The following is a 72,089-nucleotide window of genomic DNA, read 5'->3' on the forward strand; positions in this document are numbered from 1 at the left end:
AATCGAGTAATGGAGAATGGATTAAACAAATTCATGTGACGTTGCAATTTTTAGATCATTCAAATTTGGTCACTCTTATCAAGCATGGAAACTTCACTATAAACAAAGGTAAAAATTGAAGAGCACTATAACCGTATAAATATGTAAATGTGAATACTTGGAGTTTTATGACTTTATAAAAATTCATAACGTTGTTTTAAAACAGACATTAAATTAACATGGTTTCTTACCATATCATTAAAAAAAAAAGAAATTATTTTTTGTAAACATTTTCGTCGAATTTTGATGTCCATAAAAAATATTCATAAAATAATTTTGTATATGTTTCTAAATAGGCCCTTCAGGAAATGCATATTTTAATTATCATGGCAAGAATAACTGGGTTATATTAAAAAAAACTTCGAAAAAAATACAGAGATTACGCAAATGTAAGAAGTAACATAAAATTCCTTCATGCAAGAAAGAATTTCTTAAGGAACATATACATTTATCATATTTAACAACAATACTTTTTTTATTCAGAAATTTTTACTGCTGAAAATTATTATTAAAATAGTTCAATAATTTCGTTATAAAAATGCAGAAACGGCATCTCATGCTTTTGAATATTAAATTTTATATTATCATAGATATTATTTAATTATTTAATTATTTTATGCCGTTTATTCCTTCTAAAAAAGTATTTTTATTTAAATTTATTTCTAAAATTTAAGAGTGCAAACAAAGCGTATATTAAAAGATGGAGGAAGCGATGGGAACAACAAAACAATTTTGTTTTTCAACGTTTCAACTATATTTATATAATATGTTTGCCATAATGTTATCAATTCGGATTTCCCTTTTCGTTTTTTACGTGGTAAGTACCTGAATTACCAAATGCAAGGTTTTTATTACCCCGACTATATAATGGCGAGGTTTATGTGTTTGGCCGATATGTATGTATGTTCTCTTCGGCATCTGTTCGTACCTAGCTTTTAAACTACATATCATAATTTTACAAATGAGGTATTCGAAGAAGCGATCGCTCGGGGGTTATAGGCTATGTGGCGTCACATTAAATTGAATAAGGCACACTCTAGAGAACATAAAGCCATGATAGCACTTTTCAAATTTATATGTGTTGTTATACTTTATCACGAAATTATAACTCCAAAATGATTCAAATAAAAAAAAGTTCGAAAACTAAAACCCCGAAAATTACAGAATCACGCTCTTAACGGTATAAAAACAAGAAAATATTTTCATCTCAAGTTGTTATGATAAGTAAAACTGACATACCGTCGGGGGGCTTCTAAGATTAAACAGTTTTCCAGAGGATCGAAAAGAGGTCCTCGGTTGTAATGACGATTTTACTTATTATTACCATTTCAGATGAAAATGTTTTTTTTGTTTTTAAACCTTTAAGAGCACGATTCTGTAAATATCGGGGTTTTAGTTTTCGAACTTTATTTTATTTTAAAAATACAAGCTTGTTTCCAATCCGACAAACGGGTTGATAACAGACAAGAAAACGTGATAATCATAATACAACAGTATTAAGGAGTAAGTGAAACATGAACAAATTTGGTCTGCTTTTCAATCTTTTCTACTTGAGCTTTTTATAGAAAATGTAGATCCGAATTTAAGATTAATATTGAACAAATAAAACAATAAATATATTCTTATAGAAGAATTAGTACAAATCTTAATCAGGCTTTATATACATTAATTATATATACTTAAATACAATGTAAAATTGAATCGTGAATGTTAATAATAACTTACATTAATACTTCAAAATAAAGAGAAAGCTCTTAAGATGAAATATATAAACGAAACGAAAACTAGTAAGAATAGCAAATATATACACAAAGCATCAAAAGGTCAAAGAAGAAAGGATTAGTTAGTTCCTCCTATAGTTTTGGAAACTACAGCCGAGAAACGATAAGAAGCATAATAAACAATAAAAAAACAAACAATCAATTTATCGTTATTTATTCATACTTCACTGTGCTTTTACCTTATTTCTGTCCCTTATTTCTGTCCAAATTTAAAAATTTCCAAGGTCTAATTTTGTAGTAAGGATAAGTGATGTACCCATCAAATTTCGTATAAATTTAGAAAACTATTTTGATACGCAACTACGGTAACAGGCTTAAACTGGCCTTCAACAGGCGTTGCATAAAAAGAAGGATAATATTCGTCTTTCTTAAACCTTTTTTGACTGCTATATTGACGGCTTGATGTCATTGGTTATTTTTTCAATAGAGTGGCAAGGTATTTCATCTAAAATAATGAATGTCATTGTATTTTGGGTATCAGAAGTAATCAGTCTTGAAAGATGAATAAAAACTGTTAATATCTTGAACGTTTCAAACAATTCTATTCAATATAAAATATAAGCCCCATGGATGGAGTCAGTCAAAATAGATGTCGTCATTGTTAACCTTCTTTAGAGGCAAATATTACTAGCATTCAAGTTTTTAAGTCAAAACTTCGTCATCATTTTACTTCGATGAGGAAGTAAAATGTAACTCCAAGTAAGAAAAAACTTGAATCGCTTCTTTTTCTTTTTGCAGGTTTCACATCGCTTACCGCTACTTGATCAGAGCGTTCTTATTTCACGACCTTCTACAACAGACAAAACTACCTTGATATGCGTCTCTTGGGAGACAAACTTCGTATTTACTCTATTCTTGAAGAGAAGTTGAAATAAATTATGTCATTCTTTTTTAGGACACTTTGTAAATCCCTTAAACTTAAACACCATTCATTCCTGGTTTAGGCTACTGGCTATATTATTATTAACAAAAACGAGGAGGGAAATTACGAAAGAAAATGATTAATTCTATAAAGGATTGTGTGTACGTACGGTGGATGCGGTAATATGTATATATGTGTGGTAAAATAATATAAAAAGTAAATGTTGATAAAAAAGATTACTACATTTAGGGGTTATGGTTGGTTATATATATTTTTATATGATTATTGGATATAAATCCATATAATTGCTTATTCGACATTTAATATGAAATAATCTTTTAAAAAACGATTCTTATATTATTATTACTTACTTTATATATTATTATTATTATTATTATATGGTAGGCTATTATGGATGATAAATTATATGAAAAGTTCCATGAAACTTACTACTTCTTACATACATTTTATATTTTATTTGAAACTTATTCTTTAAATTAGTACAACACAAGAAATAAAGTTAATTTTCAAATAAATATATATTTTAAGTTTGAGTTTATTATATCGGCTATATTCAAAATAAACCTTTGTAATTAGAGTTGCCAAATCCGCAAATTTGAGTATTCTTACCTAAGAACTTTCGACTGGTTGAACCGATTTTGATGATTCTTTTTCTAATAGAAAGCTGGTACTTGCTGTGTGGTCCCATTCCAATTTGGTTTCCTGACAATCGCATCCATAAGAAAACCATATCAGTCTCAAATTTACAAGTATGTGCGCGAACATACATATATGGACGAATAACTCAATATCGCGCTAACCGATTTCGGTGATTCTTTTTTTAGTGACAAATTAGTTAGTGTATTTCAGATTCACTAAAAATAAATAATAAAAAATTTATACCAATAATAAGAAAGTAAAGCCAAGTAAATTTAGCAAATTCTTCTTCTTCTGTCAGCATGTGTTTCCTTGGCTGACACTGACTCCAAAAATAGCAATAATTGTAACTACATTATGTTATCGTAATCAATTGATTGGCTTTTAAGAATATTTTTTATTTCATTTTACTTAAGTTATTTTTATTACTGTTTGTTATTCAGAGTTTTTTTTATTTATTTTATTTTTAACGAATGATATGCTATCCTTGTTCATTAACTTGTCCATATTTACGCCTTATATTATATTTTAATGCTTGGAAAAACGAAAAATTGGTCGTTTTTAGTATTGAAAACAATTTTTAAATTAAATTTGTAATTTTACAAAATTCTTAAATATTGTTTCAACATTCTTAACAAAGTCTTAGAGTTATCGCAAATTATTCTATTTCCAAGCTTTAAATCAAAAGTTCCACTTTATTAATAGTTAGATTTAATTTAATTCAAAAAAAAGCAAAACCGATTATATCTTCAGAAAATAATCCATTTCAAGATAAAAGAAACACATGGGATCAAATTAACTCAAGCTATGGCAACTGAAAACCGAGAGGGTAAACTGTGAAAAGAATAATAAACGTGCGTGAAATCATTTGCTAAGTTTTTACTATTATTATTGTTGAATAAAATTGCTCCGTATATTGTATGTATTATAAATGTCGCCAACGTTGAATTATAAGAATAGGCTTGGTTCTGTATCAATACATATTTTACATTGACAAATAAATTGCAATCAGGCCAAATAGATTATTTATTGATATTGAAATCTATTTGAATCAATAATAAAATAATGTGGATAATCATGATATTTATTTATTTATCTTGTTGACTAATTAAATGAGTTATTTTAAACATTTGGAAAAGTTAAATTCACTTTGAATAAACTTCCAAATTTGTGGTCAGGCGTTCGATTTTATACATTCGTATTAATATTATTATACCATGTTTATATGAAATATATAGAGCCTAAATGGCCGAGCGGTTTAAGGCATTTGTCTTTGTCTGTTTGTCCATTTTGAGTGTTCGAATCCAGGCAGCGGCAATGTGAACAATTTATTATTAATGGGAGTGCAAAATTGATCACATTGTCGTGGCTTGGATAAGAACAAAGTAACCGACTCCACCCACATCAAAATGTAATTGTAAATATCTTTGTAATTAAATAAATAAAGATTAACAAATAATGATGTGAGTGGCCTCTGTTATAGGCGTATATGTCAGAGAAACGGAGGTAAACCCCATTATTATTATTATATGAAATATATATAGTATATTAAGATTAGTCCCAAGTTTGTAACACTTAAAAATATTGATGCTACGAAAAAATTTTGGTATATGTGTTCATAGAATCAACTAAATAGTCCATTTCCGGTTGTCTGCTTGTGTGTCTGTCGTCTGTCTGTCTGTCTGTCATCCCGATTACTCAAATCGAAAAGAGATATCAATCTGAAATTTTTATAGCGTGCTCGGGACGTAAAAAGTGTGGTCATGTTCTTAAATGAGCAACATAGGTCGATTGGGTTATATATTATAATTATAAACCGTTAGATATAGAGTATAGACAAAAGTTCAAATAGTAGTACCTACACGAAAGTGATATCCCAAGAATTTCTCAAAACTCAGAATATAAAATATTTAATTCATAATACACTTGCTGTTAAAATTAGAAGATGATTTACCATGCCATACATGAGATATTAGCAATTAAAAGTGACGCAATTTGTACGTGTACATGGGAGAAGTGTATAAAAATACACAAATTTACAAATATTATATTTATTTACCAATGAATGACGTCCACCATCTCTATGAAAAACTAATATAATGTAGAATACTATATTTAGAAAATATATAAATAAAAATAAAAATTATTTACCATATAGTTTCGATAAAAAACTTAAATAAATAACTCGTTTTAGCGATGATTTTTGTGGAAAAGATATGAAGACTAATGTTAAAGGCATATGTCATAGTGTGTGTGTTTATATGTATACTAGAAACAGTAGTGAGGAACTACAGTCTTGTGAAAATAATATATGGTATATGTATAATAGTCATAGCACAGTTAATGCACTGAATGATAGTATTAGTCCAAAACTTTTTGACTGGACGGTCGCGGAGGAACTACCTTAAAACATTTTTTCGTAAACATCAGTGTCTACCTGTGAGAGCGCAAATTGTATACTATGTATTATATGGGTATGTCAGTTATGTATGTGTGACATGTATGTATGTGTAATGTGACAGAGTTATCAACACTGCCTAAACATGGTATTTCAACAGTTAACTCAGTCAATTGTTTGTTTTAACTTGTTATAAATATATTTTATACATTAGTTTTTTTGAATTTACAATGACAGGAGGGTTTTATTTTATGGACTCATGAAATGCTTATCAATTATTTAAATACTTGAAACTATATCATTTGATTTGTATCATCTAGCAGCAAATATGTATTGAATAGGGACAGGATAATAACAAAACAAAACTGTAATTGAAATAAATGATAGTTCGTAAATAAGAAAATTACTTTTTAAAGATATACATAGACAGAACGAACTTAAATTGTTTTTAAATATTTTAAGGATGAAATCCAACAGATAAAACTTAAGAACTGAAATATCCTTTCTTTATTTTTGTATAACTAATAGTCCTGTATTGGAGGAACTTTTGCTCAAGTTATTCATAACTGACTAATTCCGCCCGGAGAGGAGAAAATATTATTACATTTGATTAACAACACAATACATTTTTTATTTGTGCACAATGAGAACTGTTTTTAAACCTTAAGACAAAAATAAATTAATTTTGATTATGTTATTATTATTTGTGATTCTATTCACCATTTACCAAACTTCATTTTGGAGGCTAATTAAATAGAGTCCATTAAAAGCGTTTTGAGGAATTAATTTTGCGCATTTAGAAAAAAAAAAGTTAAGGTATAAAATTTATAGAAATTCGTTTGAAATATCTTAAAATTTAAAAAAAATTTTTTTTTTCACTTCCGGACAGAAAGTGTCAACCTTCTGCCTACTGTGCAAAACGAAGTAACCGCTTTCCGCTTCCGTCGTTTGCTCTCTAGGTGTGTAATATACTATCAATACACACGAATACCAGAAAATACAATTTGACTTACTTACTGAAAAATGCTAAAGAGCCAAAAAAAAGCAAAATTTATTTGTGCACTTGAATTGATTGTCAATTTTTGTCAGGTCATTTGCTGCAATGAACGAACATCTTACATACAACTGTTAACTGTATATATGAAAGTAATAACAATGATAATATAGTTGATAGCGGTAGTAGTATAATTATGTTTAAGAATAGAGTCAGAGTTCCGCCTTTGGTGTAGCTACTTAATATGTTCATCTTATACAAAGTTAAGTGGATTGGAACAAAATCATATTTGCAATACAATTTATTTGATATATAAAGAGCATTTCACACTAAATGGTTATGTGAGTAAACAATATTTAGGCATAATAGTTAAATAGTTGTTGGCCACATTTTATTTGTTAAGGCTGTTCTCTATACACATTTTTGGTTTGCGAGAAATCATTCTTTGATTAGTGTGAAACTTTATAATTTTTTTTGAAAATCCTTTTCATTGGTAAAAAAAAATTTGTAAAGAAAAGCAGTTTTCCAGATAAGAATGTTAGTTAAAGGAAACTGCAATTGAATTTCAAGCACTAAGGTAATTTAACGGAGAATGTTCTTAGGTATGTTTCAAGTGCAAGCTTAGAGTTCCGTCCCCCGAAAAAACTAAAAAATTGAAGATGATCTTCAAAATCGATTCAGTTTGGAAAAGGTATGACAAATAAATGTAACATATAAATAATTACTATGGAAATGAATGGTTAAATAAACCTGGTTCAATTCATTTCGAAAAGTGAAATGGTAAAATAATTAGGTAATTCAAAACAATAATTCAAAAGAACAAAGTCAACTCAAATATTTCAATTTCAATTAAAACATTTCCAAAAATTTGTCCCAAAAATGACAGCTCTCTAAGTATCCTTTTCATCTCATCTAATGTCCTTGACCATTACTTTGATATTGATTTAAGGAGTGTTTTGAAGTTTAAAGTGTTTATCTGTGCGTCTGTGTGTTTCTTAGTGGCATCGTAGCCTCTACGGACCAACTGACTTGATTGAGAACATTTCATAGTTAAGTTTCCAAAAATCGATCTACAAGGAATAAATCGCATTTGTCGAGGATTTTTTAAATTTTGTAAATTTTACTTGTTATAAACAATTTTTTTGAAATATATCAAGGTGTTTAGTCCCAATTTTATAGCGCTTAGAAAATTTTGATATGTGTTCATATTAGTCCATTTCCATTTGCCCGTATACCCGTCGCTTTATGATTATTTTAAAGGGTTTAATTTCGAAATGAATGATTTTAGAGTGTTCCACTTATTTGAAATTTTGATAAGGATGATACTATCGTCCTGTATCTAAAGTTTCAAGATTTATTAACCAAAATTAAAATACAACCTTAAATATGCGTTGTTCTTCAAACTGACTATACCTTCTTAGTATTTTATTCAAACAAAAGACACACAAACATATTTCTGATTTAGAATCACTCCTGAGAATATTATGGTATTAATAATATTCCTCATCTTTAAAAACATATCCTGTACAAATACATAACAATAACATTTTATGGGATATAGTAATAACACTAATATGTTAAAATGGTAAACAGTGCATGTACCCTACCCTATACAATGTTAATGTATAAGATGAAACTATATTATACCGTATACTCCCATCAAATTTGCTGGAAGTTTTGGAAGAAGCAACGCCACGTTTGCCAAACTTAAGCTTCTAATCTGTAGAATAAAAGTACAACTTTAAAATATGCAAAAGAGATGATTTCGGAAAAATGAAGCATTTTCCATTTTTTTCTCCAATTTTTTACAATTTACTCGAAAACTATGCATTTTAGAGAAAAAATAGGCCAGTTCAAAGCTATACTAAGCGTAATTTACAATCGATTTGTAGAACTAAACTTTTTCTTATCTTTCATATTAAATGAAAAATCTACATCAATATACTATTTCCCGTGTTTTTAATTTTTTTTTTTCAAATTATGCCTTGAAGGAAAAAACACTTTTGAAAAAAGTTGTTAAGTTTAAAATTTCCTATCGCTCTTTATATTTGGATTGTTCCTAATTTTTCGCAATTTTTGAAAAAGTCGATATTAAAATAAAAAATAAAAAAACTGTACATTATAGGGGAAAAACTTTCCAATCTAACGTTACAGAGTGTTATCGATGTGCTATAGATTTTTTTTTAGTACATCATAATTTTCACCAAAAGTAGGCATGCCTCGTATATTTAAATATAGATTTGTTTGAAAAACGATTGGGAATAATCAAAATATACAAACAAATTAGTAGGAAATTTATGTTTAACAACTTTAATCAGAAGTATTTTTCCCTAAAATGCATGGTTTTTAAAACGAAATAAAAAAAACCACAAAAAAAACACAATAATTTCAAATTACTTTAGGTTTTTTCAGAAAATATAAAAGATAAGAATCAGGTTATACATACATATAATTTCTTTTCTCTAAAATGCACAGTTTTCGACTTAATTTCAAAAAATTGTGGAAAAATCGTTGATTTTTCTAAATCACCCTTTTTTTTAGCGTAATTGTAACTTTTTACTATAAAAGTTATCAGCTAAAATTTGGCATTAGTGGCATTGTCGCCTCCAAAACAAAGTAATTCATATGAAATTTCAGCTAATTTGATGGGAGTAGTATGTTTAATAATATTACATATTACTATTATTATAATATGTACAGAGAAAGGCATGGAAGTGTACGATTTTGAAAAACTATAAAAATTTTTTACAAATTTATATTTTTTCCATCTTAAAGCATTTTTGAAAATTAAGTATTTACTACTTTACTGTTAGTAGTACTACGTACTAAAAAAATTGTTTTTACGTCAATTTTAAGTTAATATTGTTAATGAAATCATGTTTTCCTTTCTTGGATGACGCTTTTTTTATCCTTTTTCAGTTACAATGGAGTGAAGAATACTCTAACACTACGATTATCGTGTAAAAACGTTTTCTCCAAAAGATTTAGAAGCACTGAAATTGAGAATTCGATAAATAGTAGTTAAAAGACCACCAGCAGTGCTGCTGCTGTATTGGCGCTAAAACTAATAAAGAGTTGAACTCCATTTACTAAAGAAACTGAATAATTTTAATTCTTTTCAGTACTTTTTATTTTCCTCATTAGTCTATCATGTAGTTTAATAGTTCGGTCAAAGTAAACATCAATTTACAAAAATTCACATAGTGGTGAAAATTGGTACAGATGTTAAGTGCACCATTAGAGATAAAATTTGAAAAATCCTGACTGATGCTACAACTTCGGCAAAAAAATTTATTCGAGTCAAAATTATCTGTTTTTTTGATATTTGTGGCAAACGTTAAATTTTTCCAGAAAAATAGAAAACAAAAATTGTATGTCCTGACACTTGTTTTCTAAGAATCACCATTCTGTGTATTTTTAAAGTTAAAAAGCAGTGCATATTAATCTTCATCCGTTACATTCGAATTAGCATTGCAGCACGAGTGGCCTTAGTAATTGGTAAGAACATGCCGGTAAACATTTCTACATTCTGGAGCAGATGGATTAAGGTTTGAAGGGGTTCTTAATATTATCTATTAATTTCCAACCTCAGTTAGAAGTGGATAATAAGGTGATAAAAAGATAATTTTAGAAATATTGATGGCATTTCTTTTTACATTGTTTTCAAAATGGCACACTTCTCTGCCGCATCCTGTATATATCCCGTACGAATGTATATAAGTATGTATGCATTATATATTATATAGGTTGAATTTTAAGCCAAATGGGTCAAAATAAAATAACACTTGAGTAATGATAATAATAAGGAAAACAAAATATTTAACCGGTTCAGAATTTAATTCATTAATGTGTGAATATAAATTATTAATGTGTAATGTTTGTTACCTAACAAATACTTTAAATCTCTAATTTATACTTACAGGATCCAGGTCAAATTACTAATCTTTATCAGGTCAATATTTAAGTACTGTTATAAAATGATCAATGTATATGAAGTATATGTTTCAATTAAATAAATAAACGTATTTTAGTAATAAATTGCTCGAGCTCACCCAAATCAACTTCTTCTATCTAATCACAAATTCGAATTTTGACAAAATATTAAACTACGATACTCAAAATATATAAAAAAACACTTATGTAGAAACTTCTATTTGTATTGCAAAGTGATTTCCATTAAATTATCTCTTTAATGTATGGTTGCTTTTTTGTAGGTAATCTTGAAAGAAGTCAAGACAACCCTCACACGTCAAAGTACTTACCCTCCATTAATAGAATAATGTTAGATCGCTTCTCTAAAAATCTTTATAATAATTCCTTATGACGAATTGGCTATATGTAAGTTATTAATTTATTGAATAAATAACGAGATTGTATTTAATCCTGAAAGGAATAAATTAAATTACAACGTTATTTAATAGAATGTCCACTAATAAACGTTTATGATTCTAACACAATATAAATTATAAAAATCTTTAGTTCAGGTATGTCAATTGAAACAAAAGTAAACAATTATATCACTATGGAAGTGATAATAATTTACACCTTCCCCTCCGAAGTCATTTTTTGCGAAGTAAAAGGTGACAGCTTACTGCTATGAAAATAATTTGATTCACTTCTTTTCTTGCCACAATCAACTTCATAAAACGAAGATGAAATCCGGCTTAATATTTTAAAAGGCCCAAGGCGAACTTTGTCCATTTTATTGCGATTTAATTTGTTCCCATTCTCTACGTACACAAGATCTCCAATTTCAAATTGAAAAGTTGTTCGATTTTTGTCAACTCTTTTTTTATTTTCCATAAAACTTCTGGATGAATTAATGAAAGCTTGCTGGCGGTCTTCAGCTAAATCACTAGGTGGTTCATATATTGGCGAAATGTTTGATTTCTTGCCTAGGAGCAGATATTGTGGCTCATAGTTAGTAGAGCTATGAATCGTTGAGTTATAATTTTCAACACATTCAGCAGCAATCGTAGGCCATGCTCGTTTATCTCCATCAATAATTTTACACCTAATTCTATTAACTAGAGTTTGATTTAAACGTTCGTTGAGACCATTTGAACTTGCACAATCTATGCTTGTAAAAACAAGTTGGATACCTCTTCTATTTAGGTAATTTTTGAGTTCTACGGAATTTAGTCCAGTATATTGATCGGCAAGAATCAACTTTATTTTATTATTTTTAGCGATCGGATGTATAAGATTTATAAAATCTTTTGCGCATTGGCTTTTTGTAGTAGAAATCCAAGCATACCTGCTAAAATGATCCACTAGTATGTGCATAAATTTCTTTATAGACTTATTTCCGGCAAAACCACCCACTGTATCTATGGACAATATTTCATAGGGTTCTGTTGCAGGTCCAATTCTTGACAATTTTCCAATCAATCTTCCTCGGCGAGTTTTACTTTGCCTACATGTCACACAGCCTTTACAAAAGTCAATGATAAGTTTATCTAAATTTTTGAAATAGTAGTGTTGTCGTATTTTGTTTCTCATTTGTGCAACACCAATGTGACCATAGTGATTGTGCAACTTGTTAATTATTTCAAGGCCTAACTTTTCCGATACAAAAATCCGCTTTCTTCCTTTTAACATCTTAAATATAATATCGTGTCTACGCTCAGTTCCCTTTGCAGTTGTAAGTTCTCTTTGATTTTCATATTGATCCCTCTTTATTTCAGACAATTCTATTAAATTGACCACTTGAATGACATCTTCATTTTCGAAATATTCTAAAACTGGTTGCCGTGATAGTAAATCAGCGATAATATTTTCTTTTCCTTTTTTATATATTATCTGGAAATTAAATTGTGACAAGTAGTGGACCAGATCGCCAAGAATCTCATCAGTTCGTGACTTTGTTCTTAAATTTTCCAATGGTTTATGGTCACTACAAACGAAAAACTTTCGTCCAATAAGATAGTATTTCCAGTATTTAATGGCTTCTTTTATCGCCTTGCATTCTAAATGAATCGTTTCCATTTTCTTTTCTCTTTCTGACAGTTTTCTAGAAAAATAAGCTACAGGGTGTAATAGACCATCTGACTGTGGTTGCCTCAAAGTCGCTCCAAGTCCTTTTTGACTAGCGTCTGTGTCAATGTAAACATCTTTTTCGACATCATAAATTGATAAAATTGGACGGGAACACAGATATTCTTTGATCATGGAGAAGCTGCGTTCACATTCTTCCGTCCAAATAAATTCAGTATTTTTTTTCAGCAATCTGTGAAGGGGCTCAAATTTTTGAGCACTATGATCGATATATTTTATAAAGTAATTTATTGTTCCTAGAACACTTCGAACCCCAGATTTATCTGTAGGTCTTTTCAAATTTTTTATTGCCTTTAAATTTTCTTGTGCTGGTGATATTTTATTTTCTTCAATGTAATGGCCAAGATACTTAACCGATTGGGCTGCAAATTTACACTTTTCGAGCTTTAATTTAAATCCTTCTTCTCCTATTACTTCAAGAAATCTTGAGATATGTTGCATGTGATCTTTCCAATTGCGTGAGAAAATAAGACAGTCATCCATGTAGTTGACGCAAAACTCATCTAGGTTATTTCGTCTTATAATATTTGAAAGTATGCGTTGAAAGATTGCAGGAGCATTTTTCAATCCAAAAGGTAATACTTTGAACATAAATTTCCCGTACTTTGTAACGAAAGAAGTTTTCTCACGGTCCTTTTCTTTTAACCTAATACACCAAAAAGCGGAGTTTATATCAACAACAGTAAAGTATTTACATTTCGAAACTTTTTCCGTTATATCATTTATTGTTGGAAATGGGTAGCATAGTTCAGTAAAATAATACATTGTGGTATGCAAAAGGTCGGGTAGTTTTGATTTTTGGATATGTTGTTAGTGTTAGGCCCATGACTTAAAATCCAAGTTTTCCACCTCGGGGTACCAAGGCGCGCCGCGGGGCGCGCCACTTTTTAATGAAATATCGAAAATTTGACCATTCCTAAGTGAAATCTCGCGAACGGTTTATTTTAAAGAAAATATTTTTTTAATAAATTAAAGGGTAATAAATTTGTGACAGTTTAAGCCCAACACCAGGTTTGTAGCGTAAATAATGGCTGAAATACAAACCTTCAAAATAAACCAATTTTTCAAAGATTTGTGAAAATCGTGATTTTTTAAAAATATTTCCACAATATAATTGTTTAAATCAAACGCCGCGTATAATTTAATTGTGTATGTTAGTTTATTTGCTATAAAAGAATAAAAGAAAGTATTAATAAAATTATGAAAGAAAGAATGAAAAGTGTGTTTGTAGGAGTTATATATTAACATTTTTTTATCAATGAATGTCCTATTTAGTTAAAACAATACAGTACACTTTGGAAGTATTTGTTACAAATAACGATAACAGTATCTATTTAAAGTTTTCGCATTTTTGATGGGCCAGGATGGAAATGCTCAAGCTCTGCCTGATGCTCCTTGTTCTCTTCATCCAGTGGAAAATTTAACTCTCCTATATCTTCATGTTTAGAGTTATTTATTGACGCCAGCATGTCGTCTTCGTCTTCAAAGCTCCCCTCAAACGGATTTATTTCCGAAACGTTTTCGCAAGATTCTCCTAGAGAACAGGTGCATAGAGAAGAACATATAAGACCAGCTTTACGGCAACCACATGAGTTCTTGCACGCTTTCTTACAATTGCAAGATATCATTTTAAGAAGGGATTCAGGAGCTGCATCTCTGTCCATTTTGAGGGGAGAGAGCCCAAATCTGGTAGATACCCAGCCCCATTCAAGAGGGTTTTTCTCTTGACCTAGCCACTTCTGTATCTTAAAAATGATACTTTTAAGCAATAACCATGCACGAACATTCAGATCATTTTAAACAACAAATCTGACAATAACATGACAATAGAATTAATTTGTTTTTACTAAACTACTAACACTCAGCTGATCAATTAATAATGCAGGTTTACCAACCTATATCATTGATCCCAATTATCTTAGTTAATTTATTTTGAAGATCTATAATTCAGCCATTATTTACGCTACAAACCTGGTGTTGGGCTTAAACTGTCACAAATTTATTACCCTTTAATTTATTAAAATAATATTTTCTTTAAAATAAACCGTTCGCGAGATTTCACTTAGGAATGGTCAAATTTTCGATATTTCATTAAAAAGTGGCGCGCCCCGCTGCGCGCCTTGGCACCCCGAGGTGGAAAACTTGGATTTTAAGTCATGGGCTCAACACTAACAACATATCCAAAAATCAAAACTACCCGATCTTTTGCACAGCAACCCCACATTTTCATACATATTTACTGGATTAGCACTCTGGGATAGTTATTTTATTTAAGTTTCTAAAATCGATGCAAAGCCTTGATTTTCTTCCATCTTCTTTTTTATATGCGAGTGTTACCGGTGATGCGAACGGTGAATCAGATTCCTCTATTAGATCGGATGCTAGTAACTTCTGTACTTGATCTTTGATTTCACGTTCATCTGGTATAGAACATTTATAAGGGCGGGCCGTAACATATTCATCTCTCATTAACTTTATTTCGGCCTCTCTAGACTTTACTTTACCGACATCAAATTTATTTTTGGCAAAAATTTTCTTGTGATTTTCAATAATATTTAAAAGTTCTACTTTTTTTTCATATCCATCTATGTGATCTAATTTAGGTTTGAACTGATTTTCATTAGTTTCTTCTTGATGGTAAATTCTAATATTTTCAGTGTTTTTCTCTTCTTTTTCATTTTCATTGATTTTACCTTCTTTATTAAAATTTTTAACATCTTTATTATCTTCTTTCTTTACATCTCTATTATCTTCTCTCTTTACATCTCTATTATCTTCTTTATTGACATCTTTATTATCTTCTTTCTTTACATCTATATTATCTTCTTTCTTTACATTTTCTTTATCTTCTTTATTTTCATTTGTAATTATTTTGTTAGAAATTTCACAAGATTTCTTCTGATTTTGATTACTTCTTATTTGGAGCATCTCATCATTTTTAGGTTTTTGGTATATGTTTAAATTCTCGTCTTGAATTAGTTTAAATTTTTTAATAGCATCTAAACCTAGTAACAGGTCATAAGAAAATTCTGAATTTTTAACTACAAAAGTATTCAAATTGTTTGTAATATTTCCAATTTTAAGCTTTATGTTTGCCCGGGCCGAACTAAAATTGAAACCATTAATTGTCTTGAATGCAGTGTTATGCTTTAACAAACTTGTTTTTAATACATCTACAACTCTTTGATTAATTAGACTCACGTTAGATCCTGAGTCATACACTGCTTTTATTTTCATTTTATCATCAATAATTACGTTTACATGAATTAATGGAATCAAATTATCCGGGCTCTCTAGTTTAAAGAATTTTGGTCAATTTCCATTTTCATCATTTCAGCCTCATTTTCTGAATCAGATTTCGTTTCAATTAAATTAGATTCTTTTTTCTGAGCGTACAGTATTTTATTTCGGCATTCGTTAGAGGGATGAAATCGATTTTTCCAACCAAGAGCTTCACACATGTAGCATGGTTTTTTCAAGGGTATATCAATTTGTTTCTTTTTAGTCGATTCTCCTAATTTTGTTTTTTCATGCCGATTATCATATGGTTTATTTTCTTTCGAACGTTTATTATATTGACCATCTAGCTTTCGGAGTTCATTGTATAATTTTTTTATAGTGTTAATGTCTTCGCGATCTAGCTCATCTTGAACTTGAGATGGTAAACCCATTACAATCAAGTTTATTCTGGAACTCATAGTACTATCACTTTCTACTTCTAAACATAAATTTTCTTTTGTTAAAGCGTAATCGATCAATGAGCCGCCTAAGTATTTATAGGTATATGCTTTTCTGACAGCTGTCCAACCTTTGTCAATAAAAATGGAAAAAAATGAATTTCGCCATTCAGACCAATTAGTTAGACCAAATTTTTTCAAATTTCCTTCATACCAGTGTTTGGCCGATCCAGCGACAAAAAATCGTAAAGCTTCAATCATCTGGGTACCACTTTTTATTTTATTTCGGTCACATTCACTTTCAAATTTAGAAAACCACTCAGAAGGGTTTTGTGTTTTGTCATATTTATCAAGAACAAACTTCTTTTCTATATTTTGCAATTTTATCTCATCTTTGTCATTTAATTTTAATTCTAATTCCTTGATTCTTTTAATTAAAAAATTTTCTTCTTGGAGTTTTTCACTCACATCAAAAAAAACTACAGATTCCTGTAACGGATAGTTTTTGTAGCTAAGGTTTCCATCTTCATCAAAATATTCTTTTTTCAAATCCTCATCTAATTTAATGCCAATTTTTCGGAAACCATTAATCGGTTTAATAGCAGCAATTGCACTTTTAATGGTGGTTTTTGATGATAATACCTTATGTTCATATAAATTTTTATGTTCATCTGGTAAGCTAAACCATAACCGCTTATCTTCGGATAGTCCAGCTAATTCAAAATATTCATCGCTTCTTCTTATTAAGTGGACAAACAATTTTTCCATCTTAAATGATTGTAATTTAATTTGTAAGTTATTAATTTATTGAATAAATAACGAGATTGTATTTAATCCTGAAAGGAATAAATTAAATTACAACGTTATTTAATAGAATGTCCACTAATAAACGTTTATGATTCTAACACAATATAAATTATAAAAATCTTTAGTTCAGGTATGTCAATTGAAACAAAAGTAAACAATTATATCACTATGGAAGTGATAATAATTTACATATATTATCCTTAAAAATTTAAAAATAGACTTGATAACATGGCAAAAGTTGGAAGTGAAATAAAAATTGATTAAAAAACGAAGAAGTGAGCAAAGATTGCATTAAATCCATCCATCGAGGGCTAGATTATCAAACCATTTCATTTTTTTTCAATTCGTAGTCTATTTTCCAGACTTCGTTGCGAATAATTATCAATTTTAAACTTGTAACTTAGTTAAGGAACTGAAAGAACACAGGGCATGAAGCATTCGAAAAGATGTCAGACGCAACCTGAACAAAATTCATTTAAATTTTTGTCCATAGTGAAATAAGTCAAAATGCTTATTTTAGTATTAATGTCCCGTGTTTATTTTCCAGCCAGAATAATTAATTTCTCAATGCTTTGACCAATTTCTATTTCAAATAATTTTAGACTTTAGGCCAAATTTTCTAAAATTTCAAAAGACTATTGTATTATGCTAGCGTAAAGAAGAGATAGAGAATAACGCTCATCCAATATCCTTCGAAATATCTTAAAAACCGTTAACACCTAGTCTCAGTGTACTTTTTATCTCATTTGATCAAGGATACAAATCTAAAAGGCTGCTATAAATATCTCTTTTCTTACATACAAAGAAGGTCCTTCGCTTAGTAATCTGAAATGAACAGTGGCGGCTGACGCAAAGTATAATACTAACAATTTTTCCATTAACTCTAGTTACATAAATTTGTACCATATTGTATATATTATAGTACATATATTATTCGATAGGGGAAGGTGCTGTATCTAGAATCAAAATGGAAATTATCTTTGTTTAATAGTACTGCTCAACAAAATAATGATTTACTTTGAGTATGGTTTATAAAATAACTAGCTGTGAACTACCCTCTTTGCCAGGTAGCATCCTCACTTTCACCTCTCCCCCCTTATCATCTTGCGTAGGGGTTACAGTTTTGTAATGTTCTGTTATGCTCTTTAATTTGATTCTTCACTTGGGTATATTTGAAAATATTCGATTATTCATCGCCACTTTCTTACTCCACTTTTCCACCTCCCCCCCCCCCCCCCCCGAAGGTTAAAAACAGGTAAAAACAATTTTTGAAACTGGTTGTATATCTTGTCAATAATTGAGCTTAATTGATGGACAACTTTTTAAGTTTTTGAAAAACATTATACATAAAAACCACCCTCTTGAATCATTCCATCTATTAAACCGCATCTAAATTCGTTGTGTAGTTTTAAAGATCTAAAAGCATACATAGAAATAACGGACAGGAAGACGGAAGCGACTTTGTTTTACACTATGAATTGAAAAAAATTGTCAGCTTGTACACAGACAGTCATATAAATCAAAATTTCTTAATATTTTGGAAATTCTATTTTAAGTTAGTTTGAAAACAAAGTGACATTGACAATCAGTCTTGAGCCTACCTGTATTCTGATTTCAACACAAATGCTGTTGAGTATATAGCAATTAGCATCCAAGACTACAGAATGATTGAAGGTACACAAAACTCTAGGTACTTGATTTTACCCTGTATATTAACGAATATATAAACTAAATTCAAAATTCAGAAATTCAAATATGTGCAGCACTCAACACATATTAATATTCATTTGAAATGTTTAAACTAAATTTACTTTTAAGGATAACAATAAACTTATAGAATTAACAACTTACCATCATACCACATACAACAATACCATACATAATATACTCTATACCCACGTTCTGCTGTTGAGGTTTAATAATGACTGTCTCTTTCTCATTTGAATTAAAGAGGAAAAGCTTTATTATTACACTTATATATAATTTATGTATACAGTATGATTATTTTTATTACCATATCAGAGTGATGAGATTTATACGAACTTGGAAAGTGCAAAAAATTATACAAATGTATTTTATCAATTTTTGAAAATAAGTTTTTTATTTTAAGTTAGAGAGTGTTAATTTGTGGAATCGCAGTTACTAAACAAACGAACCGATGTGGTTTTCTTACTTTTTGAAAGTTAATTTGATCTAGAGTGTTCTTAGCAATGCTTCAAAAAAACCTACTCAGTTATTTGGAGATCATCGCCTCTTTTTGGGTTGTTGTCGTGTACGGAACCCTAAACTCGCACTTGAAACATAGCTATGAACACTCTTGATCAAATTTCCTGTCAGACAGATACACAGACACACAAAAACACTGCTTGATTAATCTTAATTATTTAAAGATAATTGAAACAATTAACTACGTCATAAATGAACGTTTTTATTTTTACTATTGATCTTGTTTATCAAAATTGTTCATCATCATTGTGTGCCATGTCTGAATATTTTAATATAGCAATTGATTAATAGATAGTAATATTTAACTTATGATATGATATTCTTAGTATGAAAGAAGATATATCTATCTCTATCCCTATATATTATAAATGTGAAAGTAAGCATGTTTGTTTGTTTGTTACGCTTTCCCGCTAAAACTAGTGAATAGTTTTTAATGAAACTGTACAGCAATATATCTAATATATCGGAATAACACATGAACTATAATTTAGAAAGATATATTTAAAAAAAATATATAAAGATTCAATTAAATTTGACATTTACCATTTTATAAATTTTTACAGAAATCTTTAATTTATGGTTCAAAATTATGATTATAGCTGGAGTAGATCTATGATCATCATTTTGAACCATAAATTAAAAAATTCGGTAAAAAATTTAAAATAGTAAATGTCAAATAAATCATGGCCAACTTTCTGATACACTCAATGAATTATGACTATTTTACATTTAACAAAATTGAAAACTGTGCATATTAAGAGAGGGTGGAGACTATAAAGCGGTGGTTTTTACTTTTTAGCCCAGTGAAGCGGGCCGTTATCAATCTAGTACAACATAATTATAAAACGATTGAAACGCTATATCACACCAGTAAAAATACGCTATATCACTGACATACTAGTCAAAATTACAAATTTAAAAACGAAAATTGGCAGTTCTCCAATATGTTAGTGTTTAAAATATAGCGTAAACTCTGTGCCTTTTTTTAGTAACCAAACGGAAACAATTCGAACATGATTTGTAACAACTGTTTGTAACATTAATTGCTAAAAGTAACTGTTACAAGCTGTGCTTAAGTTGCATCCTACTGACTAACATTATGACAATGTGAGTCGTTATTTTTTATGAAAATAAGTAAAAAAAAAACTGTAATGATTTACGACCCAAGATAAATTGAAGCGTTTATAATTTTAAAGAATCCTCTTATAGCTGATTAGGTATTAAAAAAATTCAATCTTTTACTCGAAAAATGTAATGTTTCTAACTAATATTGGTAGCTTATTTTAAAAATAAATATAAAACAAGTGAAAACAAACAATTGACTGAGTTAATTGTTGAAATACCATGCATAGACAGTTGCTAATTGCGTTTACATTTTACCCAGAATTGCTTTAATCTAAGATCCCACTTTCCCAAATGAAAGCTTACCCTGATAAAAAATAGAAAGAGTATTAAGTCTGTTTGAGTCTTGAATCACTTTTGTAAGATACTTGAACTATGTGAGGCGTGCCATTGAATTACACAAGAAAAATTTAATTAAGATAAAAATCAAAGTATCAAAATATTTGGAAGAAATAAGAAAGATATCTAAGACATATCGACAAAGAAATTGAATTTGAAAGAAAAAAAAAAAAAAAAAAAGAGTCTAGTAATCAGATTAAAGTAATTATCTTGTAATAAAATTAAAAAATTGTTTAACTGTTGAAAACAATACGTATTACACCGCCAGTATGCCTCTGCCCCGTAGAACAGTCATGCACAATGCCAACGGTGGTCGATCGACGTGCTATGAGTGAAAGTAAATAATTTTGTTAAGACCTACTGTGTTGAAGCCGGCTCAACTCGACTCGGCTCCTATTTATAAATTCATGATATTCATAATTACATATTTTGTTTCAAGTATTAAATAATGCCCTTAATTTATTACATGTACTGCAACTCTGCAAGTCATTTTATTTAATATCAAGTATTTTATAACGCAATTTTACTGTAATTACCTGTGAATGACATCGGTAAAGATCGATTTAACACGATCTTAAGAATTCAGTGCAAATTTTAAATAAAAAAATAATAAAAAGTTTAAAGCTTGTTTCTTTCTTGACAATCGAAGATACAAATAGGGTTTTTTATTTCGCATTTTATACTATTTTACGCATATAGGGACTGATTAATCTAGTTGGGAAAAATGTTCTGGGAACATGAATTCTGGATATACAGGGTACAACATTTTAATCTATTATGGCTAAAATAGTTCGTTCAGATTGAAGCTAGTTTTTGGGGTTGCTTTATTAATCAATTTTAATCCTAAAATGTAAGAGATAGCATAACACATTAAATTAGGAAATTGGTTGAAAATATTCTTTCGAAAATTGTAAGATTTGGGAGGAAATACGACGAAATACGAAAAATATATCATTGTTGCATTGAATCGAAAGAAAAAAAAAACGCAAGATACAGAAAAATGCTTAAGCAAAAGTTGTCCAAATGTTAAAATAATAAAATAATATTTGCAACTAATTTAACAGCACTTAGAATCGATATCCTAAGCCAATATTTATTTTCTAGTGATCAATTAATAAATTATTAATTTATAAAGAAATAAAAAGCACAAATTTTATTACAAATTTTATATTTTCCGGCATTGAAACTTTATGATACCTTCAAATATAATTTATATGAAACAAAATATTGAATCACGAAAACCATTGAATCTTGTTGAGTTGGATAAATGTTGTTTTGGATGACTTATTTACAAGAAACATAAAACAAATACTCACGTGTGCTGTTAAGTCTGTTGTTTGTTTAAATGTTTGTTGATATTATTTATATTCGATGGATATACTTGAAATTTTGGCAGATCGTTGCATTTTTAGCCAAGATTGTCATTTGTAACCCAAAATTCTCACTGCAAAAGAAAGGCATTATAAAAGAAATTTGTATCCGTTTCCACACTACCATTGAGGTAGGATACATCAGCGCGTTTTTTTTTACGTGGTATCCCCTATAGGCCTAATCCACGATCTTTTCCTTCTATTTAAGTGCATCCGGTTACATTTAAACAGAAGAAAAAGATAAATAATCATCCAATTTGTCGTGACCGGAACATGACAAATTGGATAACGTTATCGCAATTCCTAAAAAAACAAAATCACAATCCCCAAATACTATCAGCCTAAATTTGACATCACTTAATATAATTACAGGACAGGTATTCCTAAAATATAAGAAAGAGATAAAAAAAAACATAAATATCCCTGGAAAAAAATTCAATTATTTCAAAAAGAAAAGGAATAAATAAAAATTGCTTAATTTACAATAACCTTTATGCATAAATATTTCTGAAGGTCCATTTGAATTAACCATATCAACCTAGTTATAAGTAGACTTACCCCAGAATGAAACCAATCCAAAATATCACAGGCTATAACACAGGCGAAAAATCCATGTAATCAAGATCATTTTTTCCGTACATTATCTGTCTAGATATACCTAACTCATTTTAAGTGATGACTGCTCACGTTGCAGATGAGACTGAACGACATCATGAGTTGATACAGTCCCCTATCGAGGCGCTTGGCTTATAGACAGACATAACGAGAAAAAATTGATTTTTGACTACACAATTTCTCATAGTGTTATAACACATGCAACAAATCGAACGAGTTTTTCCTGAGAAACATCATACTAACCTTAGTTAGTCAACGTCGCTTCTCAGAATTTAGGGCAGACCGAATTTACAAATTTAAAATAATATATTTAAAAAATAAAATAAAAAAAATTTAAAAAGAAAAATTAGGCAATTTTTCAACCCAGTTATAAGTAGACTTACCCCAGAATGAAACCAATCCAATATATCACAGGCTATAACACAGGCGAAAAATCCATGTAATCAAGATCATTTTTTCCGTACATTATCTGTCTAGATATACCTAACTCATTTTAAGTGATGACTGCTCACGTTGCAGATGAGACTGAACGACATCATGAGTTGATACAGTCCCCTATCGAGGCGCTTGGCTTATAGACAGACATAACGAGAAAAAATTGATTTTTGACTACACAATTTCTCATAGTGTTATAACACATGCAACAAATCGAACGAGTTTTTCCTGAGAAACATCATACTAACCTTAGTTAGTCAACGTCGCTTCTCAGGATATAGGGCAGACCGATTTTACAAATTTAAATTAATGAACTGATATTTAGAGTAAAATAAATTGAAAAAAACCAAAAATATCTCTGGGCATAAAAGTTAAAAATTGCTTAATTTTCAATAATATTTATGCATAAACAATTAAAGAAAGTTCTAGGATAGGATATGATAAAAAAAGATAATTCTAGGATAGGATATGAATTTTACAAGTCACAAACACAGAATTATACAAATGACAATGTCGGAGATGAAAAAGCATAAATATCTCTGGAAAAAAATTCAATTATTTTAAAAAGAAAAGGAATAAATAAAAATTGCTTAATTTACAATAACCTTTATGCATTAATATTTCTGAAGGTCCATTTGAATTAACCATATCAACCTAGTTATAAGTAGACTTACCCCAGAATGAAACCAATCCAAAATATCACAGGCTATAACACAGGCGAAAAATCCATGTAATCAAGATCATTTTATCCGTACATTATCTGTCTAGATATACCTAACTCATTTTAAGTGATGACTGCTCACGTTGCAGATGAGACTGAACGACATCATGAGTTGATACAGTCCCCTATCGAGGCGCTTGGCTTATAGACAGACATAACGAGAAAAAATTGATTTTTGACTACACAATTTCTCATAGTGTTATAACACATGCAACAAATCGAACGAGTTTTTCCTGAGAAACATCATACTAACCTTAGTTAGTCAACGTCGCTTCTCAGAATTTAGGGCAGACCGAATTTACAAATTTAAAATAATATATTTAAAAAATAAAATAAAAAAAATTTAAAAAGAAAAATTAGGCAATTTTTCAACCCAGTTATAAGTAGACTTACCCCAGAATGAAACCAATCCAATATATCACAGGCTATAACACAGGCGAAAAATCCATGTAATCAAGATCATTTTTTCCGTACATTATCTGTCTAGATATACCTAACTCATTTTAAGTGATGACTGCTAACGTTGCAGATGAGACTGAACGACATCATGAGTTGATACAGTCCCCTATCGAGGCGCTTGGCTTGTAGACAGACATAACGAGAAAAAATTGATTTTTGACTACACAATTTCTCATAGTGTTATAACACATGCAACAAATCGAACGAGTTTTTCCTGAGAAACATCATACTAACCTTAGTTAGTCAACGTCGCTTCCCAGGATATAGGGCAGACCGATTTTACAAATTTAAATTAATGAACTGATATTTAGAGTAAAATAAATTGAAAAAAACCAAAAATATCTCTGGGCATAAAAGTTAAAAATTGCTTAATTTTCAATAATATTTATGCATAAACAATTAAAGAAAGTTCTAGGATAGGATATGATAAAAAAAGATAATTCTAGGATAGGATATGAATTTTACAAGTCACAAACACAGAATTATACAAATGACAATGTCGGAGATGAAAAAGCATAAATATCTCTGGAAAAAAATTCAATTATTTTAAAAAGAAAAGGAATAAATAAAAATTTACGACCCAAGATAAATTGAAGCGTTTATAATTTTAAAGAATCCTCTTATAGCTGATTAGGTATTAAAAAAATTCAATCTTTTACTCGAAAAATGTAATGTTTCTAACTAATATTGGTAGCTTATTTTAAAAATAAATATAAAACAAGTGAAAACAAACAATTGACTGAGTTAATTGTTGAAATACCATGCATAGACAGTTGCTAATTGCGTTTACATTTTACCCAGAATTGCTTTAATCTAAGATCCCACTTTCCCAAATGAAAGCTTACCCTGATAAAAAATAGAAAGAGTATTAAGTCTGTTTGAGTCTTGAATCACTTTTGTAAGATACTTGAACTATGTGAGGCGTGCCATTGAATTACACAAGAAAAATTTAATTAAGATAAAAATCAAAGTATCAAAATATTTGGAAGAAATAAGAAAGATATCACTCATAGTGTTATAACACATGCAACAAATCGAACGAGTTTTTCCTGAGAAACATCATACTAACCTTAGTTAGTCAACGTCGCTTCCCAGGATATAGGGCAGACCGATTTTACAAATTTAAATTAATGAACTGATATTTAGAGTAAAATAAATTGAAAAAAACCAAAAATATCTCTGGGCATAAAAGTTAAAAATTGCTTAATTTTCAATAATATTTATGCATAAACAATTAAAGATGGCTCATTTAATCTTAATTTACCTTTATTAACATAAACTTACTTAGAAACAAACCCGAAAATGAAATTTAAGATTTGGAATTCAAATGAAGGGAATAGATAAATGTCAAATAAATAAGCTATTCATAGTGAATAGTAAAACACACACTCAAATTAATTATATTACTTAGAATAAATTATCATATGATATTTAGAAAATAAAAATAAAAATTTTACTTACCTGGATTTTGAACTCCATACCTGTGTAAGAGGACTCGCTATACTCTCTGCCACACGACTTGATGCTTGTTACAATTTAAACGGCCATAATCGGTGGTAAAACTGGACCAACCTAATGAATAAATATATTTTAGTGATAAATAATTAAAATAATTAAAAATAATTTTATTATTAGTGTATGTACAAATATCAGCCAATTGATTCTCTATAGGTATATGTTCAATTTTTAAATTATCTTTTTTTAATTCTGATCGAATGAAATGGTATTTAATGCCAATATGTTTACTTCTTTTACTTTCCCAATTCTTAACTTATTGAATACTTGATTGATTATCCTCAAAAATTACTGGTTTAACGATAATATTAAAACATTCATTTTACAAACCGCAGCTAGTTAATGCAACAATATTCTGTTTTTTAGATTTTCAAAATATATTATTTCCAAATAATTGAAGGGCGTACATGCGTCAACGATAATAGTAGAGAAATAAAAAACAATATGGTAATGCGATAGTTTAAATGATTTTCTATGATTTAAGACAAGAAAAATAACCTGTTATCGAATTATTTTCATTGAATTTTAAGTTTAAAAAATTGACTAAAAGTAAGATTTAATATGGGACTAAATGGAAAATATAAATACGATATTTTTCTAAAATTATATCGATACCAATACTTTTTTTTACAAGCTTTTACCAGGTAATAAGTATTTAAACTTTTAATAGAATTTCAAAAAAATTTCTATTAATTTAAAATTCTTTAAAATTTACATACTGTTTCCCTATGAACGCACGTAGCAAAACAGGCTCACGCATGTACGTGAACTTAAATAACATTTCATTCGATCAGAATTAAAAAAAAAATTGATTATATACCTACAAAAAATGAACTGGCTGATATTTGTACCAAAGGTTTATCAAATCAAAAATTTCACAAATTTGCTAAGTCCATAGAAATCTGTTTTGTTTGAATTGAGCGGAGTGTTGAAATCAATTGAATACAAATTTAGTTTTATTTATTATTTTGATAGAATTTTTTTCGATATTTAGTAACGGAGTTGTTGATTAAAACAATAATATTAAAACATTTCATTAATATTATGAATGTTCAAGTGATGTAGAGTTATTTAGTTATTCATTTAAGGACGTACATTCATGAGACTTGTAAGTAGACAAATAAAAATAATTATGATGATAAAAAAGTTTAAATGATTTTGAATGATTTAAGAAAGAAAAAATATACAATTATATAAATTAATCGAAACGTAATTAATGTTAAATTTTAAATTCAAAAAGTGACAAAAATAAATCTTTAACATAGGTTTAAATGGAAAATATAAATCGATATTTCTCAAAAATTATATCGATAACTATACTTGAAACTTTTATCAATTAGTAATTATTAAAAATTTTAATAAAATTTCAAAATTATTTCAAATTTAAATACTGTTTCCATATAAACGCACATAGCAAAACAGGTTGATGAATGAACGTCTTTAAATAAAAATTATAATTATTAATATTAAAACTGTGTGTTTATTAGTAAACTCTACATCTAAAATAACACTAACGTCAAAAAATTTTATCGAACCATAGTACATATTCATTTTGTTATATTTATTATAAATAAATTTTGTATAAATGAGATTGAATCTCTTGGGAATAAACGCAAGCTCGAAAAATTTTGAAATCAAATAAAAATACTTGTAGTCAATCACTAATAATAAAACAACTAATTCTAGAATGTGATTTCAATTGGAAAAAATAGACAAATGATTCAAACATAATTTTTTTTAATTAATATTAAAAGTTTTGTGTAAAAAAGTATTTGGACAAAATGTGAAACAAATTAAATGTAATATAGAATTTTACAATGTACAAAAAAAGAATTAGAAAAATGCAAATTAAAACAAAAACTTACTCAGAAACAAATTCGAAAATGAAATTTGACGTTTGGAAGTCAAATGAAGGTGAAACACAAAGCACAAATGTAACCAACTGTCCACTATGAACGATGAAACACTACTGACCTAATGAATAATTTTGATTGACCACACCCGAAAAAAGCGCGGAAATTTAACACGCATTTAAATTAATGAAATTAATTTGAATAAATCAGAACATGAAATGTAGAGAAAAAATTTAAAATTTTTATTTGCTCGAGCTTTGAACCATAGACCTTCGATCTACGAGTCGCACCCGCTTAACACTGAGCTGCGACACCTCTTATATGATGAAACAATATCAAGAGACATTATCGGTGATACAGCTGTACAAACCTAATGAAAAACTTTGAGTGACTAAAACACCTGTGGGATTGTTACACAAACTTAAATTAATAACGTAGGTGAAAAAAAAATTTTTTACCTAGTGGGTTTCGAACCCACGATCTTAGTACTACGAGTCGGACTCGCTCACCACTTCGCCATATGACCCGATATATATACATACAAATTACACAAGGAATATCAGTGAGAAAATTATATTAACCTAATGAATAAATAAATTTAACTTATTCCAAAATAAATGCGTATTCAAATTAATTTAATTGATTTGCAAAAAATCATATTAATAAATTCATTAAAAAAAAAATTAAAGTTTATACTTATCCGAGATTTGAGTGAGAAAACCGAATAAGTATAAACCGAAAACACATGCTTCTAAACCGAAACACATTAAGTCATTCGGATACAGTGTAGTAATAACTATTCATAGACCCTATTTATTAAGAATTTTTGGCTTCTATTATAAAATGTTCTATTACAAATATCAGGTTTTTCCTCGGTTTTTTTACTACATTTATGTTGTAGTTAATCTCTTATACGAAAAGTTTTTTTTACAGATTTCACATGATTAATGCTTTTTTTTCCACTGTAAATGATTAACATAATGATTATCATTAAAATTTTTCGATATGTGGAGTAATTTTTAAAATATCGAAAATTGAAAATTTTGTTTAATTATTTAGCTTTCGATATTTCGATAACCAAGACAAATAACGAAAAATTTCGTATTTTCATGATCAAAGTTGAAAATAAAGAACAAATAATTTCAACCACGAATCTCAACTTGATATTACTATGGGCCATTTTAGGAACCGGACTCTCTTAGGTCAAGGAAAATCCCAAATCGTTAGAAATATTTTCTAAATCGATATTAATGTATTATTTATGTATTTTTATTTATTCATATTCCAAAGTATTTTTCTTATTTTAAATACACAGTTCGTTAAAAACTTTTCCTTCATTCAATTTTTTTTTCTTGATACAATTAGAAAGAAAACCAATTATTTGTGCACTTCATTAAAAGGGATGACTTTCTCCAGATTACGTACCTACACTAAGATCAAAGTAATCAAAAACAATATAAAAGAAAAAAACTCAATTTTCAATTACTGTTATTAAAATTATTATGATACAAAGAAATATAATCACAGTTTGAATTTGATTTTATAAATTTTATAAATTCTATTTCTAACGGTTTACAAGATGAGTCCTACGGACCTAAGACCCAATTGACCAATGTTAATATTTTTAAGCGTTACAAACTTGGGACTAAACTTGGTATATTTCATATACATGTTATAAAAGGTTTTTTGTTTTTTACTTGCAACCATTTTACTTGATGTTGATGATTTTATAATAAAAAAAAAAACAAGTGAAAACAAACACTGAGTTAATTATATTAATACATACTATAAAATGTGCACCTAATTAACGCCCTCGTGGGTAAACAGTGATGTTTACAAAAAAATGTTTCAAACAAAAGTTTTTTATTTTTTTATAAGGAACATTTTTTACATTTAAACTTTTGTTCTATCTCTAACGGTTTACAAGATGGGTTCTACGGACCCAAGACCCAATTGACCCATGATGCTCATTTACGAACTTGACCTCACTTTTTACGTCCTGAGTACGCTGTAAAAATTTCAGCTCGATATTTTTTTTCTTTTTTGAGTTATCGTGTCTACAGACGGACGGACAGCCGGAAATGGATTAATTAGGTGATTCTATGAACACCTATACCAAAATTTTTTTCCTAGTATCATTATTTTTAAGCGTTACAAACTTGGGACGAAACTTAATATACTATGCATATTTCATATATACATGGTATAAAAATTGCTAATAAACTAACAATTGCAATCAATTTGAAAACTACTCATTTGAGACTTTAGATTTCTAGATTTCTGTAATTAAATTTGTTGCAAATTATTTGAAGTAAACTTCGTGAAAGAAGGTATTAAGCGACCAATATATGCTCTAATACCCTATATAATATATACTAAAATTAATTAGAGTACTATTCATTCTCTATAATTGTTTATCGATTGAATGTTATTTTTAATTAACAATCTGTCTATCGTCCTCGATATTATTCTATTGGCAATTTAATTGTCTTGCTATAAGCTACCATAGACTTTTTACTCAGCGGACATCACCATATATCACAAATGGAAGAATTATATTCGATGCGTTCAGGAATTAATCCAGCATCTCTTCTCGAAATGTCATTTAATATAATTTCTACATATTTAACTGTAATTATTGCACGTGAAAAATCAATGACAATTTTCTGTAAATTCAAATAGTTCTTCGACTTTCCACACATTAGTTTATTAATTTGTGTAATAATATTGCCTAAAACTTTTGATAAATACTTTTATTAATTAAAATAGTACAGGCAATATTACTTAAGGTAATTGGGTCACGTAAGCAAAATGTTTAGAAATATTTAATAAGTGATTAAAAGCCAAATACACATGCTCTTAATATAAGTAATTAAAAGCATAGTAGAAGCGTGTGAAATGGCAATCATTTTATTTTTTTCCAGTGAAGAAGAGTTATCGTTTTGACAAAAACTAATACTAGGGAAAAATATTATTTTTAGAATCATTAAAAATAAAAAATAAAAGTATTCACCGTTTAGTTTACCTAAAATATTAAATTAAATATTACATTTAGAGTATTATTTTTAATGAAGGGGTGTTTGTTTGTATCCATCCTACAATATATATGCATAGCTTAATTGAATTGTACTTGATTGTAGTAGTCAACACTACAGAAATCAGTAAAAAACTAAGTTGTATGCAGTATAGTTATACAGGTATGGCTGTTTGTGTATACGTATAACATGGGTAATAAGCCAATAATATTTGACTGCAGTGTTGGGAGAGAGCCTCCTTAAATCTGAGCTTTTATAAATATCATTTGGGTTTTTCCAAGTGTTTCCATTAAAATTAAATATCCAAACATTGATAAAAATCGTTACAAATCGTGTTTAAGCAATAAAATAGAAATTATACAGATAATTAAAAAAATAATTTAAATATTAAAAGTCTTCATAATATAATAAATTTAACGAAACAGACAGATTCAACGAAAAGAGCTTTATAGTTTTATAATGGCCATATATTTCCAAATGTTATTGGACTTTCTACCTATTTTTTCAAAAAGTTTGATTTTATATTCCAAAGTACTGCGCTAAGTGTACCAAACGACTGAACAAAACTGCAAATGATAGGGTGCATGATTTTATATTCGAGGTCAGAAAAAGAGGATAATTTATTCCGATGTATTTATTTATTTAATAATGTACAACAAAGCACCGCAACAAGCTAATTAGCGGCAACATTTTTAATGAGATTAAAGTTACGTTAGGTATATTTTCAACCAAATGTATACATAACATATTCTTTCATGGCTTATCACAGTCAAATGAAATATAAATGAAGCAACTCGAAATGGATTGCGTTCATAGTTATAAACTTTCGATTCGTGCGCAGAATATAACTTTTAAAGAATATTTATTATAAATGATAAATATTATCATAGAAACAGCTAGAGACGTACAATTGTCGTTCAGGCAGCGCTTCAAAGACCTGCTGATCCGACGTGGACTAGTAATGAAGCAAAAATTCTATGATTAATTTTAAATACCTTTGCAGGATTGCCAAATGTAAGTTTGATAGAAAAAAACTTTTAGGTAGCCGTGGTTTGAATGTCAGATTACAGAAATCGATGTTTTCAATTTTCAAGTTTAAGCGATATTTTCTTACATTTTATGTTGTACCTATAGCTCTAGTACCTACCAGGTGATAATTAGTTTATCATCGGCAATACCCAATCTTAATAAAAAAAGGTTTCTATGAAAGTTCTAATATTCAGGGAAAAATATTTTAAGACATTGAATTATCGCTTTCGGTTATCGCTTTCGCTAGCAATGACAGATTGAAGATTAAAACTGGTTTTCTTTATACCTTATAAAAAACTAAATTTTTTTTAGAAATGAATAGATTCGATAGAAATTAGATGTTATCAGATATAACTATAGATGGAAATCTCTTGAGATTTTGAAAGTCTGCTGGGTCATGAAATAACGTTTTGAAGTGCGATTTTGAATGTCAACCCCGAAGTTAGAAACAAAATCTAAAATTTTGAGCCAAAATTTAAAAGTAAGGCCTTTAATTTATTTATCTTGAAAGTCAAGGTTTTATTCAATATGCCAATGAGATGCGCTCCATTGATATGAAAAACTTTTTGATTTAAATATTCTTCTGTACTTCATTAACCTTATTAGAGGAAAGATGTTTTTAATGGATCGCTATAAGGATTACAGGAACGTGCTTATATCAGTGGGTATTTTAAAATAGAACATTTGTTTTGTTTATGAAAAAACTATTAAATTCGGTTCAGTCTGTTTTATAAAAGATAAATTTATATATTTTTATAAAAGGTAAATTCTCAGATTTCTCGAAAATAATTAATTGAATAGAATTTCATGAACTGGAAGCTGGATGGTGCGTATGATTACGACAAAAAATAAGGTATGAGTGACGGTGACCACTTTTATATTGACTAAGAGCTACATATTCTCCGTGCTCGCAGCGCATCAACCATTTAAATCAGGAGATGTTGTATGTCGAATGTGAAACTTATTACAAGCAAAGAACATTTTTTTTGTTATTTTTTAAACTTTTATTCTTATGTAGCTTTTCAAATCCCGTTTAGTGGCGTTGTACGACATAAAGGCTAGTCTAAGTTTATGTTTCTGACTCAAACCGAAGGCTGGGTGGATTCGAACTGACGGTTTTATGCTGGATAAAGTTATTCATAATTTAATACTTGTAACCAGAACGTAATTGTGGAACTATATATAATCCTAGTTCAAGATAATATTTCATTATAGTTAATATCCTTTTAACTTAATTGAACGTAAGTGTACACTTATATTTGCTTAGTTAGTACTACGTATTGGTATAATAAATATTAAATTGAAAAGCTTTACGTTAACTGTTTGATTAAACAATTAATTAGATTAGTTATCTCTTGGAATGGTTGCTGTTGCATATTTTCTCATAACTAACATATAAAATTAAACTTTGACTGTATTTTAGTTGACTAACTATGAATATGAACCAGGAAATGTACTTTCCACATTTATACTCTGTTGCAAGAATTAAATTATGAATAACTTTATCCAAGATAACTAAGCATACAACCTTCGAAAAGACTTCATCCAAAAATTTTGGAGCATCTTCCCTCTGTGACTGTAAGCGTAAAGAAGATTAGAAATAATTTTATCGGTAAATATCTTTTACATTTGAATTTAAAGAAAATTTACAAATGTAGGTACTTAAGGTAGTACCAGCATGAAATCACTTTTCGACAGATTTGGCCGAATTTTTTTTCTCGGGTTTATAATAGCTTTATTTATGAATTCCTAAAATTTCATAATTTTTGACCGTTTAGATCGCGAGATATTTAAAGACAAAGTTCGCGATTTTGAGGGTCATGTCCCATTTAAAGCATGTAAAATGTCCGGTCTCTCCAACTATTTTTTATGATATTATTATATATTGAAGAAAAAGTAGAAAAAAATGTTTATACAATACAATTCTAAAAAAAAAATTTAGAAATTAATTTTCACTTTCGAGATATTAATTTTGACGTAAATTGATCGAAATTGGGACGTTGGCATAATTATTTCCCATTTTAAACGGTCAAAATTTCTGAAACTTTGGGAATTAATAGTAAGCATTATTAAATTCTTAAATTTAATTTTTCGTTAAATTCTGTCGAAAAAAAAATTGTACCATTGCTTTAACATAGAAACTGCAAATACCATGCTGGAACATCCTTAAGTATGAACGGAGTTTAAAAAACATGTAATTTTTAAAGAATGATGTGTTTTTTCGAAAGCGAGCAAACTTTTTTTCATTGGGATTGTGATTTTATACTGAAGTCTATCCGTCGCTATTAAGAAAACAACACAATCAAACCTTAAGTGAGTGCGACTAATTTGGTCTATACTAACAAATTTCCAATTTATGAATTTTTGTCCAATCAATTATTAGTTTCTAGAAATCTAAAAATTTTTAAAAACAAATAAAACCAAATCGAATTAATAGTATTTTCATAAACAAACGGGTATTATAAAATATAACTACTCTAACTTTTTAGTACAGCGACTATTTGGCCCACTGCGTTTTGACTCACTTTTTTTTTACAAACGTAATTTTTGCTTATCCATCAGAAGTATTGTGGATATCGCCAACCAGTATGAAACTGACGCCCGTACTGCACTGACTCGTCCGCCATAATTATTACTGATGTTACTATTCCTTCAATACAGTACACAGTATGGCGTTCACACGGTACTGACAGTAATATCCATACAAAATTTCTTCCCGTGATAGCAAAATAATTGATTATAGAGAAGAAAAAGTGAAAAAATGTTTTGATTTACCTAATTCTAATTATTTATGTGCACCACGAATCTTTTAATTATGCTTATTGGTAACATTTTTTTAACGTGCAGAGCAATGAATTATAAGGTTCAATCATTGAGCATTCTGGCGGTAAAAAGTAAATCTATATTGAATGTAGTGATGAGCGAGACCAAAAACAGGACCAACACCTTAGATATCTTGATCCAAAAACAAAGACCATTGTTATCAAAATGAGTAGTTGTATATTAATATTTTCGAACGCAGAGATTTTTATTAAGAATAACTTTTTTTCATAAATCTTAAAATAAGTTTTCCATGTGTTACTTAAGTAGACACCTGTGTATTATTTATATAAAATGATTATCAAATTCTGTCACCCAAACTATGTTATACCGAAAGCTAGTAGATTAGTTATTGTTTTTTCTTTATTTCTCTGGTTTTATTTAAAATGTGAAAGAAAAATTTACGCAGATATAATAAAATAGCACATAGAAAAATTTTGTAAGTGGTTTATGAGTTATTTACAACAATAAGTTTGGTAAAAGTCTCGCTATGAGTCTTGGTCTTCCGCAAATAAGTCTTGGCCTTGTAGAATTAGTTCTCGGACTATCAGAGTTGCGTCTTGGTCTTGATTCTTGGTTGCATGGTCTTGTTATTGATCTTGTCCAAGTGATAACTATACTGAAAAATTTCAAGACCAAGACCATGACTACACGACCGAGACAAATTTTGCTCATCACTAATTGAATGATAAATCTTAAACCTATATACATTTTATAAATATGTAAGTATGTGTGTATGTGTGTTCGTCCTGAGACGGTATTAATAGATAAGTTAGATTCATAGTCTGAATAGTTTTTCAAAGATTTGAATACTATGAAGGTTAAATAATTCGCCGTTCGAAGAAAAAGTTTAAAGAATGATAGTATTTCTAAAACAGAATACAGTAGTAATTAACCCATATGTATGTATATACAGTGTTTAAATATTTTAAACATGCTAATTAGGATATACCTCTCTACGTATAAAAGTTTTAGCTTATTCATTATATGCCATTTAGAACGTGAGCTCATAATCAAGTGAACTTACGATAATTCTTTTTGTCTGCTGTTTGGATGATCCGTGAAGGAAAGCTTGGAAATACAGATAATCGGTTTTAACGGCTCGAGAATCAAACTTATGGAAATAGAGTTCTTCGATATTTGTACTTGCATTTTCTCATTTTCAAGAATTATTATGCCTGTTTTTGTGTTAAAAAAATTTATTGTTTTCACAATACGCAGAAACAAATTTTTAATTGCAATGAATTTGAAAGTAAGAAGATTGTAATTGTCGAAGAGAATGAAAAATGAAGCACAATTTTTTTATTTCTCGAAAAGATTTTTCAACCCTTCTGAGACTTTTAAATTTCTTTGTAAGAATTTGTTTGTAAGAATTATTTGCCATTCTCTTTCATTATAAATGAAGGGCAAAGAAAATTACAACTATAACAAGAAAACTCAATTTTTATTAATTCGACACGCTAAAATATGCAAACTTATTATTTATTTTAACTAAACTTAATCAATCCAAACGGTTGAAGAATCATAAAAATTTCGTTTCACTATGGGCTCACGGTCTATTAGGTAGGTATGTATTTTCAGCTAGCTATGGTAGAGATATTTATAACTAAAGATTTAAATTAATTAAATTTTATAACAATCATTTATTATTGTTTATTAGAATTTATAAGCTTTTAGTTTGTAATATAAAATACATTTAATGTGTTTTGTGTGAAATTCATATAATTTACCATAGGTAGATGGTAATGTATGTTACCTTATTTGTTACATCATTTGTTCTTTTTGCTTCAGTGTAGTACACTTACAGTAGATAGAAAATGGCAGTTTACAGAGTAATAAGAATCACTTTTTATTTTTACACTTATAGTGTATTCACTATTGTACATTGATTGTATTAAAGAACATACCAGGTAGATATTATATACATGAAATGTTCCAAAACTTATGGTATTGTGAAGAAGTAGTTCATACCACTTCGAGGATGAATTTCTAAATAGAAAAGTCGTATACAATATTTGGATCCCATCTGGCATTTAAGAGGTTAGGCGTTAAGAGATGAGTTTTTGCTCTATGCTGAACAAAGTTGCAGAAAGCAAAATTTTCTGCAATATATTTTTGTTCTTTAAATTTAAAATTTATTGAGACATTTATGGTCTAAGAGACGGCATCAGGTCCATCTTCACCCATCTGATAACCATATGAGACATATTTTTTATGAAATTTTATTGATTTTTAAACATGCCTATCATAGTTTTTCTATCGAAAAGTGTTCATGCCTATTTTTAATTGAATTAATATTCATTAATTTTTTCCATGAACGGTTCTTTCAGGCAACCCTATACCATTAATCTCGTAATTAAATTATATTTTTTGTGATACTAATTTCGATTAGCTAACTGATTGGTGAAATTATACCTCATCAAGTATGAACAACAAGTCAATATACCTTTCTGGCGGGAGGGGGCTTAATTTTCAGTCCAAACCTAATTAAAAAATATAAGCTCGTTAAAAAAATCCACTTAAAAAACAAGTGAAAACAAACAAATGAATGTTTGCATCTAATTTCCTCTCTCACGAATAAACAGTGATATTTACGAAAAAATGTTTGAAACGATGGTGTTAAAATAAATCTCACTAACACAGTTAAAAACTGACCGCACAATTGAAAATTTCATTTCAATTTTCTCAGCTCACCACTGATTATAGCTTACAATTAAATGTTAAATTTGCTTAGTTGCTTAAAAGAGCCATTATGGAGAAACTACCTTAAATAGATTTTCATTAAACGAACCTGGGAACTACCCGTAGGAACTTTATGATGTGATTGAACGATACACAAAAGTTCATACACAAAAGCCTCAAGTTAAAAAAAATTTTGATTTTTTGTCGATTTTTGTCCTCTTAAAACTGAATCCTATTCTGGTCAAATAAATATGTACATATATAAACATATTAAACTAAAATTGGTTTTAGATTTAAGGTGATCGCGTATTAATTTTATTATGTCGTTTTTTCCCTTACATCTGTCTATATCTGTCAACTCCTTCTCAAAGTCAACAAAACATTATACGAAGAAGATAAAACTCTGTGAGGTATAAATTGTATATATAATATATATTTGTATTATGTATAATGGTATAAGTAAATTGTGTGTTGATCAGAAAGTCGCCTACAGCAAATCACTGATTTTATTATGAAATCAAAAAGAAGGCACATGCACATTCCCAATAGGCTTGTTATTCTGGAAAACTTATTTTATAGTTTGATATGTTGTGTATAGGTTAACATGTGTTTAACAACTTTTTAGAAATATCGTCGGTGCACAAGAAAGTGACAGAACATAAAAATCCTTAATTTTCAGGATAACGACTTTAAAATATTGCTAAGAATTTTGGATTTTTTAAATTTTCTAGAATTTTACTATTTTTCTTGGTATTGTTTGATTTATAATAATAAGACCTACAGGAAAATTTATTATTAACCTGATCAAATCATTTTTCTTGAAAGAAATCTAGCTTAAATTAAGCTAACTTCAATAAATTTGACTATGAGTGTGTGGTTTTCTGTATAACTTCGATAAACCTTCGAATGAGTATTTTATGAAATATCTTTAATGTCGTTTTCTCTGTTGAAAATACATTTTTTCAGGAATTTTGAACTATTGAACTTAAAAACAAGAATTTTAATTAATGTAACTCTTTTTTGGTATCAAAACGGACCCTACGGTTTTACTGTGTCCCACCCCAGGACAGCCACTCTAATCTAACCAAAACCTAAGTAGTGTCACTTCCCTTGGGCACCAACGATATAGTCTGTCTCACTCAATAACTAGAATTCAGAATGTGACGTTCTGTATGAGGTATAAGGACGCTGTGAACGATTTAGTTTGCCTCCACCTATTCTAATATACTCTAACTCACCTACAGATAACAAATACTTTTCAAATAATATAAATTCTGAAGAACATATACAATACGATCGATACAAAATTTCTGTTAGTAGTTATCGGTCTAATTGTTCAAATCAAAATAACTGTTATGCTCTACGAGTAAAGTTTATCAGCATTGTGTACAAAATTTCTATTTTAATCCTATTTTCTTCTGATTAGTAAAGTATAAAAAATACAAATAAAAAAAACTATGTATAATAAAAATATTTTTGTTTTTTTATTTTCAAATTACATAACAGAAAACAGAAACTGTTAGAAGTTTTCTGTTTTTTATATTTTTGAAAAACTTTTTTTTTAGCATTATGCCGACGTTAAAGTTTCGTTGTATTACTTTTTCTCTTTAGCTCTTTATTTATTTTATTTCTTTATCTGTCAATTTATATGTACAGAGTGTTCACAGATGGAGTACAAAATTCATATTATTTTTTACAATAGCTACTCAATAGTAGCTGTGGAAGCTCCTCAACTAGTGGACAGTTATTGATCGTCATTCCAAACCAATTTCGTCCGATAATATTAAAGATAACACTACTTAGTTAAACACATGCTTTATTTGCAAATTTAGTTTATAAAACATTTCGTTGAAAAACGGCTGAAATTATAGTTTTTCATTTCATACCAACCCCACTTGACAATATGAACGGAGCTAGAACGGAATCCAAAGTTAAGGTCATAGCAAATTCTATGAAAAACAAGTCTTCTTGGGAAGTGCTTTTGTTTTATGTAAACATGTATTGAAACATATTTTTACTTGTCCAAATAGTAAACAACAGCACTTGAAAACGTACTTTCGAACTAAACGATTTGTAAAACCTGGTGTAAATCTAGATAACCTAGACTCTTTGTGAACACCTATACCAAAACTTTGTTCGTAGCATCAATATTTTTTAGCGTTGCAAACTAGGGACTACACTTAGTATACCTTGATATATTTCGTATGTACATGATATAAAAACTTGTGGCTTAAAAATAAAAGGTCTCAAGATGATTTTTTTAATAAAGACACAAATTTTTGTAGTTCTTTTGATAATATTGCAAAAATGAAAAACTTGGTTTTCTAGAGGACTCCGTTGAGAGATTTTCCCCGAAGTTGAATAACGAAATGTAAAAAAATTGAAAATACAAATCTAAAAAGCTTTATTTGAAAATTCGTCCTTTCATTCAAATAGTTCAGTTTCGGCCTCAGTATCACTTCTGGTGGGAATTTTCAAACAGATCAAATTGATACATTTTTAATAGAATAAATTCAATTTGTTTCATTCGACGAGATTGGGCAGATAGTCTCAGGCACTCGGTTTATACATCTGTTTATTCCTTTACATAGATAGTGGATTAAAAACTTTACTAGAGCAAATAATGTGTGCTACAATGCAACCTCTCTTTGACGAACACCTACATATAATAATACCTTCCATACAACTTTGGTTCGTTTGTGTGTGTACGGAACTACTATCAGTGTATATTTCATTCTCATGGGCTTGATGAAACGTGTCCTGAGGGAATCATCAACATCTTTTAAAATTGTGTCTTCAATTTTGTTTTTGTTTTGTTCCATACAATAGTTATTTTTTTAACTCATAAAAATATTACGGTTTACTTTCTATCTTTGTTCTTTGGTTTTGGTGTTTACATAGAACCGTAAGGAAGAAAAAATTATTTTTTTCAATTATATTTTATGAGTATAATTTTTTTTTGCAAACTAAGTTTTTAAAATTTTTTTTAACTTAATTACGGAATCGTTTGTTTTTTTACGTCATGTAAGTAGATAGCCACACAGAACTGATATTCGCATATAATACATACAATATAATTTGCACCTAATTTGCGCCCTCAGGGGTAAACAGTGATGTTTATAAAAAAAGTTGTTTATTTTTTTATAAGGAACATTTTTTCATTCAAAATTTTATTCTATCTCTCTCGGTTTACAAGATGGGTCCAACGGACCCAAGACGCAGTTGACCTATGGTGCTCATTTAGGAACTGGACCTGAGCACGCTATAAAAATTCAGCTTGATATCTCTTTTCGTTTTTGAGTTGTCGTGTTGACAGACAGACGGACAGACAACCGGAAATGGACTAATTAGGTGATTTTATGAACACCTACACCAAAATTTTGTTCATAGCATCAATATTTTTAAGCGTTACAAACTTAGGACTAAACTTAATATACTATGATATATTTCATATATACATGATATAAAAATGAAATAAAATGACTAGCTTTATACTCCAATCATCTTAGGATTTCCCCTCGGTATCTAACGGAATAAGCTGAATTTTTGTACAAACCTTTATTTTTATAGTAAAAATGTTGTCTCAAAAGACGCATATGTTCACGTGTGCGCATCCTTAGATATTCAAGATCAATTGTCGCAAAAATCAGTTTCCTTAAATAGATTGTCTCCTTCAATCGTATTTACATTTACTATAAAAGTTCTAGAAGATAAAATTCTCTTCAAATTTTTTCTGAAACTTTTTTTTGGACATCGAACCGTTTTTGAAATTGAGGGTGCGAAGATGGAGTGCTCAGTTTACAGTACTTTAGTGCTATGGGTCAATATATATAAATATAAGGTTTTAAATATATTTTGCTCTTACGCTGACTAGATGTAATTAATTTCATTTTCATGATTTATTAATTCGAAAAGTTTTAATATTTGTGATTCAGAAAAATTCATTTTCAGCTGAAAAGTTTGTCTTAAGAAATGAATCGCAGCTCTATGCCAAGACTTTTATCTGCGTTCCATATGATATTCTTTGATTGTTTTACTATTTCTAACCAGCGGCACATACTAAAGTGAGATACTCATCTCTTTTAACGGCAAGTTTTATACTTGTCTCTTAAACTTAATCCTCCACCTGCAAATATTTATTTGAAACTACCATATTTCACAAAGTTGGCATTGTCTGTTATTACATTTGGTAGTCATGTTAGTCATTACTTACAATAATATTTGGACAGTGCATTTCCTCTGTCTCTGTATACGCACACATTCAGTGATTTCACTGTAAAAACTACTTATATGAATAGATAAAAAACAGAACTTCTGTTAATCTGAAGAAGAGTTTTACAGACAACATTCAAACATCAGTTTCGTATGTAATAATAATAATCATCATCAGTACCCAACATCATATCATGTGCCAACCAGACAACCAACAGAACAGAGTTGGTTAGAGCGAAATTAAAAAAAAATTTACAAAAACAAAAACACGTAACAAAAAAAAAAACTAACTAAACCAAAATAAAAGTTTTTATACACAAAATAAGAACCAAAATGACTCACTACAACAAATGCAACCGGAATTAAAAACTTGTTATTAACTTAATAATAATAATAATAATAATAATTGTAAAAGTTTTTTATAACACAATTCTTGTGTATATTTATTTAGGTTAAAAGTTACAAAAAAAGAAGAAAAAAAAACTGTATAAACAATAAGAATAGTAATAAAACTTACAATTGTTTGTATTCAAAAATAGTAAAAAAAATATTTTAATACAAATATGTTTTATTAAAAGTACTATCTACAAATATATGAAGTAAAAAATATATTTAACAAGTGAAAACAAACAATTGACTGAGATACTTGTTGAAATACCATGTATAGAAAGTGTTGATTGTCACACATATATAACTGATATTCCCATATAATACATACTATACAATTTGCACATAATTTGCGCTCTCACACAGTGGTGTTAACGAAAAAATGATTCAAACAAAACTAACGGTTTACAAGATGGGTCCTATGTCAATTGGGTGACCTATGTTGCTCATTTACGAACTCGGCCTCACTTTTTACGTCCTGAGTACGCTGTTTCGTGTTGACAGACAGACTGACAGACAAGCGAAAATGGGCTAATTAGGTGATTTTATAAACACCTGTATCAAAATTTTGTTCATAGCATCAATATTTTTAAGCGTTACAAACTTGGAACTAAACTTAGTATACCTTGCATATTATATATATGCATGATATAAAAATATTTTCTATGGTATTAAAATTATCAACTATCACTATATGCACAATTTTGAACGTTCACTCAGGTTTTTGCTATAATACCGATAAGGCAAATTATATGTATATATACAAGTTCTACAGGAAGCTACTTATTTCTACACATAAAAAGGGTTTTCCATAAAGGATGGTGGAACTTCAAGTAGCATTGATTTAATAGATTAGTGTTTCACATCCATTGACATAATCGGTCCGCCGAGCAAGTCTGACCATCTGACCAACTTGTCAGTCTGGTGTATTGTGTATCATAGCTATTTATAATTCGTAATTCAGCCACCACATTTATATTTTATTCTGTCACGCTTTAAACTACGTAATTTCAAATTAGTGTTTTTTAAGGTTTTTATATGCAAAATCAGGGTCGAGTATCTAATTTTTTGAGAACAGTCTTATTAAGATGCAACACGGCATCATTACGTTTTGTTCGTAATTTAATTTAGAAAAAATCATGTCGCACGACCCAAACATTCGTACGTATGTTTCTATTCACTTTGATATTTAGTCTACAGTTTTCTAATTTTTCAAAGGCTTCACATGCCTTATTGGTTCTATAATTTTCGACTTTAAAAAAATATTATTATGGTTTATAGATATTGCTGAGTTAGTAATAAACATCTATATTGTACATAAACATCGTGACAAATGGACATCCATGCGTAATTCAATATTACATACAGCTCTGACAAATTGAGGCTAAAAATTGTAAGAATGGTACCTATAGGATGAATTCAGTAAAAATAATAATAAATAAAAAACGTTTATAATTCATATAAGTTTCAAATTTATCAATTTTAAAATTTTACAACACAATAAAATTCATATTTTTGCAAGAGTGCATACTATCATAATCCTAAAGATATTTTATTATCGCCAGAGCCATCTTTTTCGTCTGAATATTATTCATCAGAAACTAATCAATTTTACATGTCTAAAAATGTATACAATTTTTTTTTCGCTATAATGCTACTTCACGCATAACCGTGCTTTTTGATTCATTTTTCAAAAAATCCAAGTCCAGTGACGATGGTGCCTAAAGAAAAAATTTTATGCTAATTATTATATCCTTATTCATAAAATATCAAAAGTAGCTTAGAGAATTTAATCTCACTCACTTCTGGTGTGTGTGCTGTAATTGAGGATGCATAAAGAGGGTTAGAATCTCATACTGTATATTTGGCCAGCATGTCAGTACTTTTTAAAGTGGTTAAATACTTTGATTTAACAAAAAAGTGCGCCTATCAACGTTTGATATGTAATTACTTAATACTTACCATTTTATAGTCACAATTAATTGAATTACAAACTCTGATGTATGACTTATACGATTCTGCCTTATTTACTCCCTCGTCGTTTCTTTGTAGGTGTATAAGTTCATTATCTTTATCTATAAAAATTATTTCATAGTTAGCTTGTGGCGCTATAAAAAATTTACGTAGTTCCCTGAAAGAGACAACCTCGGCATCGAGAATTTTCGTAAAGGAAAAACTTATGAACCGCAACTTTAACAACATCTTCTAGAATTTCTAATCCTTTTTAAAGATATTGCTAAACGGACTTATTTTCTTGAGACTCTATATGTATTACAATATTTTCCCCCGGACGAAAATATTAAATTGTCAGCACTCTTTAAAATTAATCGTATTGGAAATACTGCCTTTAAAAGTGTCAAAATTGAGTTATTCTATATGAATTAATCATATGAATAGATCATTGTAGCTGAAAAAAATGAGGCTGAAATGAGTTGAAAAAATTACACTCTGTGCCTAGAGCTCCTATGGCCCAATTGACATGAATCCAAGAGACCCGGATTCGAATCCTGGTGCGAGTGCATTTCTTTTTTTACGATGATCTAAAATAATAGAAGAAAACCAAGAGCTATCACCTTGATTACTTTCACTTTCTAAATTAATCAACGACAAATTATATTTATTTTTAAATTCATTTATCCACTTCTGCATTTCTTCATATGTTAAATCAGCTTCCGTTACAATATTATCCTCATCCGACTTTTCCATTGGATGTATTGTTTTGTCATCAATACGATCGGATATTTCTTTTTTAATTATTTCACGTCGCTTTAAATATTCATCAATTTGTTCTTGTAATTCTTGACATTCATATTCTGTACGTGATATTTCATTTTTTAAGCGTAAATAAAATTTATTGATTTCATTTTTGGTCATGTCTAATCTGTTAAAGGAGAAAAAAAAAGTTTTTGTTGAAAATATACAATAAAATTTAATTCTCTTCTTAGATAAGGCGCTGAAGGACTTACACCTTGTTCCTATTTTGAATCCTTGGATGCAGAATTAGAAATTTCGTAATACTATTCGATTTTTTTTAATTGAACGCAACATATATTTCATAAATGGTATAATTTTTCTCTAATTACCACAGGCGAGCTAAAGCTAATACATCAATGTAATGTGCATTGCTTTACTATTGTAAAATTTCTCTCTTTTAAATAATCTATTAAATAATACTGTATGAAACGATCAATACAAGAAGTAAGATGAAAGTAAATTAAGATAATCACAAATATTTCAACCAATAAAATTGGTTTGGCGTACAAAATGATTGACTATTTGTACATTTTTTCTCGCCTGAGTCTTTTAATACAGGTTATATAGAAGCTAGTTACTCTTATCCATAATGCACTAAATTACAGGAGTTATTTTCTTATTTAAACAGGTTCAGTATCAAGTACTGATTGTAAATCCACAAAATCCTTACAAAAATAGGCGAAAGAAGTACCTTCATTTTTAGGAAACCCGTTTATGGCGATATCTCTGTTGTCTGAAGTATAAAATTCTCTGTAGTCTGAAGTATTTAATTTATAGTAAGTACATAATTCCGGGATATACACTTAACATAGGTAAATTTGAAATTTTTATGTTTTATCTGATGGAAGTTAACCAGTTAAAATACGATCTGAATAAGGGCTCTCAAGATAGGAGCCTCGATTGTACTAAAATCAAAAATGTTAAAAATTGAGGACTTCGTATCTCGAGATTCAATAATTGAACGTGATTTTTAAATATTAAACGTTATTTTTATAATATAAAATTAATTAAGAAAATTGATTTCATTGCAATTTTTGTATATAAGGTATTTGTCTTGTCATGGCACACAGCGGTTGTACTAAAGAACATGAACAAAAAAACAAAACACATTTGTTATACAATACTTACTTTTGAATTTTGTCTTCCGTGTTTGAAGCTCTTGATTTATTTTCACTTAATGCTGATACTTTTTCTTGTAACTGAATGTTTAACATCTGTAAATGTTCTTCAAGTTGATCCGCTGAATTGATTATCTCACCACTTCTTGTAACAATTGGCATTGTTCTTGCTTCACTTACATTCTATAGTTTTTTAATGATGTATTTTCGTATTATTAGTGATTTTTTTATTTTTAAATCATTAAAAGTTAATATGCAGATAATAAGAGTTTTGAAAAAGATAAAATATATTAGATTTTCTTCACTTGTTTTTTTTCAACAGTTTTTTGACTGTCCGAAACAAAAGCAAATCGATGAAAAGCCCTATTACTAAAAAAGTTGTTCAAGGTAATTTCAACTTTTTTTATAGTAATATGAAACCCTTTAACTATTACCCCCTTTGAATACGAAATGCTCTCCTCTGAAAAGGATAGAGAACAATTTTCATCTTTACACTACATGCAAAATCTAAGCCAAATTAGAAACTAGACTGGATTTAATTCTCTCTTTAAGTGGTTCTTTTCATTTAGAGAAACATTACTTAAATACAAAGAAAATTTAAATGCGATTAGTATTTATTCGAAAAGGGTGGGAAATATTGTGTTATTCGAATGGTGCTATAAAAATTATGGGCTACATACTTGAGAACTTACCGACACAGATGGTAGTGGTGTTGTCATATGACGTTGAAGATTTTGGTAGCTATTATAGCAAACAATTACTCCAGATGTGATTGCGGCTACTGCCAGTATAAACACACAAACTGCTAAAAAATACATTTTACGATCTTCATTAATAAATTTTGTAAATCAAATTATTTTAAAATGTCAAATCATCTTTAATTTTTTTTGTTCTTTTTGGTATTGATGTATAACTTATTTTTTTGACACCATGGTTACACATAGCGGTTTTAATTTAATACAATAATAATAAATTATTAGTCAAGTTTAATTAGACATCAAAACTGTTTAAAAAAAAAACTGTTAAACTTTCCTTAGTACCAAGTTGCTGTACTTGAGAGTTATTAATAGTTTTTTTTTGTAACTTAGCTCCAGACAGGAAATGCTATTTTGCTAGGCTCTCATACATCTAGACCCATTGAGGTAATATAGTACAAAATGCGAATTAAGGTCGACCATCACCCATCTGTTCACCGAATGGAAGTTATTTTTTACGAAATGTAAAATATTTACAAATATCCCTGTAGTGGGTTGCTCTTGATATTTTCACTAAAAGTAGTCTTGACCACATTTTTTAGGCAACCCAATGCAGGGATATTTTTAACATTTTATATTTCATAAAAAATAACTTCCGTTCAGTAAACAGATGGGTGAAGGTCGATTCTAATTGAGATCTTAGTGATTGAAAGTGATTGGACGTGAAACAAATAAATTGAAATTTTTTATTATTATTAATCTTAGGACTAACTAGAAATATACAATTTTAATTTTTAGAAGCAATTTCAACACAAAAAGTTGTTTATATTTCATTCATGTGCGAGTTTTATCTTAAAGAGAAGATATTATATATTATAAACTTTCCAACAAAAGTTCCAGCCCTTAACATGCATAATCCTTGTCAGCGTTTTTCCTCGGATCCTGTGAAATATACGAAAAGAAATTGTCGAAAACAATTAAATATTTATTAACTGCACATATTCTTCACAGATGTCGGGTGAAACCCCAGCATACATTACATTCACTTTATTAGAAAAGTCAATGAGAGTAGGTCGATTTAGGTCGGGATTTTAAGCCACCAAGAGTAACATAAAGTGATACGAATAATTTTTTTAAAAGAGATTTTTCTACATGAAAACTAGTGTAAAAATTTAAAACAGTTAGTTAACATAAGTGGTACTACATGTGGCAGTAAAATACATAAAATATAAGAACAGAAGAAAAAGCCAGTAATATAAGAAATCACGTAGGAACAAAACAAAAAAAAAAAAACTTTTTGGAAGAAAACTATTTTTGTTATCCACTTTTGTTAGCTACTTGTAAATCTGAGAATTAGTATATAGCTAAAAATTGTATAATATACTTCGAATACAAGCTTAGAAAAATAATAATAATGCAAAAATTTATGATGCATAAGCATAATATTATGTGTTGTAGTGTATCTTCTTCTTTACGACCAGGTCGACTCATTCTAATATATTGGTAGTAGCGGAATAGTTGCAAGGATCAAGGATCAACTACTGCTGAGGATAGGATTTTACAAAAAATCTACAAAATTTAAAAGTGTTATAATTTAGAGTGGGGAGGAGGAAGGGGTACTTGTTGAAATTCTAAACTTGATATCTATCGTCGTTTAAAACTTAAGTCATATTCATTAACCCTCTAGAACTCGCATTTTGATCATTTTGCTCACGCTCGATTTCTCTCATATTCCCCATTTATCTCATTCAGTCTTATCTCATTCAATATTTCATTCAAATTGTCTAATATTCCGTCATTCATACACAGTATTTGCAACTCTTTATATGAATTCGACTGCTTGTTTCGGTAGTTAACAGCCTTTTCTATACATCGTAAGTCAACGCTGCTAGTGCCCAGCTCTAAGTTAATGACATAATTGGGAATGGATTTCGATACACATAGAATTTTTTTTAAACAAGTGAAAACAAACAATTGACTGAGTTAATTGTCGAAATAGAATGTATAGACAGTGTTGATTACGCTATCGCTTATTTTTTGACGACTCGTAAGTAAAGAAAGGTGTACACAGACAGATGTACAATGTCACACACATGTAACTGATATTCCCATATAATACATACTATACAATTTTCACCAAATTTACGCCCTCGTAGGTAAACAGTTTACAAAAAAATGTTTCAAACCAAAGTTGGTTATTTGTTATATAAGGAAAATTTTCTACATTTAAACTTGTGTTGTATCTCTAACGGTTTACATGATGGGTCCTACGGATCCCAAGACCCAATTGACCTATGTTGCTCATTTACGAACTCGACCTCTCTTTTTATGTCTTAAGCACGCTGTAAAAATTTCAGCTCAATATCATATTTCGTTTTTGAGTTATCGTGTTGACGACAGACGGACAGGCAGACAGCCGGAAATTGACTAATAAGTTGATTATATGAACACATATAACAAAATTAATTTCGTAGCATCAATATTTTTAAGCGTTACATACTTGGGACTAAATTTAATATACTATGTATATTTCATATACACATGGTTTAAAAATTGTGCATTACAACATTGATCGTTTTTAAGTGTTGTCTGTAATTAATGCTGTTAAGAATAATAATAATAATATAAGAGAAGCAATACAGGCGAGTAACGGCTAGCATCCACCATAGAAAATACGATTAATATTCTAGTAGGCAATAGAAATGTGACGACAACATATTCGTTTTGGTATGGCAGCATTAACCATGATATGGATGGAACAAACGAGAAATAACCAACCACAATACACAAGTGGTGTCGTTTATTTTACATTTTGAACGTTCGTGACACATTCTACTATCTAGTGACTATCTAGTCGTACAGTACCTACCTACAGTATAATACTATAATATTGTGACTGCTTGGCTGTATCACGGTTTCGTAAAATACATTTTTTGCTTTGGTTTTTTGTTTTTTCTTTTGTACGAATATATATGGTGTTTTAGTAACGGTTTTTAACTGTGATTGAAGAAGAGATTTGCAAGTTTGTTTTTTTGAGTAAGGACTTTTTTTTGAGTATTTTAAGTAGGGACGTGTTGGAAGTGTAAGAAAAAATTTTATTGACAAAAATTACTTGTTTTTCTTACTTGCGAGAAACACCTTAGAAAAAAGTTTTCAGAGAAATATTTCCTTTCTTTCGACAAAGAACCAGAATCAGCTACAAGCATGTAGTCCTAAAAAAATCGGTCAGCCCCAATTTGACCCGAAAGGCACATAAAAAACTCCCTTTCCTGAAAATAAAAAGACCCGCATTTACTGTTTTTCGATATTTCAATCCATTTTTTTGACAAAATCTGTCAAAAATCGCTGTGTTTAGGTCGTTTGCAGCAGTCGATGGAATCTCGTATGCTATTCATTATTTTATGAAATTTTTATTTGTTGTTGCGTTTCAATGATTTTTGTGAAATGTATCTGCCGAAAACATTACTTAAAAGAAAGTCCTAGACAAAATAATCAAAATAATATGTTAAAAAATTGAACGAAGTTCGCTGATTTTAAATATCAGCCGATAATGTACAAAAAGGCTAATTTCAAAATCGAAGTGTCCTCTATGTATAAGAAGCTGCTTCACTGAAAAACAATAGAAATACAGCAATCATACGCCACAATTCCTTAGAATATCCAATATGCTTCAAATAAATGTTTCATAAATAAATGCACTTTGGTAGCTTCTTTTTATGATCACAATACAACGTTTAATAATTTTCATACTTGCATACAAACAGTGAGTAATCTGAAGAGGATTTACAGATTATATGAATTTACGTAATAAAGAGGACTTAGAGGCATCGTCAAAAGGATTAATGTTATGCTAACACGTCACAAAGTATTGTGGCCACCAAAACCAGCCCAAGCTTTATATTTAATTTTTTCGTTTTCATTTCATTGTTAATGAATTATGTGGCTATGATCATACTTATGTAGATTTACCAACTATCAGAAAACCAGATAGTTGGATTTACCAACTATCTTCTTGAAGTTCAACGAAAATCTATGGGAGTCGATGATGAAATCCATTGTTCCTCAAAAACAGAAACCTTTAAGCAGCTTATGAAACATTTACGCTCAGTTAATATTTCGTTATAAAAATGTTTTTTATGAAATTATTTTTAACAAAAATTTCAATTTTACCACAACATTAATCCGAAAATTCTACAGATTAAATTAAAATTATGAAACTCTTATTTGATTAAAGGTACGTGGGAGCAAAATATATTTGATTTGATTGATCTTAAATTTTTGTTTTGCTGTTACTTTTTCTGCTACGATTGTACAAACTCATATTTGTTTAACTTTATTATATAAGATATCAACAGCATCCCATAAAAGTTTAGTTACTGTAAATTATTATTTTTACTATTTTGTGTTCCGTACCATTTAAATAAAATCCATGGCGTAATATTTGCATTTCTAAAGAACAGGGTAAATAAACCAATAAAAAAAATTGTAATAAAACTGATCTCGACGAAAAAAAATATGTTCTCTTATGGACAAACGCATACTGATTACAATGTTGGCCAATATAATTTCCCGGAGGGCTTCAGAGTGCCTCCTTTAGTAATCAATCATAAACCCGAGGCAAGCCAATGGCAACAAAGAGTGTTTTTTATCACCTAACCCTATTAGCTCAGTTGGTTAAGGCGTAACCAATTCCTTCCGCGGTATGCTTAGGGTAGCGAGGTCGACTCCCGCCGTCGCAACAAAATTAATTTAATTGATAGTTGTGTTGGGCTGGTGTAATGCATGGTATATACATGAAGATGCATGAAGGAGGTGCACTCAGCCTCTGAAGTTGAGGAGCTAATAAATGTAATTATCAGCGAAAAGGTGGTAAAACACATATATGGTATCACAGTGGGCTCTACAGTCTAAGTGTGTCCTTCGTGGATAGCTAATATAACCTAACCTAACCTTACCTTCGGCTAAAAGATTCTTTTTCGAATTTCGATAAGAGACTTGCAGTTTGTTTTCTCAGTTTTTTTCGTTAGTAGGATTAATGTAAAATTTTCATTCAAAAGGTAAAAATATAATTTACTATGATAAAGATAAGCAATTTATACATTGTAAGTTTTATAACTTTCAATAGTACTCGTGGGGTACGAAGTTCCGATGGACAGCCGGTCAATTTTATTTTCTCGAGCTTTTTCTTCGGTGAGCCTTATCAAGGAAAATATTATTTTTACCGCAACGAGAGGCACTCAACTCTCTTTATATTTTATATTCTTTATATTACACTTTTCCACAAAATTGTTACATTTTGGTATTTCGCTAAAGTAGTAAATCTCAGCCAATTTTGATACTAGAAATTCGAATAAAATATATGAAAATTTAGCAGAGTTACCCCAGGTATAACTTTTACATTCAACTTTTTTCAGTTTTTAATTAGACAATCTGTATTTTTAATTAGAGAAAAGAAAAAAATCACAACTTTAAGACTACTTGAACTATATAGATAAAATAAATTATAATATAATTAGACACACTGGACTTAGCTTAATGAAGATGTTATTGTCTAAAATTTTAATACAAACTAACATTTTATATCGTATCTAGACTACGTACCAAAGTTTCATACTTATTCGACATTTAACTTTTAATTGTTTTCATATGTACGGTACATATACGGTTAGTATGTTTATACTTTATAGTTTTTGTTTTCGATTTGTGTAAAATAACATATTTTATTTATTCATATATATAATTAGAAAAACTTTTTACAAACAATTTTATATGTCAACTCTATTAATTATTTTATGCAATTTATGCTTACAATCAATGCCGTTTAAATCGTCTAAATTATTATCAAAAGTTTGTATTTTAAATTTATAACCCATCCGATCAGAAACTAATTTATTGAAATCTTATCTAAATTAAAACCAGATAATATACATTTTTCAAGCATGACTAGAATACGAATATGTTTTGAAAAGTGTGGTACTTTAAAAACAGTCGTGCCACAAAATTCGATAATTCGCTTCCTAGATCGTGTCAATAAGCATCTTAAAGAAAGCAGTAAGAAATTGGTGGAAACCATTGCAAAATTGATATATAAGGGAAAACGCTAGTTGAGTAAAGAAAACACAGTAAATGATTACACATAAACTTTTGTATATCTCCCCAATTTGTATCTCTCTCCTCCTTTCTCTTTGTTTATTATGCACTGACAGTATTATTGATTACGCAATTTTCTTTTTGAGCTTAGCGAAAGGTTTAGTAACCAAGTCTTTCTAAGAGGATCTAAATTTTTTTAACCTACTTGTTTTATAACGAATTTAAAGCCATAAAATTATTCTATCAATTCAAAATTCACGCTTTCATCCCAATAATATTATCAGATCGGGATGGTGTGTATCAAATTAGGGATTTTATACACACAACTGAGAGCATTCTATCAGATTTTAACTTTCTATTTATTATAGTTTCGGTATAAACGGACTTTGAACATACATTGATCGCCTCAAATTGAAGTGGAGTTAAATTTGCTTCTGGATCGATCACATTAAGTTCTATTATATTATTGTGATCCAAAATGGAAATATAAGTTAAAATCAAAACATAAACTGAATAATAAAGAGCAATTTTTTTCCTTAGGAGGAGAAATTTTTAAATAATGTTAAAGATTAAAACCATGCTTTATTGAAAATATTATTTTATAGCATTTGAGCTTAAACATGATTTTCAGCAAATAAATGCCGGCAATGTTTGTTATATACTCAGTAATCTGTTGCCATATTTCGAAAAGTTGTACTATTTGTGTTATTACACCCATCTAGCCATCAAGTCCTTAGTCTAAACCTATAAACAACACAGATCACTGAATGTTAAAACAATGCCATTAGATACCATATTTATATTTATATTATTTTTTGCCAAGAATATCAACCGAAGCTTTCCGAAATAGCCTATCGCAAAAATGTAAAAATAATTGGCGATCAATTCAACTTTGTGAATAAAAGGCAGATTATTTGTTATTTTTCTAAGTAAAAGAGACTAAAAATTGTTAAATAAAGCTAATTAGAAAGTAATCGGATTTATTTGAAGTCATGGTCCATTTTTCGGAACAGATATCGATATTAAAAAAAGAAGAAAATTTAAGTTAATTGAGCATGAAACTGAGTGAATGATTGGGTAATTAATAGAGATTATTCCAAACTAAACAAAAATAAAAACTCTAATCAAAAATAACTATTGAGTATGCATTTATATCATTTTTTGTTAAAAGCTTTGAAAAAAAAAATGTATTATTAAAAATTCATACGTTATTTACTTTATATATATTCAAACTTATAGTTAGTGTAACTGGTATTGTTTATTTTTATGGCTACGTACCTCAATTTACAATTTATCTTAAAACAAGTGAAAACAAACAATTGACTACAATTTGATTTTGAAATATCATGCACTGACAGTATTGATTACGCACTCGTTTGCTTTTTTACATCAGGTGAGTAAAGAAAGATAGTACATTACACACACAAAGATAGTATCTTACACACAAATGTAATAAGAGTATCTTTCTTCTCACTTCCTCAGTGGATATAGTATTTATGCTATATCAAACAAACACATACATAATATATGTAACGTATAAATGTAACGTATTTAATTTGCGTCCTCACGGGCAAACAGTGATGTTTACGAAAAAATATATCAAACCAAAGTTCTTAATTTTTTTATAAGCGACATTTTTTACGATTAAACTTTTGTTTTATCCCCAACGGTTTACAAGATGGGACCTATGGACCCGAAGAGCCAATTGACCTATTTTGCTCATTTAAGAACTCGACCTCACCTTTTTTTATCGAAGCACCCAAAAAAGTGATCATAGGGGAGCATATGGACAGACGTACAACCGGAAATGGACTAATTAGATGATTTTATGAATACCTATATAAATATTTGGTCGTAGCATCAATAGTTTTAAACGTTACAAACTTGAGACTAAACCTAGTATACTTTGATATATTTCATATACATGGTATTATTAATTGGTATTGGAAAATTCGAATTATTATAAAGGTTTCATTTATAAAAAGTGGCAATTGAATTGTTAAGCACAATTTATTTATTTTTTTGCTAAAAAAGAAAGAAAAGGTGGTACATAGTTTTAAATCAAAACTACTTTATAATAAAGTTTTATAACAAAACTGCTTTACAAGGGCGTAATGGAATACCGTCTTAACAAATTAAGCAACGACTTGTATCAAATAATTTAAAGAAATGGATGTTGGCTTCGCATTAATAATTTTCTAATTTATTTGATTCTTTCATTTTATTTTTACTCACTTTTCCATTGTTACAGGGTGTTGGGTGAACATGGACTTTAAAACCAAGAAACATGTAAGTTTTCTATCACAATAATTAGTTCTATTTGTACCTACAAGCCCATATTAATGTTATATTGAAAAACACTTCATCATTTTATTTTTGTTTGGCATACACATACATAGCGAGAACAAAATCAAAAATTCTACATACAAAATGTGATAATCATTTTTACGTGTGTGTTCCGAACAAAATACATAAACCATTTTTATGTATAAAAAATATATATTTTTTTTTATTTGTATTTTTTAATTTAATTTTTAGTCTCGTTTATAATATCTAGCACATGCAAAACGTGCAATACACGTTACATTACGTACGTTAATGCTAAATTACACGGGGAGTTTTATTTACTATACAGTATGTTTCATAAGTCTTTAAACACCTCTTAATGACAATTATCTTCAAAAGAAAATAAATTGGATATAGAGAATAGGAAAAAAATAAAGAATGATTTTAAAAAGTCTACTTAAAATACATAAATTGTAAATAAGAAAAAGAACTAGGTACCTAACGCTATTTCGAAGTAAATTTAATAAATTGTAAACTTAGTCGATTGGATTTTTATCACCTTAAGTTTCTTATACATACAAAAACATTTAAGAAAGTTAAATAAATGATAACCTTAAAAATAGCTGAAATAAAATGGCGCACGATCAGACGCAGACATGTTTACAGTCGTAACTTGAAGTTATAACTATGGAATAACGCCAGTAGCATCTAAACACAGATCCCTTGTTTCCTTGCATTAACTGGTGGCGGTGGGTTGTTATTCTGACAATACAAATTATTTCGCGCCATTAATAGGCATTTTTTACGTTCTTGTAAACAGGCTAATGCAAGCACTCAGGCAGTTGCTTCCATTATGAGCCTGGTTGCGAGAAACAGTAAAGTTTAAAAAATTTTGATCTGCCGTCAATTTCCGAAGCCCTATTTGTTTATTTCTGTTCGCCATTTATGTTATTCGCTTCGAATACTTATGCAGAATCAGTATACAGCAACGCCGTACATATTTTCTGGTGCAGGGGTGAGACACAAAGGGGTGTAGCATTCATATTTTCACCTGTACTCACTTTTACCACGTAAACTGATGCCATGGTGCTTAAACTTACTTTTACATATAGGAGAATCTTTTTCGACATGATTCTTGGCAGGTCATTTCACCTGAAAAATTTCAGCATGGGCTTGTGGTCTATAGCTGTCCTTTAGCTTCTGTCAGCGCCAACAGCGACTTATTCATCATTTACTTTCAAATCATTAAGAGATTAATAAAAGATTATCTTTTACAGCCTCTTCAAAATTGGTTTTTTCGAGCTATCAACAATTGTATGCAGCCGAACACGTTGAATTCATGTATTTGAAATGATGGACTGAATAATTTCTAGTTAAAATGATGGAATAAATAAAATGCCTCATTTAAAGTGGTGTGTTAGGAAAATCTCTATATTAGGAAAATCACTAATAACGTCAAGTGGTTAATGTGGCATTCACAAATAAGCTTAAATCTTACAAAAAACATCATGACTACCCCAGTAAAAAATGGGCTATATTTTAATTGATTTGTTCATAGATTGAACAGTATTGCTGTATAATACTATGGTTTTTTAATGTCTATATATTTATTGAATAGCACCTGCTTAAGCCCTGTAAAAGGCTGTAGTTCTACTTTAAGCCTCCAAAATGATTTTTCCAATAGCCCGTGTTGACATTTCATTGACTTTGAAAGCCAAATTCAAGGACTCAGTTAGAATTTGCTACCTTACAATACAAATCTTGTTAAAGAATGGCTAAGAACTAATGAAATAGCATGTACAGTGAGTGATGAGGGTCTGTGTAGTAGCTTTGGGGATATTTACATAAAACAAAAAAACAAACAAAATTTTGTTATTATTATTTCATCCAATGCAGTGAACATCATACATATAGAATACATACCTCTTCGACATTCATTATAAATCTTTTAATGATTTTAAAAACGGTTGTTATGATAAGAGCAACAAAACATTACGTACTTAGATATTTATAGTTATTTAACAATGAAGGATAACGCATTGTATAATTAATTAACGTGCTTCTCTATATACTTTGTAGTTCGCGACTTTGATATACGAATCCGAAGTTTGCATGTGTCATCAAAAGTATTTGCCTCCACCTGCTGTTGCACGAGTTGAACTTCCACCAGATTAATTAAAAATTATGCATTCATCATTTCAACTACATACAGTCAACGTGTTCGACTGCATACAGTTAGTGACAGTGCAAAAAGAGCAATTTTAAAGAGGCTGTAAAAAATAATACCAAAAATTTTTCTAAATTATTAGTTTACCATCTTCAAATACATACGGAAGCATTCTAAGAAAACTTAACTGTTTTTTATGTAAATTGTAAATTATATTTTTAAGTGAATTTAGTTAATTTAGTAAATTGTGAGCTGTTAGTGCTGATAGAAGCTAAAGAACAGCAAGTGATACTTTGTAAACATATCATGCGAGCTACTTCCAAAGCGAGTTGAACTAATAAGCCAGTGACCTAATGCAGCATGTTTTGTTTTTACTGCCTTTTTCGCCCTCACTCACATGACACATGACAGAAGCTCCTTTTACTTTCACTCTATGGTCTCATCGTCAGCAACTAGCCTTTGCAGTAAATAGTCGAGTTCGTCTTATAAGTTTATCGGAGAAGTAATATCGGATAAGTAACTTTTTACCAGATTTACACAGTGCCTAGAGGATGATATTGGGGGCCGACTGTTTCTCACAATCTACCTACACTAAAGCTACTTCCTGAATTCGCCTGTTTAAGGGAACATTAAAAATATCAGTTAATGACGCGAAATAAATTGTAATATCAGGATAACAACCCACCACCAACAGTTATTGCAATGAAACAACGGGTGTAGGTGAAGATTCTACTTGCATTCTTATATCATGGTTCCATTTTTCTTCAATTGTAACCAAACAGGCTGTTTAAAAAATATGGCACGAGTTTTTCTGCCTCAGATTTTAAACACATAAACAAGTAAAAAATGTTCAGTAACTTTTTGTCGATACAAGTTTAGATAAGCCGTATTCCGCTATTTTGATTTTCCAGAAAAATGCCATATTTCCATAAATTTATGAGCTATTCTTGTGGGACTCGGAAAATATTTTGCGCTCTAAGCATATTTCTAAAAATCATAAAAATTGCACTCATACAACAAATTTTAAGTCATATTCCATAAAAACTAGTAGCTGAAAAAAGTGTTTTTTACAAACTACTTACATTTTCTACGTCCAAATCATAAACTGCCCATCTCCGACATTAGATACGTTTGCTTTTGATAAGATTTTATAAATATTATGATATAATTCATAACAATGTTTACGTAAAATAGCTTTAACATATACATTAAACCACCTCTGTATATGAGTTTGTCTTATTTGAAAACCATACTAGAGAATGCAAGCAAACCATTTATATTAATTAAAACAAAAATATTTGTGTGAAGCCATGAACCAAAAACTTTTCAAGCATTTATCTTTTCATATATATTTATAAAAGGTAATAAAATTAACAGTGTATGAAAATGTATTATGAGATTCGCATTGCTTAAATGTTAAATTTTCATCATCATTAATTATCAAGTTTGAAATTTGCATATCAACAGAACAAGGTTTGTCATCAAAGGTAATAAGCTGTCGATCAAACATTATATGAAAAAGTAGCCAAAATATGATATATATTTTTTATAAATTACAAGATATTTTTAAGAAGAAGTTTTTACTACTTATTTGAAATTGTTTTCCAAGAAATAATTTTATTTAAATAAAAGTTTTAATTTATTTTAGGTAAAAATACTGGATATTTTATTTTCATAAAAAAATTTTTTTTGGTTAAATTATTTAATTGAATCACATATTACTGCGCCTTCTCTTTGTTTTTTTCTGCGCCTTCTCTTTGCTTTTTCTGCGCCTTCTCTGAGCCGTTTTTGCTTGCCATTTTTTGTTTGATCACCCTCAGCTTCTAACAAAGGATATCATTTTAGTTTTTCATTAAGAAAATGGTCAAATATTTTGAACTTATCCATTGACCATCGTTCAATCACTCTATAACTCCCACAAGCTGCCTTCAGTGATGTTCAGTTAAAGAAATGTTGAATAATAACTCGAAAATTCATTGAATTTTCCCCAGTTCGAAAAATGCTTACAAAAAACAATTGTTAACGAAAAAACGTTCTCGGCAACAAAGAAAATTGAGGTTTTTCAAAATTGGCCCTACAATGGTCAAACAATTAAGCTCACAGTGAACGAAACATTCGTTCACGGAAGCGCTAATTTCGCAAACATATATTTTAAAATGCTTTAGCATTAAGCGGAACTCATTTTTAGAAATGTGAAATTGTAAATATGTGGGATTGGAGTACAAATATATATATTGGGAATTGGTAGGATCTAAATCTAGGGAAAAGCTGTCCTCCTTAGATTGCTACCAGCATCGATCCCAATTGATCTGATTAAATAAGTCAAAGCCACATTGAGTTTTCGTTGAAACAGTTTTTTTTTAATTGGCAAGATAAAAAGGTATATATTTCTTGATTGGATAAAGAAAAATTAAAGACAAGGAATAACAATATTTTACATAAATAAAAAGACTAATAGGTATAAAGGCAGTAGCGTACATTTTTTAAATTATTTGCAACCAATCAGAAATTGGAGGGAGTTAGTTCTTAGGCCATCTAATAACACCAAACAACGGGAATTTGAGCGATGTGTGCTTTTTAGCTCCTGAATACGGTATATTTTTAATTAACCTAGTCAGTTTAATTTGATTAATGATTTCTTTTTTTTTTTTTTAATTTAAATATTTTTGTCTGTCCAACGCTGCTACCTATGCCCAACTGTCAAAAAAGCGTCGTATTTATAGCCTGATTTTTAAAAATTTGAAAATTTCAAAGTATAAGACTGTGGACATACCGCTTTGTTTAGTGCGAGGAAAAAGTTGACAGTATTGGAGAGTCGACATTTAAGTAGCTTCTCATTAGAATAAGAAAAAAATGCATGACATTCATCAATTCTAGAACTTAAAAACCGGAGCTCTCTCCATAATGCTCCTATTCATGAGACTAGCCCACTTAAGGAGATAGTCTTCGCAAATTTTAAAAGAAACATAATCAATTTTTTATAGTCTGCCAATGATATAGGACATATATACAGCCACAAGCAACAGAAACATGTATAAAATAACATTAATAACGAATTAATGCATACTCAAAAATTAACTTTTGTTTGTAAAACTCAGAGAAAATTTTTTTATAGTCTGCCATATTGGTTATGTTTTACAAAAAAACCGTTTGCCAATCAACTTTTAGTGTATTGAACAGTCTTGCCTTTATTTAAATGAATGGCAGACTGTAAAAGGTTTTTCTCTGAGTTTTAAAATAAAAGTTAATTTTTAACTATGAATTAATTCGTTATCAATGTTATTTTCTAAATTTTTGTTGCTTGTGGCTGTATATATGCCCTCTATCATTGGCAGATTGTAAAAAATTATATTTTTCTCTTAAGAGATGACAATCTATAATTAGTCCATAAAATGTACACTACCTTTATACCTATTGGGGAAGAACATTTAAAGATTTAATAAAATAAATAGTATTTTTAGAAAATATTTTCAGATGAAAGAAATATGAATTTAAATTCTATTTTCCATTTTGTAAAATAAATTAAAACAACAACATCATAATTAAGTATATCAAAGTAAATGTCAGTTACATGTTGTATTTACCTACTAAAAATTTATGTGGGCTTATTATGAAAATCATAAATAAATCATTTACAAAATTAAATTGCATTTTCTTTCAAAGGATCGTTGCCAAGGTGCAACCTTGACCTCAATTTTTTTAAGTTTTCAATAATCTCTTGCAAAATTTGTTTGTTTTTTAAATTTTTTTCTAGTTTCAAAGAATGCTTTTCGCTAGTGCTACAATCAATTGGTGTATACACGCCGAAAGGTAGAACCATCATGGTAAGGATTGTCAATGCACAGTAGGATTCATATGTTTGATAAAAAACCGGATGAAAACTGTCTTGATTGTGGTATAAGCGAAGGCCTACCTACCATTAGTGAAATGAAACTTTGTTCATTAGTTTCAATGCTATGAAACAAAAATAACGTGACATGTGATTTGGACCTTAATAAAAGGTCACAGCCAGCATTAAGGCCATGAAAGGTACCAATAACTTTCTTCAGGGCGTGGAGAAAGTTCTGTCATAATATTAGTAATATGACAAATAGGTTTTTCATCCTCTTGAATTGTAATACCAAATAATAAAGAAGTTCATCACATGGTATTTCTTTCAATTCTAATCATTTTCCACATAGTTTTCATTGAGGAAAACTAGACTTACGCTAGCATATAAATCTCTTTAGGTTGTTTTGCTCCGTAGTCTAGGGAGAGAACGTAGAATTGAAAATTGGTTTCGGTGTACATAGATGTCAAAAGGTCTAGGTAGATTAATCTAGCTGTGTTAAGTATACTGAATAGGGAAAATTCTCTGGGTGAAATTTCAGAGTGTGAATTGTTCTGATTAAATTTTTTTATTTTTGTTTGATATATAGTCTTACGGACAAAAGTAAAAAGTATTGCCGACTTTGACGACCTTCCCATAATTATTCTGTTTATAATTAAATAAAATTTAATAAAATGAATGAATAAAATGATGCTTGGAATCATTATAACTGACTTATACTAAATATAGAATTTATTTTTTGTAGATAATTAATTATTTTAATGGCAAAATATAATTTTTTACTTTACCGGTTAAATGATATTTATTGAAAAATGAATCCTAAAATATACTTTTGAAATTGGTAAATACCATATGCTGTGGAAAAAAAAGCTGAATATCAATCCAAATGTTCCAAATTTAGCTTATTTTTTCAATTAACCTTCCATATACAAAGATGAGTTTTGCAGCACAATTTGGAGTTATTCTTCGAAAAATTACGATTTCGATCAAAAATTAAATTAAAATACTGAAATGTTTATTCTCCTTACACACAATCGCGACTTATTCGACACTTTTGGAAAATTCGATACTTTTGATTAACATCTTTTTCTAGATAATTTTACGTTATTTAAATTTATTACTCACGAAAAATGTCAATTATACAATCGGAGTCAAGTTTCCTAAAAATAATTTTATAACATGTATGGATTTAATTAGTTTCGTTCGACTTGACATAATAAACCTATATACATATATTTCGATTGTCAATTTATGTTTCTATTGTTTGGAGAAAAAATATACCTAAATACTCTTTTTCAGCGAAAAAAATTTGATCATATAGAGCGAAACTGCATCTTATAGTTTCAAGAAACTCTATGAAAAATTTCAGGAAAAAATACAAAAACGTGCACCTTACAGATGTTCTTTGTTGAACATAGGCAGCACTACATAAAAAAGAGGAGTATATCATAATCCTATTTTGAATATCATAATTTTTGTTGAAAAAAAAAACTGTCGGTTTGTTAAAAATGTATTTGTTAAAGTAGTGCTTAAAACGGAGTGTTTTTAAAGTAAAAGTATATATTATAATTTTAAAAAGTTTGTTTAACATTATTTATTTTTTCCAATACTTTTATATTAAAGCTTTTAAAATATTTAATTTTTAGTCTGTTTTTATTTTTTGTTAGTAAAGATTAAAAGGTTTATGAAATAAAACATAAGATTTGTAATGATAATAAAAAATAAGAACTCGAAGAGTATATAATAATAATTCACGTAGTTATAAATCATAAAAAAATCGTATAGAATCGACAATCGAAAAATATAATATGTATTTATATTAATTCATGATAGGTATATAAAATAAATCTTATTATATGTATTATGTTGAACGTACTTCTATAACAAACTACTAAAGTGAATGTAGTTTTCCAGACATTTTATTTTTATAGTTATAAAATCATAAAATATCATTTAAATAATTTATATATGATCCACTCTCACATACGTAGTGGAGTATATTAGACATTAGAGTACTGACGGGCAAAAAGGATTTTTTATTCTAAGATTATTTTCTATACGTTGCTATTAGGGGATATTTAGGGGTTAGAATCTTTAAAGCACAGGTCAAAATTGATAATGCGGTATCATCTTACCAAATTTATAACGAGGAATTACATCAGGGATCCATTCTGGCACCACTGCTGTTCTCCCTATACATAAATGACCTTCCAGAAGCACTAAATGAAAGAAATCTTATTCTGTACGCAAATGACTCCTCGGACATCACTGCGGACAGTTTAGAGGAACTTATCAACAGAATCCAGTCAACAAGTAAAATGTTTTAAACATGGTGTGTTAATAATAAACTCATGCTTAATCTGGAGAAAACTGAAGTTATTGTTTTTAATAACATGAGAAGCAGATATGAGCCAATTTGTTTGCAAATGAATAATGATGTTGTTGAGAAATCTACGGTATGTAAATTTCTTGGTGTAATGATAGATGACAATCTTATCTTGGATAACAATCTTAACTGGAAATGCCATATTGATTATCTTTGCTTTAGGTTATCCAATCCTATAGCAAAAACTCTATCCCCTTCTGTTCCTCTGGTAACTTTACAATCCATAAGTATACAAAATGTTCGGTTTACATCTAGGCATATAAATATCACGGGTATGACAGAGTACATGGGTTAAGCAATGCATCTACGTAAGAGGTATTATAGGTGTTATATGAAATTTCAAAAGTAACTGGTATCGTGGCTTAACTGCTGTAGTTCATCTATTCAACTAAGAAACTCCCACTCTCCAAGCGTCTTATAACTATCTCAACGCATATCAAAGCTTCAACATACGTATATAATACCTCTCACTTACAGGCATTGCTTAACGCATGTATTCTGTCATACTCGGGATATTTATATGCTTAGATGTAGATCGAACATATATTCTTATTATTAGTTAAAAGATTAATAAATAAACAAACACCTAAAACTAATATTTGTATCTTCTAAAAGACAACAAAGTAGAGCTTATGACCTCCAATCCCCCCCTCCCCCGATTTTCTTGAAAAATTGATTAATCCATTTAGAAGCTACGATGCCGCAATCTGACATACATATAGGCATTTTGAACTAATATAAATATTTTTTTTGGTAGGTGGCGTCCCCAAAAACTACTTTTCAAACAAAAAAAAACAAAAAATAATATGAAAATATTAATTAATAATAATAATAATGGGGGTTTAACCTTCGTACTTATGACATTCGCCTTATGACATTGTCGTCGCTTGGATAAGAACGAAGTAACAGACTCCACCCACATCAAAAAATGTAATTGTAAATATGTTTTGTAATTGAATAAATAAAGATTAACAAATATGAAAATATGTGTAGTTAGATCTTTAAAAAAGTATGTTTAAAAACACTTTTTTGAAAATTAAATAGCTAACATATTTGGAGCCCTCATTAATCCATTTTGCCGGTCCATATCTCATACCGTTCACAAACCGTTTCTTTATTATAATTTATATAGGTGTTGTAGGTAAGTACTAAGGTGTCCTTATGCATATAATAAAACCATACTTTATTGCGGTAAAAATTTAATGAAACCCATAAACTCTAAATGCGACTATTTTCATTTGTCAAACATATTAACGAGGATTATATTATCGTTATTTATTTTCAAAATGAAAATTCTATTTGGTTTCTATTTTAGATTACAAACAAATATTTGTTTCTCAATTCTAATATTTGTACTCGCAGGTAGCTAAGCAAAATATTTACCGATTTTCATAATTACGGTACTGTTTCGTAGAGTTGAAGATACTCAAAGAGAAATTTTTTTATTTAACTTGAAAACGATTGAAATGATTTTCGTTTTCATGGCTTCAATCTTATTTCTATAATACTTCTATTACTATATTATTTCATATTGCCATCGTTCTTCTAAATCACTGAGAAGTATCTTCATTTTCAAATAAAATAATTGTACTGAATAAAAAGTCTCAGCTATTGAATGAAGTAATTTTCGAAACCAAATTAAGGCATATAAAAATTGAAAGTTAGTCGATTGTTAAGCTTGAAACTTTAACCACCATAATGGTTAAACGTGAAAGGTCTGACTATAGTGAGTCCTCAATTTGAATCGTTCCCACCCACAAAAGGAATGCTTTAATCGACTTCTTGTATCAAAATGTTTTTCAAACGTGATTTTTTTAATTTTGAGGTGGTGCCATTTTTCAATTACTTATTATTATTAATATTATTAAATAAAAATGAATGTTGGCACAGGTTAACGTTATATCACAATAATAATAATAATGATAATCATGATAATCATAATCATAATAATAAATACCTTCACCTAATATGTCATCTATACCATAACAAATATCATCTGACTAATATGGTATAGTTATATGGCTGGGTATACATATAGTCTATAACTAATATATTAAGTACAATATTATTATCATTTATTAACAGTGACTATCAAACAATGGCTGAAGTGTACAGATAGTCGGATAAAAGAATACATAAAATAGCCATTCTTAGGGAGTCCTCAATAAAATCTCCGATTTTGATGATTTATTTTTTTTCCAAATGATTCTTTTTGTATATTATTTAAAATCAGAAACATTTCCGATGGGTAAATAATTGGGAGGGGGAATAGGTAATATCGCGATTGATATATCGACGCCCAGCCTAAATCTCTAATGATAGAATTTTGAAATTTCGAGATATTGATTTTATACTGTAAGGGTAAACCACCCCTAAAAGGGTGGATTTTGTATGAGAGGATTAAATTTTGTATGAAAATATATATAAAACGTCATTTGTGAGCTCACTACTTAACCAATTTGAAAAGTTCTTTCACCTATAGAATGCTACATTATAAGCAAGTAACATGGGTTATTATATTTTCAAAAAAATTAAGGTTCCGCACCAAAAGTAAAAATCTATTAAAAAGTGAAATCGTCATTTTAGAGTTCACTACTTAACCGATTTTCAAAATTCCTTCACCTATAGAATGCTACATTATTTATTACCAATTAATATGGGTTGTATTTTATTTTAAAAAAAAGTTAGGGTTACGCAACAAAAGTTAAAATCAATTTTTATTGCTATTAAGTTAAAATACTTTTTTACGGGAAAAAAATCTCTCAAGAATGAATTTTTTATAAAGTTCAAATATTGTTTAAAAAATATAAATAGCTTGCAGTTATCCACTTTATAGCCTTCAATTCTCTTATCTTTACTTTTGTTCACTATTCAATGGATTGTAACTTTCATTGCGAATCCCAAATAATTTTGAAAAGAAAATACGCCCATGACACTTGGTGATAATGTAGCATTCTATAGATGAAATAATTTTTAAAATCGGTTACGTAGTGAACTCAAAAATGACGCTTTCCATATGTAATAAATTTTTACTTATGGTGCGGAACCTCAATTTTTTTGAAAATAAAATATAGCCCCTTTTACTTGCTGATAATGTAGCATTCTATAGGTGAGAGAGCTTTTAAAATCGGTTAAGTAGTGTACTCAAAAATGACTGAATGAACACCATTGTCTTCTCGTGAGAGGGCAAATATTGGTGTCTATTTTCTCCAAAAATATAAAAGGTAGAGAAATGAAAATTTGCAGGTAGCTTCAACTAGTGTGCTTATTGAAAAATTTTTGAAAAAAAAATTTTTTCTAGAAAATATATCGAAAAATATTCAAAAATTGCGTAGTAGGTTAAAAGCAGAAAAAAGTTTGGAGCACAACTTGTTTTTGTTTGCAAAATATAGTTTTACAGTAGCTAAAGGGGCCCAAATAACATACCAAAAAAGCAGTTTTTAATGTAGAATTTGAATGGCGTAAATTCCGTGGTCATTTTATGTAAATTGTTAATAATATAGCACATAATATGAGTCAATACCTTCTAAATCTTATTTCAATTTTGACCACCACTGACATTGTGTAACAACATTCACAAATACATATGGATGAACGAGTGTCGTAATAAGGAGAATAATATCTAATCCAAAACGTCATTCGATCTACCTCGAGTATTTCTCTTCTCTATAGATATACATATATACATATCCTGTAATTAATATGAATTATATAACCATCCGTACCTTAATTTTATCCAGGTATCTTCCTTCGCTCTATATATACCTACCTATAATAATAGATAGATATATACTAAAATATCTTGTACATAATTCATTAAATAAATATGGTTCGTTACAAAAATATACGGTCAATATCATTAATTTTCATTTTAAAATCTTTATGATTCATTTTTTGAAAAAAGGTTTTTGTATTCAACTTGAAAATACAAGAAAAACGCAACCCACCTTTCCGATGATAATTTCAGTTCCCCAATTATTTTGAGTACATCTCCTTCATACATATACCATGCATATACCTTCTCTACAACCGCTAATGACAGCTAGAAAATGATTTTGTGTACTCTAATTGATCCACTAGTTCGACACAAAACAAATTACGAAAAAATGATTGCAATAAATTCTTATTTTGACTAAGTGCTCTGTGATATGTTAATCTGTTGAGATTTGCTGTAAGTTTGTGGTACAAAAGGTAGACGACTGCTTATTCGTGGGAATTTATGTGACTAGAATATTTACAGAGATATTTACGATTTTAAAGTACCTACTGCTTCTAATAATTTTGAGTAAGGATTCTCAAGTATGGATTTAACGTATGGATGCCAAACATGCCAAACTGTATTCTCAATATTATCTGGAGAGATAAAATTAGACATAAGGTAATACGTTCAAAAACACAAATTCGCTCAGCAAAGTTTATTGCTAAAAGGCTAAAGTGGACCTGGATAGGACACATTTTACGTTCAAAAACCGATCAATGGGCAAACCGAATTATATTCTGGACACCAATAATGAATAGTAGAAATTGTGGGAGACAACGTAAGAAATGGTCGGATGAGTTTAGAAATTACGATGGAAATACATGGTCGAGAATTGCTACTGACAGGCAAGCGTGGAGAAACGCATTAAACATTCTGCCCTTATTATTATAAGGGTTCTCAAGTAAAAGTAAACACAAATCAATTTTGGATTATTTATGTAAAATCCGACAGAAATATTTTTTGAACGGATTTGTTATTGACGGTCATCAGAACCATCTTCATTATCATAATATTTATAAGAAAATACATCATTCTTAGAAATAATTCATGCTAAAGAAATGAAAGAATTTAAGTAGTTTCACTGAAAATTTTGGTATTTATAAGTACGTTGTGCAATACTAAAATTGTACTTTCAACATTTTTCAGACAGTCTGTAAAAATGATGACACACATGTGATGTGTTTTGAAAGTAAATGCTCTTCCATACTAAATAAAAAAAGTTGGAAAACGCCGAGATTTGTTGTGTTGACCGTAAGAATTACATAAAAACCTGGTTTTTGAAACTTTATTATTGTTAAAGTTTCAAATAAATACTGCAATTTGTTCAATCAGAAATTTATTGGTCTTGGCCCTAATAGTCCTACTCCTTAAATATATTATTTTTTCATGTTCATTTTGTTTCCGATATATGTAAAGGATGATAAATGAAGGATGACATTTTTTTATTTAAATGAAGAATTTTTGATTTATGCTATTTTAAATTATAAATCAATTAGAATAATTACTAATAAGAAATATCAAATCTGACGATGTAGTAAACATTGGGCCAGGTTTGATCAATCCAGCCTTGTTGTTTCACTACTTTCCTAAGCCTCAAATAAATCTAATATACCAAATCTTGGTTTATCAGGCAAATTGATATAGTCTTCGTTTGTCAAACTTTGGATGATATTCGCTCAAGCCTTGGCCGAGGTTGATGAAAAAAATTGTTTGTTTTGTTTGGAATAATTTTTTTTGTTTTATAGAAGTCCAGATAAAAGCCTTGAGAGGAATTGTTTTCAAGTTACAGAAGTACTATAATGGTTCAAGCCGTGACTAAGAAAAATTCGATTAACGAATATACTACCAAATATACACAAGTATAAAAACTGAATAGTATATGTTTAAAAAGGAGTCGATCCAGGTAAAAGCTAAAATGATACCACAAAGAACGCGGCCGGTATTAAAATGCATAGTCTTGGTTCATGCAATCCGGTTCGCTCAAAGACAAAATACTCAAATTTTCGATAATGTCTGACACATAAACTTGAATCGATGTTATCATTCGATGTAATTCAAGATTGATTACAATATTGAGTAGGTTGAAGTAAGTAAGTGTTGAGTAAGCAACAAGGTTGAAGTAATATTGGTTCGGTTGTTACTTCTTCTGAAAACGAAAAAAAAAAATTGATATAACAGGTAAAACAGTAGTCTCTATAATAAAATTATGTATTAGAAAGCTATACAAAAACTGAACAAGCGTTTAATATGTGTCTTTTTGGTGGTTGAAGGAAATTAGGAAATTGCACATCCTTTATTTTTTCTTGATATTGTATTTATTTAAAACAGTGTTTTAATCTATTGCTACACCCTTTTTGTAAATCTATTATCTATTATTCATGGTTGCAAGATGTGTGTATAGTTTACGGGCTAAATGCTTTAGTTAACGGAATGGTTACAGAAATTTAAGAAATTAATGAATTAAATAATATCATATTATGTTTCTGTATCGGAATGTTTTTAGGATTAACTTTTTAAATTAAAACGTAGCCTGTTATTCTAATTATAATAAGTAAAATCCCTATCCATATATATTATAAATGTGAAAGTAAGGATGTTTGTTTGTTTATTTGTTACGTTTTCACGCAAAAACTAGCGAAGGGATTTAAATGAAACTGTAAAACAATATAGGTCATACAACAGAATAAAACATGAGCTAAAATTTATAACACATATTTAAAAAAAAATTAAACCATAAATAAAAAATTTCTGTCAAAATGTATAATAGTAAATTTGAAACAATTCATGACCTTCTTTTCTAAGATACTCAATGAATTATGACTATTTTACACTTAAAAAAAATTGTGCAAATATTTTAGCTTTGTAAAGCAATTTCGTCGAGTGTTGTAGAATGTATTTTTCATGTAGTATTGTTTATACATAATATTGACATATGGTCACGGATGGAATATGTAAAATTGGTTACTAGTTAAATTGAAGTTCAACTTGGAAAGGTTTTCGGGGGGATCATACATCCACAGCCTCTGCAACTAAGCTAGAGAGTTACGTATTGGTTTATGAGTTTAATTCGTGTAAAGAATCTGCCTTTTCGGGGGTATTATTTCTAACAATTCTTCCCCTTTAACAACAAAATAATGTTTTACTCTTGTAATATGATTTTAAGGATGGAATTCGACTGCTTACGATTTTTGTTTTGTATATTTGATACGAAGACGAATGACAAGGTTTACATTGTAATGTATTTGGTAAGTGAATGTTCTTCGTCCAGAAGACGTGAGCATGAATATCATATACCTATATCTATACATACCTTTGTAAGGAAATGTCAATAAATACAATAGCATCCAGCAAATAAATAGATAATTCGTCTAAAACAGTATATATTACACAAATATGTTTACGATCATGAATCAACTGTCGTATCCATGATATGGTCATAATATGCTCTACTATTGCTGCTAATGTCTATATAATTTTGTAACGTTTTGTTAACTATATAGATAGTTTCCTAAAAGATACCTTTTCAACATAATAAATACAGTTAGAGACAATTAACCAGAAAGTAAACTAATTGGATGGTTGTCTGATTATCTCGATTTCAACGTGTTTTGCGATTTAAAAAAAAAATTGAGTGAATAAATTGAGTCTGGTGTGCCCCTCGTGGTCTACACGAAAAACTTCCCAGTATAATAAAAAGTTATAAAAAGGTCTTGTTAACATTTATAGATCATGTTTCGAACATGTTTTGCAGTTTATGCTGGAACGATCATTATCTCCATAGATAAATGATGACATCCTGTATACAGTATATGTATTATATGTACAGTTTCGCTTAAATACACAAATTCAAGTGGTGTTTTTTTCAGTGTTATATTTAATTTATAAATTATACATACAATCCCAGTTTTCTGAATAGCCCGGTTCTCGTTCCGAGCGGTTGCCCGGCTTACCCCTCCCCTGGATCGGGCACTGCATACAATATTTAATGTTGAAGGGTTTGAGTACTTTTGAAAAGTTTTTCATCACCTGGGGAGTTGAATGAGTGGACCATAAGGGTCACACTCACATAAACAACTTATTTTGTTGAAGTTTGGATAAAGATTTGAATTCCAAAGATGGATTTATGTAATTCGGCAGAGACTTGAGTCATTTCTTGTCCAATCTTCAACCTTAGCACCCCTACTTGAGATGCTTGAAAAACGTTATATTTGACTATAACTCTAGTTACATCTCTATAATATTGTTGTTAAGTACATTAGCATTATGTTGTACAATATCTAATGGACAATAAATAATTGTTATTGCTTCAAGAGACATACAATGAGTATCTGCTTACTGCTAGTTATATATAAAGGGTGGTCCAACTTTTATTTCGTACGGCATTCGGCAAATACACCACAAATTTAAGTATGCTATAAAAGATTTGATTCAAAGCACTTATGTTTAAATTTTATACTTATAAATAACAAAAGTATTTCGCCTAACGCATTCATAAATAGCCAAACGCAATTAAAACGTTTAGAAATAAAACCTGCAGATGCTTTAAAACAAAATGTTGTTTTAACAAACATTTCAAGTTGAAACTATTTGTACCTTATTTTCAACTTTGATGATGAATTTGGTTATAACTTCATGAATGGAGGCGAAAAATAATAATAAAGTTTTCGAGACCTGCCATGGCTTTCCAAATATCGAAATCGAAAGCTAAGAAACTAAACAGAATTTATAATTTTCAATTTTTTGAAAATTACTCCAGATATTGCAGAATTTTATTCTTAGTTTTCGTCTTATATTGTCAAGTTATAAGATAATTCACAACTAAAATTGAAAAAATATTTTTTTTAAAATTTGTGTCTCCACTACCGTGCTCATACATTCTTAATAAGTAAGTCACAACAGGTTTTTTTTTCGA

At 29.1% G+C, this 72,089-nt stretch overlaps 2 protein-coding genes across 2 annotated transcripts; both read right to left on the reverse strand.

Moving 5' to 3' along the window:
- Positions 1-15,743: 15,743 nt before the first annotated feature.
- Positions 15,744-17,279, reverse strand: LOC123295779. Its single transcript, XM_044877229.1, has one exon. It carries the CDS (start codon positions 17,231-17,233, stop codon positions 16,082-16,084), a length of 1,152 nt encoding a protein of 383 aa, XP_044733164.1. The 5' UTR covers positions 17,234-17,279; the 3' UTR covers positions 15,744-16,081.
- A 26,379-nt stretch (positions 17,280-43,658) lies between these two features.
- Positions 43,659-46,126, reverse strand: LOC123296058. The gene is made up of 4 exons (XM_044877520.1): positions 46,021-46,126; positions 44,666-44,905; positions 44,055-44,167; positions 43,659-43,813 (listed from the first exon to the last, which is right to left on the reverse strand). The coding sequence occupies exons 1-4, from the start codon at positions 46,124-46,126 to the stop codon at positions 43,739-43,741; spliced, it is 534 nt and encodes a 177-aa protein (XP_044733455.1). The 3' UTR covers positions 43,659-43,738.
- Between the last annotated feature and the right edge of the window lie 25,963 nt (positions 46,127-72,089).

This window comes from Chrysoperla carnea, chromosome 3 (genome assembly GCF_905475395.1).
Source record: "Chrysoperla carnea chromosome 3, inChrCarn1.1, whole genome shotgun sequence".
NCBI classification, from domain to species: domain Eukaryota; kingdom Metazoa; phylum Arthropoda; class Insecta; order Neuroptera; family Chrysopidae; genus Chrysoperla; species Chrysoperla carnea.

Coding starts and splice junctions, on each gene's coding strand:
- LOC123295779 (XM_044877229.1), bottom strand. CDS start 17,233: ATGGAAAAATTGTTTGTCCACTTAATAAGAAGAAGCGATGAATATTTT.
- LOC123296058 (XM_044877520.1), bottom strand. CDS start 46,126: ATGCCAATTGTTACAAGAAGTGGTGAGATAATCAATTCAGCGGATCAA. Junction 44,906..46,020: donor AGAAAAAGTATCAGCATTAA/GTGAAAATAAAT, acceptor TATCACGTACAG/AATATGAATGTCAAGAATTA. Junction 43,814..44,054: donor TTAATTGTGACTATAAAATG/GTAAGTATTAAG, acceptor TTTTTTCTTTAG/GCACCATCGTCACTGGACTT.